At 34.2% G+C, this 72,089-nt stretch overlaps 3 protein-coding genes and 1 long non-coding RNA gene across 4 annotated transcripts; 2 read left to right on the top strand and 2 right to left on the bottom strand.

Annotated features, from left to right (window-relative positions):
* The first annotated feature begins 13,629 nt into the window (after positions 1-13,629).
* Positions 13,630-18,874, top strand: LOC122279490. Its single transcript, XM_043090172.1, has 5 exons — positions 13,630-13,677; positions 14,902-15,015; positions 15,828-15,948; positions 17,247-17,424; positions 18,419-18,874. The coding sequence occupies exons 1-5, from the start codon at positions 13,675-13,677 to the stop codon at positions 18,444-18,446; spliced, it is 444 nt and encodes a 147-aa protein (XP_042946106.1). The 5' UTR covers positions 13,630-13,674; the 3' UTR covers positions 18,447-18,874.
* Positions 18,875-33,951: 15,077 nt separating this feature from the next.
* Positions 33,952-35,813, top strand: LOC122278266 (LOB domain-containing protein 4-like). Its single transcript, XM_043088426.1, has 2 exons — positions 33,952-34,397; positions 35,086-35,813. Exons 1-2 carry the CDS (start codon positions 34,221-34,223, stop codon positions 35,425-35,427), a joined length of 519 nt encoding a protein of 172 aa, XP_042944360.1. The 5' UTR covers positions 33,952-34,220; the 3' UTR covers positions 35,428-35,813.
* A 647-nt stretch (positions 35,814-36,460) lies between these two features.
* Positions 36,461-41,738, bottom strand: LOC122278887. Its single transcript, XR_006229377.1, has 2 exons — positions 39,475-41,738; positions 36,461-37,025 (listed from the first exon to the last, which is right to left on the bottom strand). It is a non-coding gene; the product is annotated as an uncharacterized LOC122278887 (long non-coding RNA).
* Positions 41,739-42,774: 1,036 nt separating this feature from the next.
* Positions 42,775-44,664, bottom strand: LOC122279928 (photosystem I reaction center subunit III, chloroplastic-like). Its single transcript, XM_043090837.1, has 2 exons — positions 43,732-44,664; positions 42,775-42,979 (listed from the first exon to the last, which is right to left on the bottom strand). Exon 1 carries the CDS (start codon positions 44,447-44,449, stop codon positions 43,763-43,765), a length of 687 nt encoding a protein of 228 aa, XP_042946771.1. The 5' UTR covers positions 44,450-44,664; the 3' UTR covers positions 42,775-42,979; positions 43,732-43,762.
* Between the last annotated feature and the right edge of the window lie 27,425 nt (positions 44,665-72,089).

Genomic DNA, 72,089 nt, shown 5'->3' with positions numbered 1-72,089 from the left:
TAGCATTAGAATGACGAGTTTCAAATCATGCCCGGCATTACAACTACCGCCTGACAAGCTACAAATATTGACCAACGAGCCTCTAATTGAGTAAACTATAAGAAATTCTTGGGTAGTCAAATATGGGTATTCCTCTCGAGCAGGTTCCAAAACCATCCGCCACACAATACAACTACACAAGAGGACCCTCCAAGCATGAGAATGAAGTTGGGCAAGCAACAACTTCAAAAAATTAAGAATGTCACGCATTGGGTGACAAAAGGGAAGTCTTAAGCCATGAACAAATGCGCAGGTTGGTAGGGCCACCTTCTTGGTGAAACCTTCCTCGTCGTGGTGAGGAAGTTCAAGAATCATAGAATCTAGAATCCTATAAGAGTTTCTCAACTTAGTAAGGTCCCTAAAGGTGAGAACAGAATGCTAGTCAACACCCTCAAATAAAAGGAGCATCCCTTGAAATAGAGGATTCTAGAGTAGACAACGGGGTGACATGAGCAAGAGATTTAGAATATCACTGTTAGGCCATTGTAAAGCAAAGAAAGCTAGAATCCCAGCGAGGACTAAGAGAAATCAGTGAGTCAAGGGAAAAGACAAAGAGGGAAGCCCACAAATGTAAAAGCAAGAGGGAAGAAAATAAAAGACAAGTAAAGAAATGGTAATAAGAAAGACATGAAGCAACGGTTACGCGCATGAGTGGAGAAGAAAAGAGGCTGACAACAGCATCATTACACAATCAGGTGATGTAATGGAAAGGGGGGCGACAGAGCAGTTACATCCCTCCCAAATTCTAGGGACGTGTGTCATGAAAGCAAGCGCCCATTAGAGTCCCTAAAGACCTAGGGAAGTGAGTCGTCAAGCAAGGTATTCATTGAATTCCCACCCAAGTTGAATGTTAATCCTTTTACCCATTTAATAATGTAACGCCCGTCCTTGTGGTGAGTCCTTTTTCATATCGATTTTGATAAAAACCGACGGGAATTACGATTCCTTTTCAATTCTCTTTTCCGTACGTACCAGGATACAAAAGACTTCATGTTATAAATAAAATCTCAATAAAATCTCATTTTTTTCTTGATTAAAACTTTCAGCGGAAAACATTACGTTATAAAATTAAAGCTTTTAATGTGAAACATCTTGCCTAGGCCTTCGTGCTCTTCCCCTGGGGCTGTGCCTGTTCTGACCTGTCAAGCTCATCTTATACCTGGGAGGACACACATAAAAACTAAAATGAGTCGATGACTCGTAAGCATTACTTCATACAGTCAAAATATAATAACATAGTTTTTCAATCATGCAGTTATCATTCCATACATACATATCTTACGTAACATGCATACGTCTTTCTTTTCGTTTGAAAACGTTTCGAGATGGGGTTTTTATTTAAAACATGATTTCTTCTTTAAAACAGATCCCCACGCATCGCTGCCTTCGTTACTTAAAGAATCTTTTCATGCATTTATATTTCTACGTACATTCATGCATACATACGTTCATTAAATCCTCTTTTCTTACTTACGTACATTCATGCATTCGGTCCATTCATTCATACATACATACATGCATCCATTCTTAACATGCATTCGTTCATTCTTATCGCTTTCATGTGGCCGTTGCACACTGTTACGCCCCGTGCGCTGGGGTTAGCGGTCTTTTGGACCTGATTCCGTCCGTGGCCACGGGTTGGGAATCCATTCAGTCAGGGTGCAGCACTGGGTGCACTACCAGTACTACTTACCCGGCATTGCAATCTGCCCATTTCTTTGATATCATTTCCAGTCCAGTCCATGTGGCCATTACGTATTTTCATACATCATACATTCAATCTGTTCATTTCTTTACAGTCCTTTCCTTTTCATTCGTATCGTTTGAAGCATAATTTTCTTTATTTTTTCATAAAAGTTGCTTTAAGAGAAGTTTCTTTAAGAGGAAACTGATTTTCTTTCTTTTCCATTAAAGTTGTTTTAAAAAGAGTTATTTTATTTTAGAAAAGATAGTTTTCTTTCTTAATCAAACCTTACAATCCTTAACAGCTCTAACGTCTTTTAAAACTTCATTTCATTTCTCTTCATCAATATACATACAATACATACTACTTATAACATCCATTCACATGCATACACGTACATAATTTGGGTGCATAAAAAGGGGCTGCCAAGGAAGGCCGCTACTTACTTATACTTGAAAACTTACATTTTATTTTCCTTTTTACAGAAAAGCTTTCGTCTTATTCTTCATTTTTATAGAGAATACTCTATAAGGGTATGAACGTAACACTTACCTGGACTTCATGCCATACTCAATTCATGCAATCCATTCATGTGCGTGTCAGATGGCAACCTACATGCATACACATAACTTTATGTCATCATCTATCTAATGCATAAGTAACTATTCTAGAAAATAGAACTATGCTTTGCTTGAAACACTCTATATCCATCCCTGGGCTCTTACGTATTATTTACTATATTAAAACCTTCGAGGTCTTATTCCTTAAAGTGAACCTCTGTGATTCACCTTAGGTTAAGACACTAAGATCTCTGTCTCGTTCTTCTATTTACACAATCCAACGCATGATTCTGACATACAGAGCCATGCGTCCCAACCTTAAACTATATACTCTTCACTACTATCACGTATCCTAGCCCACGCTACATCCTTATTTCCATCCATTCAGGCTACATGAAGTCAGCCAATTCTCTGGCTAAAATACCATGTAACCATGATCAGGACAGATTACTCATTACATATGATAAATCTGTCTGATACACTTGTCTTGCCAGAGACACATGTATCTCATCCCCTTTTATCACCTAAGAGCAACTTATAATTCCAATAAACGCCTGCTTGTATAAACAAGCTCCAAACTCCAATACCAACTTGTTAAAACCCGGTCGATAGGACTTTTCCTACTTCCCGGCCCTTTATAAGTTCATCCCAACACTTAATGGGAGAGGATTGCATCCATAAATGCACCTCTGTCACATCACGTAATTCGAGATAAATCCCGAGTCACATCACGATACCCATCATGCTTCCGCTGCACGCTCTGATACTTCTCCATCACTTCCTTATACTCTTAGTCACAAGTCAGTCTCAAGGCAATACCCGTTACCTTGGACTACAGGACACATCACTACTGCTTCGGGACACTGTTACACAGTTCCCGCCACTTGACAAGAGGACTGCATCCACAAATGTGCCTCTGTCACATTATGCAGCTCAAAACAAAATCTTGAGTTACACTACGGGGCCCATTGTGCTTCTGTTGCACTCTCTGATACCTTTTCACCACTTCCATATACCTTTAGCCATAGTCAACCACAAGGCAATATCCATGACTTTGGACTACAGCCACATCACCACTGTTTCGGGACACTGTTACACAGTTCCCGACACTAGACCATACACTCCACACTTCTCTGCTACGTCATCCAACCCTTCGTGACACACCATCCAGTGTATCACGACCTCGTATAGAGTACACTCACGTGAACTCTCTTCCATCCACACTATGACAACATCACTACGATACACGCCTCACGGTGCATCGCTACGCGACACGGAGTATGCTCCACGCGTACTCCTTTTGTTACAACACTCATCATCACGATGCACATCACACGGTGCATTGCCATACAACACGGAGTACACTCCACGTGCACTCCCTTTCTTCTACGCCACACATCACTACAGCACACGTCACACGACGCGTCGCTGCATTACACAGAGTACGCTTCACGCGTACTCTCTTCACACTACACGCCGTATCACATCTGTGGCATCCATCTCACGCCCATACTTCACAACATAGTCCACAATGCTACACAATCAAGCCCAACACTTCACAACTACACTTCGCTTCACAATTACGCAGCGAACTCCACAATTACTAATTACGCAGTCTAAAATCTAACCAATCAACTACTTTAAACATAAATAACTAGAGATAGAAGGTTATACCATCGACGGGCTAACCCGTGCGTCGCTCGCTGCGCGTCACGATTAAGCATCGGAGGAGCGTACGTGGCGGTAACACCGCGTACGGTGGCTGTCCACCACATAAAGTGGTAGTTTGAGTTTGGGAAAAGCTAGGCGTGGCCTTGGAAGGCTCATGGTGGCCTCGTGGTGGTCGAAGGTGGCGGAGCACGGCGGCATCATGCCGTGAACAGTAAATCCGAATGGTGGGTGTTTGCTTGAGGTGGTGGAAGACCATAGAACTTCATGGCAAGCTAGGGACAGGTAGAGGAACATGTGGTGGAGCTGTGGTGGCGAGGTGGTGGCCATACGGTGGCTCACGGCGGCGGATTGGCCGTTTGAAGCCATTTTCGGCCTTGGAGAGTGAGGGAGAGTGAGAGCTACACATAGCTCCGTTGGCCATGAAATTTCTTGGGGAAGTTCGTGGTGATGAGAGGAACAAAGTGGTGGTGGTGAAACACCATGGGTGGCCGTGTACGGTGGTGCACGGCGGTGCAACCGAACGTGTGTGTGTGAAGACCCATCGGAGAAAGAGTGAGAGTTAGGGGAAAAGAAAGACATGGGGAGGAAGCTCTTGACATGGTGGTTCCATTGGTGGTGCATGGTGGCCGTTTCAACCGTGTATGGTGGTCCAAAGAGGTGAAAAAAGGTTGAAGACCCATTTCTTTCAAGGGAGATAGAGAGAGACTCGGTGGCCGGTTTAACTCACCACCGGTGAGGTTGTGGTCGCCGGTGATGGAGGGTCATGCCGGTGTGGGAGGTGGGGCACGGTGGCCGGAGGTGGCGCCGGCTGGAGCTTCAACCGAACGGACATGGAGGTCCATGCACAGTGAAGAGCACGGCTGGATGTGCACGAGGGAGAGAGAAAGGGAGAGAAAGAAAAAAAAGAAAAAGAGAAAAAGACTGAAGGGAAAGGGTAGGGGTCTGGGTATTTATCTTCAATCCTACGCTACGAGATCCTCAAAATGATCTAACGATGAATTAAAACACTGATTTGAAAACGCGTAAGTATTTTATTTTAAATAAAACACTTTAATAAAACACTAAGAGAAATTAAGATAGAATGTTATTTTATAAACTAAGGTTTATAAAATAATATTTTCTTCATCATTATATAAAATGATAAAGTATCATTAATTAATCAAAGTGCATAAAACACTTAAACAAAACACTGAGAGGAATTAAGATAGAATATTATTTTATAAACTAAAGTTTATAAAATAATATTTCTTCATCATTATCTAAAATGATAAAGTATCATTAATTAATCAAAGTGCATAAAACACTTAAACAAAACACTGAGAGGAATTAAGATAGAATATTATTTTATAAACTAAAGTTTATAAAATAATATTACTTCATCATTATCTAAATGATAAAGTATCATTAATCACTCAAAGAGGATAAAACCATTTAATTTAAATAAGAATTTTCAACGTAAAGTTAAATCTCTTAATATTTTAAAACAACTAAAATATCTAATATAAGATATTATCCACAATTATAATATTTTCAGAGCTCATTAAAATATTATAATTGTGCTACATTAAAACAAGCTTATCTAATAATACTGAAAATATCTTCTATAGATATTTTCTGAAAATATCTTCTATAGATATTTTCTGAAAATATCTTCTATAGATATTTTCTATAGATATCTTCCATAGATATTTTCTATAGATATTTTCTATAGATATTTTCATAATATTAAAATATCCATAAACTTTAAAATATCTATCTTACTTTGAAATTCACATAATAACTTTCAGAACACGCCATCGAGATACAACACGTAGGATAAGATTCAACATGTAGATCGAGGCTAGTCAGATAGACTGACTCTCGACACGTAGAGCAAGGCTCAGCACATACACCGAAGTTTGACACGTGGATCAAGGCTCGTAAAGAAGAAGAAAGAAGGAGCGGATATTACAAATAACCACCACGTCCAGTGCAACAGAATGTGAACAGTTATTGTAACAGCCCACTAGAAATTCAATGGTGAAATTTCTATAGGCTTTAAGGACCTTGTGAAAACTCCATAACTTTTTACGATTTGACAAATCGCGTAGGTTTTAATCTATCAGCATAGTCAGTATTATTACTCATTATGGTGGTAGAAATATGTTTTTATTTATTTGAGGTAGTTAGAAGTGTCAGAATATGATATCGCCTATGGCATTAGACTCAGATGATTATTTAAGATTTTATGGGGCAATAATCCCATTTTTAGTTTCAGACGATACACTCGTTCACAAAAGTATTTTGCTTTTTTTTAGGCACTCCGGGATTGAGTTTGTTAAATGAGCATAGTTATGTTTGTTTGAATATTTCAAATTTTACAATGCAAAATTTATTTTCACTTTTCCGAAATGAATAGTAACCTTAATAGTAATAGTAGTACCTAGTGTAGTGTTTTCAAAATCACGATGTAGAATATCCAAATTAGGTTAGAGAAGTTTTATTTGGATACTTGATAAGATCTTAATTACACCTAGTGAATAGTATTGGACAGTTGGCATCAAAAGGAACTATGAGATGGATTGTGAAGGAATCAAGATGTGAGATCATGCCACCCAAGTAAAACTCTATTCCATCCAACTAATCAAGTAAAACCCCAAATCCCCACGCACGGACACGGGGAAATCGAGAAGTCCGGATGATGACATCACGGGTCACCACTCTATTGACATGCCAAGTGTGTGTAAAATCGACAAATGTGCACGAGAAATACGCAGCGAAAAGCAAAGTCAATAACTAAGTACCAGAATTTTTCTTAATTCAATATAAAGCTGTTCAAAATATACATAATAAAATATTACAAAACACAAATATAGTTTTAAACCAAATAACAAAACTTTAACTTTAACTTCAGCACCCCAGCGGAGCCGCATCCTCGGGCTTAGCCTCCTCCTCCTCATCCTCAATCTCTGCACCAAAATCTACAGTACCAAAAATGGTGCCGTAGGTAAGTAAAATCCAAACACCACTAGATAAAAACATATAAAACTCAAACAATATGCATGAAAGGATGCCAATGCACAAAACCCATAAAATTATATTTTATCCACGCACGCCAAATATCCCATTTGGCCCAAAAACATAACCTTTCCAAATATCACACCAAAAGTCACATTTGGCCCATATCAAACTCAAACCATTAACCCATTAATCCGTATGCACCATGACCTCCCCTAGGGGCCATCCGCACACCCTGGCTCCAGTACCACACCGTAGATAACGACCACGCATGTAACACCTAAACGAGCGATGCCCAGTTTCGTGCCTCAAGCGTTCGTAGCCAAGCATCCTCTAGCCCTCGCCAGCGAAGGGCCACAGAGTCGGTGCGTAGAGCGATGCCCGGTTCCGCGCCCGGCACGTTCGTAGCCAACATCCCCTAGCCCCCGCTCTCATCGTCTCCCAGTGACAACTCAGGGGACGTCACTCAATTTATTACGCTCCTGAGTGACCAGAGGAGCTCCACTGGGATAATACCTCATCCCGACTTGGGGTCATGATACACACGCACCCGAAAATCCAATTACGCTAATAAAACAGGATTTTCTCAAATTAAATAAAATGCACGTGCATACACCATGTAAATGTGATTTTAATGCACAAAACGATCAACCAACCATAAATCAATAAAACAAGCAACTCCGTCCTCCATCCATACGACCCCCGAACTCCTCGGACTCAGTCCCGAATCAGCCAACCAACAGATAATAATTTATTGTATGAGCAAAATATATTTAAATCTAAAAGTAGGGTTTAGAAAATACTTACAGCGCTATATGGTATTTTTTAAAAGCTCACGGCATTGCAAACGACAGAGAAAAAGCAATGTAACAATGTAATTTACACTGTTGCCGTGGGTAATAAATTACCCACTTTCAAACGAGAACAAACCAAGGTAGGAAATTGATAGAAAAAGGTCTTGAGATATTTATGAAGCTAAAAGAAATGAGTTTTGGCCGTGGGTGGTGGTGGAAATGGCGGTCGAAGGCCAAAAAGGGGCTGAACGGAGTTGAGCTCGTGGGAGTTGCTCCGGCAATGGATCTAGACCAGAAATGGGTGGTTTAGGTTGGCAAGAGGTAGGGAAAGAAGATGTGAAGAAATGGTGGCCGGAGGTGGTGTGACGGCATCGAAATCGGTGAAAAACCGTATGGCTTGGAGGAGCTCGTGTGGCTAACGGTGGCTCGGATGGAGGTGAAACTTGGTGGGGATATTCACCGGTGAGAGGGGAAGAAAACTAGGTGGGTAGTGTAGGCCACGCGGCCGACGAGCGGCGATTCTGGGCTGCTAAAGCAACCGGCGACAGGGAGAAAAATAGAGCAGGTGCAGTGACTTCCAGAGGCTCGTGGCGGCTAACGGCTGGTCCGATGGCTCTGAAAATTGGTGGGGATGATCTCTGGTGGGAGAGGAAGAGAATGGTGGGGGTGGTGTACAACACAGCTGCCGGACGGCGGCGCACCAGGCGGTCAAAAGGGCTGCAACGAAATGGAAAGGAGAGCTGCTGCTACTCATGGGGAGAGGGAAAACCGGAAGAAAAAGAAGAAGAAAAAGGAAGAAAAGAAAGAGAAGAACAAAAAGAAAAGGAAAAAGGGAAAAAGAAAAAGAAAAAAAAAAAAGAAATGAGGGCCAATCCTCACCTCTAGAGTCCAACAACTGATCCAACGAAAATAAGTTTAAAAGCAATAAAACTAAGAAAATATTTTAAACACAACGTAAAGCTAAAATATAATAAATAACTAGTAAAAACAAACTATTTAATTTTAAATCCAAAGACAAGCTAAAATAAATTAAACAGCAATTTAAATTCAAAAGCAATTAAAATCCAATTAAAATTCGATAATTTAAAATAAAGGAACTATTATATTAATTAAATTAAAATATTCTTTCAGTGAAAATACACGTAAAAATAGGGTGTCACAAATTTGATTTGGGCTTGATAGCATTCTAAATCCTAACTAAACCCTCTTTAAACCCCAAATTGAAGCCCATTTGGTTAAGTACCATTAAGGCCCACAAATTTTGACCACTTTGGCAAAGCTTCTTAAGGATGTTTCCCCCCACTCATGGGGGATTAGCCTCGACCCTTGGTAGCCCCAAATAGTCCCTTGATATGAGAGGAAAGTCCACCTGACCACCTCCTTTCTACAAGGCAGCAGCAGCAACCCACTCTCCCTCACTATTTTTACCTTTTTGTGACATAAGCACCACCCATCAAAGGGTTATTCAAGCCCATACCTTACCCTCAAGAAGTCTAGTAGGCATGCAAGGCACCCTTTCATTCACTTTACCACTTCTCATCCCTTTTCTTAGAGAGAAACACTTGGGAGCTCTCTCGGGTAGTTTTCTGAGATGCTTTGTGTGACATTTTTCCACCTCTTGTAAGTATTTTCTCACAATTATTCTTTCATTAAAGTTTTTCATCTATGAGTCTCATTTCCATGAGTATCTTCTTTGTTTCATTTCATGGTAATTTGGTTAGTCAAAAGTTATTTTAACCATAGAAAGGTCATTATAAGCGATAAACTGGAGAGTGTGTTATATTTTGGAGTTTTTGACCAAGCTAATGGATAGATCTTGATCTGAAATTTTTATGGAGCATTTAAAACTTGTTTATATGAATTTTGGTTAAGAATTTTTTGCATGATTAAAGTTTTTGATAAAATATTTTCTTAAATCTAGAAACTTAGAAACTAGAAGAGAAAAAATAGTTTTTGTTATAAGAAAGTTTGGATCTTTTTTTGTTTAATCTTATTCTAATGGCTTTGATATATTTATTTTAGGATTCTAAGCCTCTTATATACATGTTAGGATGTTAGGTTGAAACTTTTTATATTTGTTTCGAATATATGATTTTTATGCAAGAGGATACTTGGTTAGCCCAAAGGTTTGATGTTTTTGGCTAGATCCATATTTTGGTATGTTTTTAGCCATATGATTTTAATACTTGAATCTGCCTTAGAACACCTTTTTAAACCATGTGATGTTTTGGTTTGAAAATCTCATCTTTTTAAACTATGGATCAAGTGGTTGATCAAAACTAATTAAGAGAAAAAAAAAAATTGTTTTTGGATGAAGTGTGGAGCAGAGTACTCAAAGTGATGTTTTGTGATTTCTAGTGACTATTATTTGATGATTCAAAGCATGGTTATTCTTAGGAATATGTTATGAATATGTTAAAAGTAAGATTTAGATTTTTAAAGTTCTTAGAGATGTTTTGAAATAGATCAAACTATATGATTCAATGGTTTGTCTTTTTAGTTAAAAAATTTCGATATTTTTACTAAAAAGTTTGATGTTGATGATTAGCATGTTTTTATTGGATGTTTTAAGTATTTCTTTTAAACCTAGAATAGGAAGATCTTGGTTGCAAAAATTTGGTTTGATCATAAGTTTTGAAATTGGAAGAATTGCAACAAAAATAAGAGTTTTAGCCTATGGATATTTTGGCCCTATGAGGTTTTCAATAGTTGTGATTTGTTTAAATTCTTCTAAGTTGATATTTGAATTTATAATAAAATTTAAATAAGGTATGTAAATTTTGGTAATTTTTTGAGATATGATGCAAAATCCTTAAGCTATGGGTAAAATGGTCATTTTCTCAAATGTAGTGGGTAAAATAGTCATTTTACTATAAGTTAGTAGTTTTCCATATTTCTAATTGTTAGTGATGAAGTTTCTAACTTCTAAAATTATTATTTATAGTTCCTCATGTTCGCACTTGAATTCTAGTAAAATGCGACCATCGAGATAAGTTAGATTTTAATTTACTATTAGTTTACTGTGTATGTGTCACTACATGTTTATCCATTACACATATTATATTCTGTCATGAAATACTTATCTGTTACATAATCTATTTTGTCATGTATTACTATTTGTGCAAGTATGTCTTGTTAAAATGTTACATTATGCCATCTATTACATGTATATCATGTCACGTAATATTCACTGTAAAATGTTATGCCTATTATGAAATATTATTTGTTACATGTTATGCAATGTTATGAAATATTGTTTGTTACATGTTATGTCATGTCATAAAATATTTTCTGTTACATGTTATGTCATGCCACAAAATATTGTCTGTCTCAAAGTACGTCATGTCTTTCGACTTATGCTCATGTCATGTTATGCTACGTCAAGACTTCTGTCCTTTTGTTTCATGTCTCATTTTATCTCAAGTACAGTATGTGTATCTCAGGAACAATCTTTCAAGTTAGTCTTGCCTAGGGTACTCGTGATGTAATTATTATAATTGTCCAAACTTATCCATTTGTAATGCACGTGCAGTACTTTAGTATAATCACTTTAATTGTTAGAATACCTCTACTCAAATACTTCTGTCATAATCATTCTAATTGTTAGGGCATCTAATTTAAAATACTCATAATGTAATCATTCTAATTGTCAGAGTATTATTAGGTACACATGGCATAATCATTCTGATTATTAGAGTCTGATTTAAAATACTTAATGTAATCATTCTGATTGTCTAGGTATCTCTAATGGAATAAGTTGTATGAAATCATTTTGATTGTTTAATATTCTTGATGAAACCATTAACAAAATCATTTTGATTGTTAGAATTCAAGTTCACGTTTATGTTATGTTTCAAATTCTTATTCAGTTCGTATTTTAAATTCACATTCATACTATATTTCAAGTTCACGTTCAGTCATGTTTCAAGTTCATGTTCTGCCCATGTTTCAGTTCAACTTCAATTTATGTTCATGTTCATGTTTAAGTTCATGCTCAAATTCAGTTTATTGAACAAGATTTCAAGTTCATGTATTTCACGTCCAAGTTCATGTCAAGTCATGTCTTGGATCACGTTCATGTTATGTCAAGTTTCAAGTTCAATTCACGTTTCGGTACAAGTTATATTAGTTCATACCATGTTACATGTCAAGTTATGTTATACTTTCTTATGATTTTAATTATGCATTCATGCCTTTACTGTCATGCATGCATCATTAACTTGTGTAGAAGTTCTCTGTAAACTTGTTGAGATTTGTATTCAAATCTCATCGTGATAGTCTCACTACTATTCCCTCAGAATGGTACGCAATGAATTAATATCAGTACAGGGAGTGGAGCCTAGCAGACTGGAGGACGTTGATTAGATGCTGCAGACGCATCGCAGATCTTATGGCATTTATAGTTAGGTTCTTAGATAGAATTGTGACATCGTTAATCGAGTTACGTGAGTTGTTCAACGAACTAGCCCAATAGTTTATTTTGATATTGTAATTATGGAGCTCGGTCTCCATACTTTTGAGAATATAATCTTTTGAGACCCACACTGTAATCATAGATGTTTATTTTGTCGTGTATGGATGATGTTTTAAGTAATTGGAATATTATCAATTTGGTGCACAGTGTTGCTTAAAGAAAAAAAAATTATCCACTGTGAATATTGCATATTATGCATATTAGGAACATTGCATCTTTATATATTATAAACAGGGATAGGTAACTTTGTATTACATGTCTCGACGATTCAAGTTTCATTAAATCCCAAGCGATATTTGAGGGCATCACAGTTATATGCTTGAGTGGGGAGCGGAGTAAATTAACAGCGACATCATTGCCAAAGATGTGGGAACAGAAACCAACAAGTGGGGTAGCACTAACGGATCATTAAATTCCCTCTGTGCCCACATAAGAAGAATTAGCAAGATAACTGGAGGGACCCTTATAGCCTTGGAAAGGATAGGTCCCATCAGAAAGCCTATTGGATACAAGCCCAAAGCAAGTGTAGATTAGTCACCCAAGTCCTAAAGACAAATACAAATCCATAATGTAACCATCGCATAGTTCATATAAGATGATTAAGCTAGTAGGTTGGGATGAGCCTGCCCTTTTCAGACGATTATCATGTTAAGCCGATAAGAGCAATGAGAGGATTGTGCTTGCTAACTGGTACTTATCAATAATTCTCTAGGCCTATATATGTGATAAGAAGATAACAATTCAGGTAACTTGACACCCAGAGCTTTTATGATATCCCCTTCTACGTATCATTAACTTATGCATCGGAGGTGCTTCAACACCTTGGGCCATCCGCTTTCTTTGTTGCAAGTAGAGTGCATTGATGAACTGTGTGTGGAACACATCCCTAATAGGTTGATTCTCAATAATCACATAGGTGATGGCCGCCGCTAACAATTGCAAGACAATCACCTCTTTTTTTAATACAGATTTTATTGTTTTAATTTCTAGTGTATATAATTCTAGCGTAATTATGTGCATTTTATCATTCATTCAAAAATTGAGGTGTTATGTATTTATTAGAATTTGTAAAAGAGAACTTTATGTCGAATCATAATTTAAGTAAAATTCGATTATAAAAGTATTTAGGTAACAAAAAAGCTATATAATTTTTTACTATTTACATAACTTTTATACACTATTTTTTTTAATTTTTATTATTTTTTTATTTTAATAAATATTTAATATATGGATAATGAATAGAAGAATTTAATGAATTTAAGAAGAATAAATTTAAAAGAAGATTTAAAAAGATATTAAAAATTTTGAAATTTTTTTTAAAAAAATATCGTGTTAAAGGTTGGGGAGGTTGAGTAAATGACTCTTTAGGTAAAGACCGAGGACTCTTGTTACTTAAGAGGGGGTACCATCCTGTGTCGTGCAGGCAAAAGGAAGCGCAGAGAGATCTTCGACTCCATGGTATGATGGCGTTTAATGTTTAGGATTTTGTTTTACATCCCCTCTCTTGTTTTCGCTAGAAACTGATTTCTTGTTTTTCTTGGAAATTCATATAACTCTATTCAAACGTTCGATTCACTATCGAGGCGTCGTTTGTTTTTCCCAGAAAGCAACTTCCTGGAACTAATTTGGTACATGTTGAAAAAAAATGTTCTCGCCGTCGAGGAAGATCCTTTTCTGTTTTGGAGAAAATTTCCCGCTGGAAAAATATGCAACATTGCAATAGATGATTTTCCACTTCTAAGGAATCTTTTGGGGATAATTTTAGCTGGACCAGAATGACGTTAGAATATGCATTTTAAGTCAATTACATGTTTTTTTCTTTTCCTATTGTTTATGATTTCTTAATTTCGTTTTAAGCTTTTTTGCTGATTTTTATTTTTTTGAAAATTTACATTCGAAGCTGATTCGGGTTTGCAATTTATTGTGGTCCTGAAAGTTTTGCATACTGTGTTCTTTCTAGTATCTCGTATCAATTTATTTATTTATTTATTTATATATATATATATATATATTTTAAGTTTCTTCAGCTGGGCTCATGTGATGCCTGTCAAATATTTCTTAGAATTCGATCTTTCCTCTCATTTTGCTCCGCGCACATGGTTTTGCTTCTCTTTCTAATATTCACAATTTATGTTACTTGAGTTCCTTTTTGTAAAACCATCAAGGTCGAGAGGTCATCATTCTAAAAAGTAATGGTGGATTTTATACGAATTTAAGCTAGTTGATCGGTTAAGATCTCTCGTAGAAGAAAAACTAAGCTGGTTATCTATCAGAAGCTTCTTTTTTCTTACAAAAAATGAATGTAATTTTGAGGTTGCATATCTATTACTAGATATGCAAAATATTGATATGAAGAACAATGTTGCATATCTATTATTATTAACCATAGTCATATACAGTATTGTCTTTCACCAAGTCGTATAAAATAACCAATATCCAGTTCTTTGTGTTGTATAGACTTATTTGCACTGTTTGGTTTATGACTAATCTAGTTATTACATGGAAGATGGTAAGGCCTCTCACTTTATATACAGGGTGTCACCCTAATGTAGTTTAACCCTAGAGAGAGAGAGAGAGAGAGAGAGAGAGAGAGAGAGAGAGAGAGAGAGAGAGAGAGATGGGTAGGGATTTACTTATTTGTGATAATCCCCTTTTTTTTTTTTTGGGTGTATGATTTGGCAGAATTTTAATATTCAGAAGAGTTCGGATACTTGTATGGATGGTGTAGAAGACATTTTGGGGGCAAATAGGCTTGAAGATGTGACTTGGCTTTGTTCCCTCTCTGAGTCAGAGCTTGTAAGTACTTGGTGAAAATTTGCAAACCCGTTTAGCAGATTGATGCATCCAAATACAGAAGTGTTTGAGATTTGTTTTATCCTTGTCTTTGTACTATTCTTTTCTCTCATGCTCGTTGAAATGTTATTAGTAATTGCAGGTGAGTGCTCCAAATTCATTTTCTTTGAAATGAGATTCTTAACTTACATAAAAGGTTCTCAAATTTGATTAGATACTAGGCAACATGGTTAATGGCTTAAACTTATCAAAAGGATTTTGTTGGGTCTCACCAAAATTTCACTTTCTATTTACTATTTTACAAAAGTTCTGAATATTTTGTGTTTGATGAGGATAGTGATAATATTAGCCAGTTGATGCAAGTATACTTGATAATTTAAGCTAAAAACTACTGAATATTTTACTTTCTTTTATGCTCCGTAGCATATATGCAAATTTTATGCTCAACAGCGTATAAGAAAATGTACATCGATTAGATTTTAATTGTCAACTTGATTGTCGCTGCATGCTTACTCTCCATGGGAATCCTAAAACCCTGAACAGGGATTAGTTGAAATTAGTTTTGTTGTACTGTGGACTTAAAGATTTATTGATTTTCTGGAATTGATTCGGCTTGCAATGGTAGTAGGCATTCTTTTGTAAGACAAAATTTTCTGGATTAAAATATGGCACCATAGAAACTTTAATTTGGTCTTGTTTCATTTTCTTATGAGTGTGCCTCTACATCCAAAATGATGTGCAAGAAATAAATCCATTTAGATAGCTTCATTGCTTTATGGATCTATATGCTGAGTTTAAAGTATTTATTTTCACAGGATATGCTGATAAGCTTAAAGATAATGCTCATCCAACGTGCAAAAGTAATTGGCCATGAAAGTCTAGCTGAAAATTTTGATCTGAAGATGCTTCGAGCCCTTGGAATGTCTTTCTCTATTGGTCTTATATTTCTATCTTTCCTCATTTTTCATGTTACTGTAGTTAGGAACAAAAGATATTAAGATAAAGTGTTAAGTTATTTAAATCTACTTTGTTATGTTGTGTAGTTTGAGTTGATTTCTGCAATATTTGTGTTAAATACTGCTGTATAAATTGTGCCTATTATGCTCTAGTAGTAGTACCAAGTTTTAACATGTTAGGCATTGAAAAAGTTTTGTCTCTGGTTTGGCCCCATCCATTTATAACTTATCAAAATACTGTACTGAATAGTATAGTGGAAAACCCTACTTTCCCTTCATGTTTACCTCCATGTTATATCACTTATTTACTTCTAGCTTAGTTTTATGGTTATTTACCTTAGTTTATTTTAGCTTGTGTTTTATGATTTAAAATCTGTCAACTATCCAACTTTTGTTTAGGAACTTACTTTTCCGGGTGAGTTGTGAAGTAGGTGGGCTTTGAGATGTGGTATTTCCTTGGTGATTCTTTCGGGGCTGTGGCTTGTCATATGAGTCTGAAGTTCATATTTTTGTATGTGAAAGTAAGTATAAATACCTCCATATACTAGGCTCTTACTAATGAGTAGCACATCCTTAGAATTGTAACCCTCCCATGGCATATAAGCTACTAATACTTTTTTCTCAAATCAAGTTCATCACCAACTGTAGCAGCTCCGTCTGCTAAAACTTGTCCCCCATTTTAATTCATTTACGTTGCGGAACCTGTAGTTTTTTATGCACACAAGTATTTTTGTTAGAACGTTGATACATAACTAATGGAATCCATAGAATATCTCGCTTTCCCAATTAAAGTATTTTTTCAGTATCAGTATAAATGATCTTTCCCTCGTGTTCAGCTATAGTGAGAGCTATTGTATCTCGAGCCGCTTCAATTCAGGGGGTGTGTACATGTGTGCATGCACAGATGCACGTTTTCCTATGGATTCTAAGGTTTCTCATTGTAGTGATTGATTTACACATATTTTCCCAATGGATTTTGAGGTTTCTTTTTGTAGTTGTGGATTTATGCCCTCTTGTTTGATGGAAGGGTTTTGGTTTAAATTATGATCTTACTCCTTTGGTCCCACAATAAGTGAGATGTTTCCTAGTTAATGTCCTCAAAAAAAAAAAAAAAAAAAAAAAAAAAAAAGAAAGAAAAAATCTGCCAGCTCATATTTGTGAAAAAGAATTTTCTATTGCTCAAACTTCTGGTTCTTTTGTGGACGATTAATTATTTTTTTAAAATTTTATTTTAGTTAAGAAATTGTCTACCAATAACTTCTCCGTGCACTTGTGCAGGGTTCATTTTGATGGAATATTTGAAAGGAAAGGGTAAGGATTTATCACTTGGTCCTGAAGACTCTGCTGCATTTATGGATCACTGCAAATTATTGAAATGTAATGTTGAAGAAATTGTGAGCCTAGAAGAATTAAAGGCACTTATTGGTCCCGACTCCAAGAAGAGACTGGCAAAAAGGTGAGTCGAAGCTTCATGGCTTGATTCTTACCTTATTTTGTGTTGTCAGATGATGTGTGTTTGGGAATACTTCATAATTTTTCTAATTAATAACTCCGATGAGCACGCCTGTAGCATGTTTTAGCTTCTTCCAGAATTATTTCTACTTTGGTGGACTTAGTTGATGTTATTTCACTTATCAAAAAAAAATAGTTGATGTTATTTCTTCTTCTTTTGTTGCTCTGTATCATAATGCTTTTGTTTGCTAGTTAATGTCCCTCTGCTACTTTGGCTGACAAAGTGAATCATTGCTACCATGCTGTAAAACGAGGTTATTTTTTCTTGTGCAGACAATCTAAGATTCTTGTTGAAAGGAGTGAATGTATAGTGACACGGATAAAAGTTTTGAAGAATAAGACAAATATAGAGAGATTTCCTCAATCTCTCTATATTTTTTCCCAGTATAATAAAAAATAGAGAGATCGAGGAAATTATGGCCTTAGAGTGTGGAAGGGGAAAATGCAATCCATATAGCTGACTTTAACTAGTTGAAAAAGTATATATTGAACCGATTTCATTATTTAGGATCTCAATTATTTAACCGAGTTGAGTTAGGTTGATACAAACTGCTCTGGTGTTGGGATAACTTGTACAATTTTCAACTGGAATGAATAGCCGATCTGCTCGCATATAAAACCTAGTATCCTAAATACTCAGAAACTAGCGGATTGCACTGTTTATGGAGCGCTATGTTGCTGAGTCTTTGAGGACGTAGTTGTTTGGACATCCATATTGTTTTTAACCAATGATGGAAAGGACATCTCCAGGATTCTTATTCATCTTGGTTTAACATTTGAATATGGTAGCATATTCCATCAGGCATCAAGATTGAAGAAGTCAAGATGATGCTATTTTAAACCTAGCATATGCTATACGTTAGTACGACATATCACATGCAATGTCCTTTATACATATCTATTTATTAGGTGCATGCACTGATCGTTTGTGTTTGTAGACAGAGCAAAGGTGTGGCCTCAAACTAGAGAGATATCAAGAAGATCATCATGAAAGCTGATCAAGCCAAGTCAAAATGCTTGATAATTAGAATTTATCCCTAGTAGAAAGGAACATGAATGAGAAGGCTTTCGATTCTCTGCACTGTCATGATGCATATTGAAGGCAAACTAGCAACCTTTTACCCTTCTGAAGCAAGTACACGACATCGAACTACATAGCGGATTTTACATACAAGTCTACTCTTAGAAGAGGATTCTTTTGTTTCTTTGTTTTCATCAAAATTATAGGTTGAAAATATATGTTTCTTACTATATGCTGATTACTCACCTTGGTGGAATCCTTGTATTATGATTTTGTGAAATTAGACTAGTCTTCTTCTTAAATGGTTCGTCATGTCTATCATGATCATCTTACAGATTGTTCCCATCATTAATGAAATGCATGTTTAAGATCATTATGAAACGCTGATTGGTGGTAATAATCCAATCCCGGCCTGAACCTAATTAGATTTGAATCTGTTGAGATTATCATCCTAGTGTGGCTGATCATCCTCTCAGACCAGCTATACTAATTATTGCCTTGATGAGCTATATATTATCTTACCAAGTTGCTAATGAAACCCCTCAAGCAAGTTCCTCCTCTTGCTCATCCTACGGGATAGTGGCATTCGTTTCCAGCTGTTTTCCCCTCCAAAGGGCGTCTGGTATCAGTATCAGCCAAATTAATTTTATTGGATTGAGTGATAACATTGCCTGTTTGGGAACACAATTGTTCTCGGATATTCTTATACTATTTCATAATTATTCATAAACAACTTCACTATTATTTACAGATATTTTGAGATATTCTTAACATCTAAATGGAGAGTTTGAATCTGTCAGGCTCCCATCTCTCTCTTGCTCTTCGTTATATGACTTCTTGAGAAATCCAGCAGCGTTTGATGGTATTTTCAGCTTTGATTTTCAGATAAACCACACCGCTTTTATATATATATATATTTATATATATTTGGTATACTTTCTTTGTGTTCTATGTGTCCTTTATCCTAAACAAATCATTTGAATTACACCGCAAAGTTCATGCGTGATTAGTGGTTTGCTTCTGGAGAGAATCAGCGACATGATGAACAGTGAATATGTTCACACTCAAATTTTTACATTAATCCCTAAAAAGATAAAATTCAATAATATCTCATCACCTAAATTTAATTGATTATCTTCTCATATCCAATTTTAAAAGGTTCAAAATTGCACAGGCTAAGCTCTCTCTCTCTCTCTCTCTCTCTCTCTCTCTCTCTCGCTGTGCATGCTGGGTCATAAGATTGTACTTTTTTTGGTGCTGCATGCAGGCTTGATACAATGAAACCCCATCATGGGACTCATGGGATTCCAATGGGAACAAAAAGGGGAGGCAATGGGGATGAAGCCAAAAACTGGGAATAAAAGTCTTTGTGGATTTGTTAAGTCATTTCTGCAATCTTTCTTCCCATCTGACATTTGAGAGCCTCCAGTTTCCTGCTGGCCATGCTTTGTTTGTTTGTTCCAATGACCGCATGGCAATAAAGTATAAAGGGCCCCAATGTTCAACCAAGATAAGAGGTGTCATTTCATCTTTCCTTTCCTTGAAGAACCACTCCATCTATGTCTATTTATTAGGTTACCAGAGAGAAAAAAAAAAAGAAAAAAGAAAAAAAAAATGCTTGTGGCCTTGAGCACTTGAGATGTCCCCATTTGTGGTAAAGCCCACTTGCTTCCCATCCCAGAAGATTTTTATTATTATTTTCTTATAATTAAATCCCTATCAGAGTAAATGTTCCCAACACAATCAAATATACTTTGCTTAAGCAATTAGTTGGAGAGACCTGACCACTTTGCTGATCTGATGGAATTACTTCTTTTGAAAGAACGATCAAAGTCCACTAAGCAATAGAGATTACTCCAAAGTCAAACACATCATGCCATGATGAACATACCTACCATGCTTTGCTTGCAACCTCCAAAAGAAGAGCTAACACAAAATCAAAGTGTGGTTCAAAAAGCCTAATTCAGGATAATGATTAAAGGTTATTCCAATTAGCAAGTATTCTTCTTCTTTTTCTTCCCCTCACATGCTTTGGAAGATGTAGTCCTCGAATTGCACGTGCGCTCGACGCAATCGTCGCCTACAAGGTACGATGATCAGTAGTATTGCAGATAAATCAACACTAACACAGGCTTTGTCCACATGATGATAAGGCTATTCATGAAATGGCTTGGGTGATTAATTCAAATGTTGTTGTAGTCTTTGGTCGTAAACAGGAAAAGAAAAATGATCATGGTCGACAAATATTGTGTAAAAAAGTTGGTATACAAGACATTCAGAATCTTATCGTATCATCATCTTGCAAAAAGATTAGAGCATGGTGTCGGTTAAATAAAGCACATGATATAATCCTTAAATAACTTTTAATTATTGCTTGGATCGACAACTAGAGAGGCATTGGACCTCAAAGCTGGTTTTGCTTAAACATCAAGGCAGTACTCGCCCTCAATGATGTTGTTTTCAAATAAAAATTATACCCTTCATGAGCTCAGTGGGCGCGCATGAATGCATGTCTCAGCATGAAATGCCCTCCCGCCAATGAAAATCTAAGGACGTTTTATAATCTTTCTAAACTGTTATTATGAGAAATAATATTTATAATTTTAAGATGTGTAAGTTTTGTACACACTTTTTGAAAAAAAAATAGATAAATATAGAACCCACAGAAAAATCTATTTTTTTAATATTAGACATTACTTTTTTCTAAAACGAGTGCACAGCTTACACACTTTACAATTGTATCTAACATTTGTTATCTATTAAATATATCAAAAAGGCCATGCGCTATAGATTAATTAATATGATTAATTACTTGATATATCTTCCATGCACGCATGCAAGGAAAGGAAACAAAGGCCGTCAGCATGTCATCACAAACAAGCTTTGTTATTTGTTGATGTGTCAAATTGTATATATATATATATATATATATATACACACTAACAAAGGCAACTATTGCATGCTCTGTCTCGTCTGATTATTATTACGTGCCCTCATTGTGGCTGCCATGAATTGACCTGACCTGTTCATGTTCTGTCTTCTCAGGTCACAGAAACCATGGCTGGCTAGCTAAAAGATAATCTGGTTTATTCTAATTGCTTCATTGAATAACTGTGAAGAAATCACTCATTTTAGTACTGACTGCGGATTTTGTCACCAAGTTAATATATGCCTTGTTTTAAAGCTAGCTAGGTGAGATAAATATGTCTAATTTGCAGTACCTTAGGTACTATTTAGCACTAAACTGAGACACCAGACGTGGTTGCAACCTTAAACTATCAAAATGCTGTACGTACGAGATCGATGAAAAACATGCGATGCATGTGATACAATTAATTTTTTTGGTCAAATCTTAATGGATGATTCAAACATGTGACAATTCTTTTTTGTCAAATCTTGTTTTAAATGTTTTAAATAGGTTTTTACAAGATTATAGATTCATTCTTTTATATATATTATACGTTCCTTGCTTCCTAGCTAGCTAGCTGCCTCAAAAAATCAAGAAAAAAAGTTTAGAGCACTCCAAATAGATGCTTTATAATACATTTTTCTTAAAAATATGAAGAAATTTGTTCAAAAATGACCTACAATGGATGTTATATTTCATCTTCATTTTCCATTTTCCTACAGTACTGATCCCTCTACATCTAGAAGGAAGTGTTCACCCATGTTAAACATTTTTAATTTGTTTCTCTCTCCTCGATCGTCTTATTTTCTTTATTCCTTTTATCTTCATTTCAAACCCTCTCTCTTTCTCTTTCCCACACTTTTTCTTTGTTTGGCGCCAAAGACTGAGCTGGGTTTCTCTCAAATAACACCCCTAGGCACCCAGTTTTGCTCGAATAATTATTTTTTGGCCCAATAACAATTCCATATCTTCAAGTGAATTGTTTATTCCACGTCTTCAAGTGAATTGTTTTCTGAACAGAGACAAAATATCTTTTTTTTTTAAATTAATTTATATTTTAATTTAATTTATAAATTTGGATTAATTTAAAATAATATATAATTAAATGATATTGTATATGGGGAGATATTACAAATATATAAAGATATGAGTATATCATTAATAGTTAGAGAAAATATTTTAAATGAATAAAAAATATTAAAAAAGTATAATATTTAAATGATATAAAGAAAAAATAGATAAACTAATATATAATATATTATAGAAGTTAGTATGGAAAATAAAAAATAAAAATTAATTTTAATAATTTATTTTAAAGAAAATAGAATAGCCAAGCATGAAAAAAATAGACGCGGAGAGCTATTGGGATAAAATCCGACCATTGGGTTAGGCACAGCATTTGAAAGTTAATTTTTGCTATAGTAAATTTAAAACAAAAGTCAAATTTGATGTAACAAATAAAATATTTTTTTATTACTACTTTTGGCATGTTCTCTCTCTTCTCTAACATAGGGTCATAGACATATCTAAAATCGCTAACAAGCAACTATATTTTTCCTATTCGAATTTTGCTATATATAAATAAATTCATATATTAATTTACATATCAATATTAATTTATTTATATTTAAAAATTAAATTAATATTTTTTCAATAAAATTAATTTTTTTAACTAATTACATCAAATTAATACAAAAATTAATATATTATTATGCTTGCAACTATATTTTTTCTATCCAAAATATCATCCCATTATTTCCCAATAGCTTTAATTTATGAGCCAAATAAAAACACAAACGTATGATTTTTTTAATTTTTGAAAATATCACATCACCCGGTAGTTTTAATTCAGATAAATAAAAACACATGACACAAACTTATCTTTCCGTTTATTTCCCAGTACAATATGATTTTTAAAAATATAATTTTTTAATCAATAATTTAATTAAAATATGATTACTAATTAATATATAATAAATAGAATGGTAAAATATGATAAAATTAAATAAATTAATAATTAAAAAATTAAACACTTTTTTAGGTTAATATTATTTTATATAGATTACTATATAATGAATAAAAGAATAATCTAATATAGAGATTTGATATGAATGAAATAGTCAAAGTTAAATTCATTACATATTATTTTATTATTATATAATGAAAAAATAACTATTTCAATGTGAAGACTTATTTGAATGAAATAGTTAAAATTTAAATTCATCTTATATTTAGTAAAAATGTGCTTTATATATGCATAATCCATTAACAATGTTCAAACCCATTGTAATTCTAGAACTCATTTATTTATGCAATATATATATATATATATATAATGAGATCGATAATTGAGATAATCATGTTTAGGGGTGTAAAAATAGATTGGAAAATCGGAAAATCGACCCGAACCTGTTGGTTCGGTCCCCTTTTTGACCGATTCAGTCTGGAATCGGTTTCTTCATTTTAAAAACCTGTTAAATCCAATTTTAAATTGATTTTACGTTATCCAATACTGGATTGGATCAGTTCACAAATTATATATATATTTATTAATTTTTAATATTATATATAATATATTTTATATATAATATATATAATTATGTATAAAATAATATATTATAATTTATAACATAACATTTTAATTTTAAATATAAATATTTATTTGTTCATATGTTACAATAAATATGTTACACCCCTAATATTCATGTTTTTTATTCTCATTGCTCTATGAAAAATCGATGTGTTTGCTTGATCCGTTTTCCGAAGACAACCGATGACCGATCACAAAAATGGATCAGTACCATGGTTTTGGTTTTTTCTGGACTGTTCTGTTCTGATCTCGATCTAAATATATATTAAATGTTTTTTCACAAGTGTCATGAACACGTCGTACAAGACAAAGAGCGCCTCGTGATCTTTCATGCCAAATCTTAGTTAGATCTCATCCTATCATTGTCAAATGAAATTGTCAATACAATCATTTAGCAACTGATCACGTAATTACGTCCTTTCCAAGTATCCTATCGAGGTAGAGTTGAACTTGGAACAAATTAAACAAGTTATAGGCTGATCATTTGCTTTCACAAGATCTAACTAGATTCACCGCTACGTTAATACACAAAATAAATTAGCTTTACAGATAACAAAAACGATTATTTGTAAAGAATTATTTACGATGCAAATAGAATCGAATAAATAATTATTTTTATTATAAATAATTGGCCATATATAAACACTTTTCTTGTAATTAAGGTCATATTTAGTCAAGTTATTTTATTACTATTTATTATGATTCACAAATTATTACTACTATTTATAAATTATTCACTATTTTATTATTATTATTTATTATTTTTCGTTATTATTCATAAATCATCTAAAATCACCTCAGCATCCAAATTTAGCATTAAGATAAATAATATAAGTCGAGTTCAAACTTCATCAATTCAAAGTGTAAACTCTAAAATTATGTTTGGGTGGTGAAGTGATTTAAATATTTTGTGAATAATAGTGAAAAATTATTAAATAATAGTAAATAATAGTATATAATAGTAAAAAGTATGTAAAAATTAATAATAAAATAATAAATAATAATGAAATATTTCATCATCTAAACCAGCATTAATCAAACAGTAGTATATATAAGGGTACGTTAAATTTTTATGTTTAATTCACAAGCAAAAGGTACTCTCATGAGCAGGAACCAAATCTAACCCCTCTAGGCCTAATTGTATATTATAATGATCAGAGACCTTTTGCCCATATTGGTCGACCAATGGTTTGGTTCTTTTTCCTCTCTCTCTCTCTCTCTCTCTCTCTCAAATAGAGGTACTTATTTCACATGTTAGGCCATGATAAAACAGGTTTGGCCATGGCCACCACCTGAAAGAAACCACAATCATTGCCTCTATCTTTACGTATATATGAAGACTTTTGGCACCCTTAGATTGCCTTTTTCTCATGAAAAAGGGAAAGATCATTTACTTTATTAATATTTCTGCAGTATCATAACATGGACCGCTTTGAACCCCTGCATGTTCTGCTTTGAACTAAGCCTTGTTATAATACAGCACACATATCATATTAAATTTTCATAAAATTAAATTTATAAATTGAAGTAGATTGATGCAATACATTAAATTAATATAAAATTACTCTTATTATAAAATAAATATAATATATTATATGAAATTATATCAATATATAAATTTATTTTTATGATATCGACTCTGCATGACTGTAATACTATTCATTAATTAAACATGTTTTGGGTACTAAAAAAAAAGGGTGGATAAAAATTCTTCTGAATCGGGGCCACTTTGCTTTGAATTTTCATGCATGCCCTTTTTATGTTTTCAAAAAAAAAAAAAAAAAAGAAAAAAAAAAAAAGATTGCAGCAATGCTCATCGCTTCCCTCCTTTTCTGTCCCGACCGAAAGAGATGCCCTTTTTTCGTCCCCAACGGTCGAAAGTGTGTCCTTTGTAGGTTTGACTATCCAACGGCTGTTGTTATCACCGTACGATTTCGAGGAGAGGAATGATCATGGCCGGCCATGGCTATAAATTTTCCAAGGTTTGACTGGATGCACCTAATTTAATTGTCCTTAAACGGCGAGTAGTTTATTAATTCTTCCTGAAAAGAAATCTTTACCTACCTCACCTGCCTAATGACATTCCGTTTGGTTTCTCAAAGTGTGATGCTACACCACGGAGGGTCTCACCGAACGGTAAAACTTTTTATTTTGAAATATTCTATTAATTAGTCTCGTATATAGCATATTACTCTTTTTATTTTTATCTTACTAAATGAGTAGTATATAAATAATGAGTAGAAAAATTTAATTATTTTAAAAAGAATAAAAAATAAAAAATTGTATGGTATACGGGACTTATGAATAGTAAAGCTCTTTTATTTTTTAAACAATTTATACAATTTAAAAAATATAAAAAAATTATAAATTTATTAAAAAATACTTCCTTAACTCTTAAGTACAAATACAAAACCCGATCGATAAGTTCTAAGCGACGAGTGGACTTAATTAATCCTATTGTTAAATCGATGGTCATTGAATTTGGACTAAATATAAAATTTGTACATATAATTAATTATGGCTTTAGAATTATAAATCTCGAAAAAAAATATCTAATTAATTTTAAAATGATTATTTGTGATGAATTATTTAAGATAAAAATTATAATTTACTATTAGAACAGAATCATTTTTATAGAAAATTATTATTTTTATTGTAAATAACTGATCCTTTGTAGTGTCTATATAGTGAACATAGAGTAAAAACGGTGGGAAATAAAATTGTTTAATTGAGTATTTCAGTGCTATATATATATATATTATATTCTTAATTTGCATGACTTTGACAAAGTTTTTATACGACATGCATGTTATGCATTGACCAATGCAGATATCTTTTCAAATTCGAACCACAAAAATAATATATAAAAAAATGGCATTCAAGATCAATGTTGGGTGGTTAGGAGAATGTCGCATTCTCATTGTGGAATAAAATTAACCAATTATCGGTAGTTAGAAAGTGTTGACTTGATTATTACTTATTACATATGGATAAACTGTGCTACTACCTTATTAGCATTAATAATATTATTGATAAAGATTACTTATTTTAATTTGTATTTATAAGTACTGATGATGGTGATGATTAGATTGTTATAGTAATAATATATTAACATTTATGCAAGAATAATACTACTTATAGTCGTAGAGTACGCAACTATCGTATATTTACTTTGAAAAAGAGTGAGTTTTACTATTAAAAAAATTAATTTTTTTTATATGTGTCTCGTATTTAATCATTTTTTTAAAATGACCGTGCGGTATTTACACATTTACAACTGTAACTATCATTTCTCTTAATGTAAATATAATAAAAATTTTCTTTATTAGATTTTTGATTTATCAATTTAATTTTTAAAATTATAAATATTATTTCTCTAATTAAAATTAAAATATTTGATGTTAATTAGATTCTTGAAAATTATAGATAGCACGCATGCATGAAAAGAATTCATGATAGTAATACTTTGGGGATTGATGATTAATGCATGCATGCGGAGGTTTTTTCACTTTTTTTGAAAACTAAAGTAGTTGGCCCGCAGATTCTCTGAACTTGATTATGATGATGGCGGTAGAATCTCCACAGTCGGCACAAGCAACTAGACTAGGGTTAAAACCTCATGCATCTTTTTTCTTATAATTAGCATTTGCCGGAAACTAAAGTACTGTTGTGTACTGGGGAGGGGACAACATCTACGGCCAGTTTTTCTTCTGTTTTCAGGCAGTACCAGTGATGAAACTAAACCCCTTCATCATTGTAATGATGAAGGGTTCTTTCTTCTATTAAGAATGTGCAGGTGAATGCATGTCATGAGAACTCTATCTATATTGTTTCTGCGTGTGATTAAAGTTAAATCATACCGTTTATAAATTTCCATAATTTGTCATAATATGTTAAATTTATTTATAATAAATATAATTTTATAATTTAATATATCACATCAAATCACGTTAATTTATAAATTTATTTTTATAAATTATTTTTATAGGTAAAGTATTTCTCTTCTTAATGTACTCATTAAAAATAATCATTCGAATAAAATTAATTTTAAAATACTTATTCTAAAAATTTAAGCAAATGGAAAATGATAAATATGAATATTGAAATTATATTACGACATTCCTTTAATATTATTAAATCAAGATTCAAACTTCTCTATAATGATCACGTGAAATGTTATTTAATTAAGATTCAAATTTAAGGTATCTGATATCATGTTAAATCAATTTTGATCTAAGAAATTTAAAGATTAAATTATATATATTCTATAAAGAAAATAGGGTGAGGAATCAAAATATATATATATATATATCTAATTAAAAAAAAAAAAAGATTTTGGAATTGGCATTCTTCCCAGTTTACACCGTAGATCATATATAATTATGAAGAGGTAGTGGTCTTTTCGTTTTTTACTTTTTGATCCCCTTGAACTCTGTAATCTCCTTTATATATAATATATCAAGCTTGATTAGGGAAAAAAAAAAAAAATGAAGAGGTAGTGGTCTCTTTAAGATGGTGGATTTCTAATAAGTGCTGGTTAGGGGTGTAACCAGTTTAGTTGGATCTGATTTTAGATAAAATTTAAGATTGAACCGGTATGCACCGGTTTTGTATTTTTCAAAATCGATTACGCACCGGTTATCCTCTTAAACTGGTATTCCAATTTTACCAATTTTTGATCCGATTTTCTAGTTTTAATATATTATATTATATATTAAATAGTATAATATATTATAGTATATAATATTATAGTAATAATATATTGTAGTATATTATATTATATACTATAGTGATATATTATAATATATAATAAAGTAATATATTATAGTATATTATAATATATAGTGATATAGTATTAGTATAACTATTAATATGAATTATATAATATTAGTATAACTATTAATACAATAAACAAAATAGTATAAGATTTTAAAATTTAATATTATATTAATTAGTAATTTATCATATAATTCAAAACTATTTTATATATAATTATATATTATATATAAAATTTATATACTATAGAAAAAATTAAAATATATATTTAAGCCAGTTCGATCTGATTTTAGAAAAAAAAAATTGAAATCGAATCGATTTTGACCGATTTAAAAAAAAAAAAAAAATCGATATCAGACTGAACCAAACTCGAGACTGGACTGATGTTGCCGATTTGATCTAGTCCAATCCGACTTACCGACTTGCCCCTTTTTTATTTTAAATCCCTAGTGCTGGTGAAGCATAATCATGGACCTAACTGCCGGTAGACCCCAGAGTTGACTATAAATATAATTATTGGATCCATAAACTCAAAAGATCCTCCCATTGAGAACCTCATCATGAGTTGGGTTTCTCCCATGCTACCATCTATATATTTTATTTTTCAAACCCCATTTCTTTAAGTTTTTTCAAATATTTTTTTGGTGCTCTTTGTTATATACATAAACCAGACAATGTACATATATAGCTATATCTTACATATTTTGAACCAAGCAGATTCTAACATCACCAATATTTGTCATTTCATAATTATTTCAATGTTCTTCTTTAAAAGAGAAAATAAAAAACTTTTATAAAAAAATATTATTTATGATGAACTAAATAACTATTTCTAATTATTTTCGTCGCAAATAGTCATTCATAATGGCAAAAAAATATTTTTTTGACTAAATTTTATTAATTTAAAGATATAATTTATTTGAAAATGAACTTCACCTTCCATTCCCACTCAAAGCTTATACATATATATCACAAAAAGAAAAAAAGAAAAAAAAAAGACCAAGTTAATTGTGCTCATAAATATATGAGTGATATTACATATAGTTATGAAGTGTGTAAGTGTCGTGCAGTTATTTTAAAAAAGAGTGAGATTCACTATTAAAAAATTATTATTTTTTTCATATAGATCCTATATTTATTCATTTTTTTCGAAATGAATATGCAGCATTTACGCAGTAATCACGACTACAACTCTCTAAATATATATTATAGAAACTTTGAAGAACATGATCATAAGAACTAATTGGCCACTTTTGAAGACCCAAAATGGTTTAATTTATATCTCTTTTTCCTCCTTTTTCCTAACATGGGGCGGTTCAAATAGACAACATGCGCGCTGCTGATCATAATTAAGTTGTCAAGAATTTTAGGTTAGCTAAAACCTGAAACGATTGCTACAAGTCCAACTACTCAAATTTAAGAGTTGACCTATCTATCTTGTTGAGGCAAATATTCTATACATACATACATACATACATATATATATATATATATGTACACTACTTCAATAGATAGTTCAGAATTAGGATGCCAATATTGCTGTTTGATTGCATGCAGCAACTACTGCATTAAATATAAGACTATGAAAATTTAGAAGACCGAACACTGCATCGAACTTTGACCTTGTTATAAAAACTTAAAAAGTAGAGAAGTATTGGCCAAGACGTTCAAGAATAAATAACTCGTCCCATAGAATCGTTTTTCTTTGAATGAAACACTCATTTTTATAACCTAGCTGCAAAAGCAACAACGTTCTTACAATTTTGGAACCACATGACATTCTTAATTGTGCTACTGAACAACAACAAAAGACAGACATGCAGTTCGACGTTACTTTTGAAGCTTTTTCTGGTAGAGCATGCATGATTAATGTAAGAAGAGAAAATGAACGGAGGAGATGTAGTGACTGGCCGAGTTAGCTAGTGATCGATCATCTATCTGATGTGTTCTATACAGCGTGACATCATGATAAAGATATGAAGATCAGAAAAAGGATTTTTATTGAGGGGACAAGGGATGGCTGTAGGTTGTTAGAATGTCATCTTAGATACCTAGGGTGCCACACCTCATGACCCTGATAATACATACACATGAGTACCCTTTGATAGAGATATTATTAATTGGCCGGATTAATGTTATAGATCATTTGGCGTATATATAGAAGAAAGGTACAAGAGATAAAGGGATTTTGGGCAATTAGCTATAGTTTTATTAATTATTTCCTTGAATACTGAATTAATTAATTGAATACTGAATTTGCAAAGAAATGGATCTGTCCAAGGTCATGCTCGAAAGAGATGCATGCAATGCAAGTGGTCAGTGGTCACCATATGGTTACGTAAACGAGGCTGCTACATGAGACCTAAGCTTGGTGGATTACTTATTGAAGATGCTCAAAGTATTTTAAAATCTTTGACTTCTTGGTCTATTGTTCATACAAATAGAAATGCAAATATGACAGCTCATAGATTGATAAAAGTTGTTGATCTTGATCTTGACGATTGAAGACAAGTACGTTTTGGAAGATATGCCTCAATGTATTCATTCCACAGACGTTTTAAGCTAGTAAATTAATGCAAGTTTTCTGTTATTAATTATGAAATTCAGTTTCATTTTTTTTTAAAAAAAAAAAGAACAAAACGAACATATATATGTAGAATATTATAATTATTATAATAAAAATAACTTTTACATTTTAAAACGTGCAAACCTCGCACAATATCATTTAAAAAAAGTGAAAATTCATCTATTTTTTTCTAATGAGAATGCACCGGATTTACAAACTTTATGATTATATTAATTAACATTGCTCTTGTTATAATGATGACGATTAATTATGTTTTCGATAAAAAAAAAAGAAAAAAAAAAGAAAAGAAAAAGAAACTGAGAAAAAATATGGAAATTTTCTAATGAGTCTGCAGCACTACTGCACGTACGTATATGTGGGGGAAAGATTTTCCTATGCTTGAATGTCTACTTTAACAAAGAACAATCGGTACTCTCTCTTGCAATTTCATTGAAATTGCTAGATAATGCCAGTAAAGATATTATGCACTTCACAACCTTAAAGCTATTGTCAAGTACTGAAAACAAATACCAAACTGCAAAGGGACCACGAAGTACAATAACAAGAGATCGAAGATCGATAAAAAAAAAAAAAAATTAAAAAAAGAAAAAGATAAAGGTAAAGAAAAGAAAGAAAAGAAAAAGGAACCATTCAAAGGTTAATATAGGTGTAGTTTAAATAGTATTGAGATGAGATTGTTTTAGATGAAAATTAAAAATTGAATAAAATATTATTAGAATATTATTTTTAATATTATTATTATTTTAAAATTAAAAAATTGAATTATTTATTATATTTTGTGTAAAAATTAAAAAAAATTGTAATAATAAGATGAGATGAAATGAAATAGCTTCTATATCTAAACTATAGAGTCCTGATCATATGTTATTTGCTTGCGGGTCTAGTCGATTGACAATTTCCATATATATATATATAATAAATAAATTCAATGTAGACCATTTATGTCACTTAAATAATAAAATTTGATCAGTAAGATTCAGAATTTAAAATTTATCTTTCAAATCAAATTATATTTTATAAAAACTTTACTAAATGTAATTTATACATCGAATTTGTATCTATATATATTACTTTTGTTAACAACATATATTCAGAAGAGAAAAATTAATTAGAATATATATACTTTGAAACAAAAGGAAAGAAATTAAATTTTTATATATTTTTATATATGTTGAGTAAGAAAAAGCGATAGATAAAGTGTAATTGGGTATAATATTCTGACTGTCTAATGAGTCCACCTCACCATTTAGCCATAAAAGGAAAAAAAAAAAAAAAAGTTAAAGGAGGAGTAAGAGTCCAATGGTTCACACCATCGTTCCATGGAAAATAGGATAGATGCTTCTTTTTAATGCATTGGATCCGAGACAAACATTAACTAACCACAACTCAAGACCATATTTAATGATGATTAACATTGGAGATCGAATAGTACTGTCCTTAATTTAATTATCTAATCAAATTCAATCATTCAATTGAAAAGATATAATCATATTTAATATTATATATATATATTTTTTAAATGCTACTCCTACCAATCGTTGGGTCCCGATTGGATCTCAATATTTCCTTTTTACTTAATAATTAAAAAAAAATATTTTTAAATGATGTTGTGAATTTTTTTTAAATAAATATTTAAGAATAAAAAATATAAATTTAAAAAATTTTAGATTTTTTTATACTTATCGTATCCATCTCGTGCTACAGTATAGCGCCGTTTTTTTTATCTTTTTTTTTTTTTTTTAAAATATTAAATGGACTATCCATATTACAAATTTGCAATGACTCCTCATTATCATTAGGATAATATCGACATTTAAAAAGAAAAAAAGAATCTATAGTTAAGAAATAGATTTTTTATATAAATTTTAAATTTATTTATATATTTTTAAATATATTATAGTTGTCCACCTTTAACATCAAGTCCTTATTTTTCGTTTTTTTTTTAAGTGCTTATTTTAAGTTTATGACGTGTAGCCGTTTTTATTTTGATTTTGAATATTCTTTTACAATTCATCATCTTCACACATCACATATTATATTTATTTTAATTTTATTTAAATCTTATTTTTTGTTTTATTCTTTTTAAACTAATTAAATTGATATTCTACTCATTATCTATACACCATATATTTAGTAAAGGAAAATAATAATAGTAATAAAAATTATGTTTAGTATATGTCGTAAAGCTGATGAGTATAATTATTATTTAAAAAAAAAAAGAGTAGCATGTAGTGTGTGAGCTTATGTGTAGCAAAATTCTATATTTATAAAGAAAAATTCTATTCATCATCTCCACACGTCACATATTATATTTTTTTATTTTTTTTATTTTTTCTCTTATAAAATGTGTGTTGTATGAATGATAAGTAGAAAAATTTAATTAATTTAGAAAGAATAATAAATAAATATAATATAATATAATATATTAGGTGTGAAAATGACCAATAACAAAATAAAATAAAATAAAAGTGGCTCCAAAACAGTGACGGGATGTTTACGGTCGACCAAAATCTGAAGGGTTGTATGCATTGTGGGACCGACCTCAGGTACTGGGCTCGACTTGTTATATAAACCCAGCCCCCTCGACGCCCTCGTCCCTTCACGACCCCTCCTCTCTTTTCTCCATCACACACTCTCTCTCTCCCCTTACTACTTTATTTGTCTATTCTTCTTCTTCCTTACACTTTGTCACGACCTCTCTCTGTCTTTTGTCTCTCACCTTCTATATAGAGCTTTGTCTTCTGCTTTTAGGCAAGTGTGCCTTATAAAACTAAGGGTAAGTTTTCCTAAACTGTTGACTGTTGGGGTTTTTGCTTGCCCCAGAGAGGGACGTACAGTAGTACTTGGACACAGATACTATGAAGGAGAGTGGCAGGAAACAAGGTGCCCCTTCACCATGCGCAGCCTGCAAACTTCTTAGGAGAAGGTGTGCTCAGGATTGTGTTTTCGCCCCTTATTTCCCAGCAGATGAGCCCCAGAAGTTTGCTAACGTCCACAAGGTTTTTGGTGCCAGCAATGTCAACAAAATGTTACAGGTTTCTACCTTCATTCAATGAACTACTTCTTGCCTAGATATCTAAGATCATACCCTTTACGATTTCTTTCTAATCTTTACAGGTTCACATTAAATCTTAACTCAAGCTTTTGTAAGAGTTTGTAATGATTTTGCAATAGATTGTGTGTTCTGTATACAAATATACTATACTATACGGGAGTAGAAGAAGATGATATACGTATAATAAGCCATTTATGAGAATTTGTACTGTCTTTATCACGCTAAGTTGAATATTTTAATCAAATTATTATGGGCAAAGAGATAAATTTTGGTGGTGTTTATCAAGAATCTCACCAACTCATTAGTTTGTGTTGGGAAAAGATATTGATAACAAGAAGTCTTGTTGCCTTTAGGTGTAGTGTAGTGGCAAAACCGAATCTTTTGGAGGGTTTTTGAGGCATAAAAGAGTTTCTTAGTCCTAAAAAAAATTATTAGCTTCTGTTTTTTCCCATCACTTTTCTAAAGGATGTCTGTAGATCACCCAAATGAAACCTTATTCCTTTGTTTTTTTCCCCTTGGAAAATACGACCTAGAATCAGACCAAACAAGAAGTTGCTATCTAGCTGCTGCACATGATGTAATTATCTCCAAAACAAAGAACAGTGTAGACTTTCTAACTGGATTTTGCTGGGACGAAATTTAAAGCTGAAACTTAATTTAATTTGCAGGAATTGCCGGTGCACCAGAGAGGAGATGCCGTGAGTAGCATGGTTTATGAAGCAAATGCAAGGGTGCGTGACCCTGTTTATGGTTGCGTTGGTGCCATATCCTCACTGCAGCAACAGATTGATACGCTCCAGACCCAACTGGCTCTGGCTCAGGCTGAGGTGGTGCACCTCCGGGTGAGGCAGACCGCTTCCGTGTCCCCCCACGGGCTCGGCCACCCCGGTAGCCCAAGCAGTAGTGGCTCCCCTTCATCTAGGCTCATGCGTTCACAAGCCAAGCCCATTTTTGACATGGACATGGTGGTGGATCAGACTAGCTTGGGAGAATCATTGTGGTCATGCTAGAACTCTTAATTCTAGAGGGCAAACCTAGCTACTCTATATCTAAATTAATTTTTGTCTCCCACAAAAATTTTATTTTGATCTCTATATCCTTTAGTATACCTCTGTTTGGTAGAAGTAATGGGGGTGGCGGTGCTGGCGGTGGCGGTGAAAGGAGCAGTGGCGGAGGCCGTTCGCCCGCTTTGGTTTGAAACCAGATTTTATCGGTTAACTTGTATATATTATAGTATAAACATGATTTTGATTTGTATCTATATATTATGGTTAGCAAATATATAGTGCTAGGTTCCATGAGGAGTTGTGATGAACAGATCAGTATTATTTCATGGATAGTCCATGTATTCTAAGTGATGAAATGATTATTAATAGCAAGTGAGCATTTACTTTGATTTCAGTGTTGGTATTTTGCTTTTTTTACTTCTTCTTTTTCCCCTTTGCTTCTCCTCTTTTCACTCTGCCCGTTAAAGATAACCTTTTTTCGACATATAATCCAAAAATTTTATTGGATAAGATCATCTCAAGATAAAGGAGGAAAAGAAATAGAGGGTTAGAATAAATATACGAAAAATTCTATTATCAAATAAAACATATTTAATAAAATACTTATATAGCATAATTTAATTTAAATCTTCCGTATGCTCTAAATATCTAAAGTGAACGTGACATTTACATAAAAAGGTGGTGCAAGTTCAAGATTTCAACTTAAAGAAATAGATAGTTGAAATTAAATTGATAATGGTAAGTTTATACAAAAAGTCTTGCTGACAAGAATCCTGGCGTCCTTCTTCCTGCAATTTCTCTGGTGCATCTTGGCTTCATCGAGAAGTTCTGCCCCAACATTTTCAACAGAAGTTGGTCATCCTCTCTCTCTCTCTCTCTCTCTCTCTCTCTCTCTCTCTCTCTCTCCCCTCTGAGTTTTGGTGCATCTTAAATTTTTGTAGCTGCAGAAGTGTGCTTTGGAAACCAGCAGACGCAACCTTTTCAAAGTGTACACAAAATTTAGAAATATGCTTTGAACGAGGCATAGCCAAAAAAGTTGAATAAATATGTCCCCTGTTTGATATGGCATTTTGACAATAAAACAGAGAGGACTCAAGTTTCACAGCAAACACATGTGCGGCTGTGCCAAATTTGCAACGACAAGATGACCATTAGATTGGGAGATTCATGTACATTTGGAAGCTAGGGGGAGGCCGGGTAGCCAACCCATGCCAAAAAATAACAAGGCTATGCCCAAAACTAAATAGGCCCATAATGCGGATCTCAGCAAAATTCATTGAGGCGACATAACCCATAACAAAGGGCTTTTATGAAATTGAATTGAGCAAAACTTGGCTCGTTTTCATGGCCTTTTTGAACTGCATAAAAGCTCCTACATCAGCTTGCTTCTTCCATCCTTTTTAAAGCAATTGAATAAGTTGGCTTGCATTTTGGCCATAGTTTTGCATGAAGTTTTCCTAATATGACTTCAACACAAAAAACCCTGAAGACCCTTCACCAATATGGATCTAATCAAACCATTGATGGACCATCGTGGCAGCCTTATCTGTCCATAACCACTGCCTCGTGATATAGCCTTGCCGAATATATTGACATTTCTCCTGTAAAATTAAAAAAAAAAAAAGGGAAAGTGTTACGTGCACGGACATTCATGCCCTCAGAGACATATAAACATCTTTAATAACTTCACCAAGATTTATCTTCCTCTTTTTTTTTCTTTTTTTTTTTTTTTTTAGAAATTTCTCATTAACAAATGGATTGATTACAAAGTTTGTCTAATAAGATATTACTTAGATAATCTCATGATTCTCCTTAATCATTACAATTTCACTCTCATAAGAAAACTCAACTTAACTAACTGATTGGCAATACAATTCCTAATTCTAGGTATCCATACCACCTTCCAATCTGTCATTTTCTTAAGCATTTCTTTTATGTCATCCACAATTTGTCCAAACTAAAGCCAGTTTTCATCTTTACCGTTCAAAACCTTTACAGCCATCTGTGCATCACCTTCAAATATAACATTACAGAAATTAAGATTTATCTTTCAATTCATCAAAGACACATTGATACATATTTATTTTTAGAGTAATGTAAGATATAATTATGAGTTGTGTAAGCGTCGCGTAGTCCTCTTAAAAATGAGTAAGATTTAATTACTATTAAAAAATTATTATTTTTATGTAAATTTTATATTTATTCATTTTTTTTTCAAAAGTAATGTGCGATGATTAAGCACTTTATGACTTTAAATATTATTACTTTCTTTTTTTTTAATATTTTTTTAAGCGATCATTATATTAATCTAAAAAGAGAAATATAAAAGGCAAGGGTGGGGCTCCATAAATTCTCCAATACAATCAATAGAATGCACGAAGATACAATTAAAAAAAAAGGCAATGGTATCAAGAAAGAAAATGGTTTGAGTTTGGTGTCAGGTAGAATAAGAATTATTTTGACGGCTAGTTAATCAACATAAACTAGGGATTGAAACTAAGAAAAAAATGTAATACATAGAGAAAACTCTGAAAATATTGATTAATGATAAATTTTGAAATTATTTTATGAAACTCACAAGTCCAACTTAGATAGCTTCAAAATTTGAAATTAGATGATTTTCTCATTTTTGATAAAATCTAAATTACAGCTAAGCCTGCAACTCGAGTAGGCCGTTCAAAACTTGGGCTCGACCCGACCAGTGCTTATGAGTGTGCCATACATAATTGACTTGACCCGAAAATTTCTGATTGGGTCAACCCGTGTTTTTTTTTCTTTTTTTTTACCTCTACAAATGCCACAAGGCAATGCGACCTTTCTCTACACCAAAAGCCACCAAAATAGGACAGCAAAAGCCAAGCCAAAGAGCCACAAGTTAAAAAATAAAAAATAAAAAATAAAATTTTGGAGCAAGGGAGTGTCACTTTTGAGTTTACTGTATGTTCATAGTGGCTTTGGTATCAATTTTTTTTTTCTTTTCGTTTTTCAGGCACTTATTCAAACAGTTGGAGTCCCAGATTTCTCATGAGTAGTTTTTTTATTGGTAACTTTTCAATGAGTAGTTTGATGTGGATAAATTCACCTCACCTAGATTTTTCCTTCAAATCTTAGAAAAACTTCGTACCTTTAACCAATTTGCAAGGCTTCTTTAACCTTTGCGCTTGGTTTATTTAGTCCTGAGAAGTCCACCCACTGCTACATTGGAATTTGGTATTACAGTGCTCCAGGGCAGGCCAAGGTGTGGGTAGCAAATAGAAAAAATCCTATTAACAACAGGTTTGGAGTTCTCTCAATCGATGTTCATGGAAACCTAGTCCTCAGTGTCAAAGATCAGAGCCAACACATCTGGTCCACATATATTGTTTCAAGAGTTTTGCTATATACAAGTGAATCCACGTACCGATCTGCGTATCAATACTGCTGCCTTCATATTCAAAATTCAAATTGGCACCATTTTCATTAAAATCTAACTTTCTGACCAATCACATTGGATGATTACGCGTATTGGTGCGCATAGTCGCTTGCAATCAGATTTTTCCTTGTTTCAAAATCAAGAAACAATAGTACCATCGCTTAGCTCTTGGATTCAGGAAATCTAATCTTGACCCATAATGATGGCAAAAAGATGAGTTGTTTGTTTTCCATCTAGACGACGGATGGATGAAGGGTAACATGTTCTAAAGTTTTAAAATGCGGGTTACCGGATTGTATGGGTCGAACTCGATCAATAACCAGCTTTTTTGATTCGGGTTTCACAGATGTGCTGGGCCAAATGATTTCTTGCACATGCCTAATTACTACATGCATGAAAATTATATTCGTAAATAAACAAGTATCCTATCAAAAACTTTTGCTAAAATCGAAATTAGAATCACTTCCAAAACTTGAAACCAAATATTTACTTACAAGAAAAAATGAACATAAATAGAGGATTTGGGGGAAAAACAACTGATATTGCCCCAGCCAAAGGAAGATATTAAGCTTTTATTTCTATAGTTGCATAGATTCACCTTCTTAAGGTAGTTTAACACAATCAACATTGAATCTGACCGGGATATCCCATATTCTTCCAAATCCTCTTCAAAGTCATTTTCCTCATAGTAGTAAATCCATTAAACATCATGCAACAAATCAATGAAACCTTCAACTTGAAGATATTGGGAAATTTCAGTAAATTAATTTAAGCCTAGGTCTTCATGTTGTTCCTCTTGAACATGATGCTACCAAAATAGACATGATTGTGATACATGGTATTGAAATTGAAGTCATAATCATAGCTATCCATATGATCCTCCAAGTTTTGCACCTTTAGATGCTGGGTTAATTCTATTATCTATGTTTGTAAATCTACAAGCATCATGTCTTGTAGGATACAATCATGGCGAGAGGCTTCCTCATTCAGAACTTGCCCAAGCCGACCACGGCCTCGATCTATCACTAGCCATGAAAACTAATGATAAATCACCCCTAGAAAACATTAAAGCTCTGAAATGAACTGACGCTGGGCAGAATAAGAATGATCTTGATGGCTAGTGAATCAACAAAAACTATGAACTGAGATTAAGAAGAGATGAAACACAGAGAAAAAAAAATCTGAAAAATATTGATAAATGATAAAATTTGAAATTATTTCACAAACTTGCGGGCTTAAATAGCTTTAAAATCTGAAATTATTATTACCTTTTCAAAATTAGGAAAATCTAATTATTATATAATCTCCATGGGCTGAAATAATGGACTTCTCTATCCTCAATTGAAACAAAAGGGATTCCAAAATTTTAAAGTTCTAAAGCCTAAAGAAAGTTTCACTTTAACCCCTTAGCTCTTAGAAATTGCACCTTAAGTCCTAGAGGAGAATATTGCATTCTGCCTCCAAATTTCACCAAGCTTAACAAACTTCATGTAGTCCCCATTATAGACCCATGTCCAACTTCAAAATATGTTTCCTCACACATTAGACCAAAGAAAATGCCACATTAGAAACCTTTGATCTCAATCATTCACTAAATACACTTGTCACACTCAAAATCACCTTGCTAGAAATTAAGGACTTGATCTAACTCTAGAATAGAACTCCAAAAATGAGTTCATCTTTACAATTCACGCAACTTATGACCAAACCTAAGAGAAAACATCATCCAACATATGTTTGAACAGCAAACTTCAAAATCGGGACTTGATCTAATATGCCTTGCTTCCTTTGTATTTCTGATTCTTAGAACATCAAAGTATCTAATTTTTCTAAAAATAATCATGCTCAAGAACCCTTCATCAGGATATCAAGTCTAATAAACCGAATTACCATTAGAACGAACCGTATACTCTTATCTAATGCTAATCCGAGACATGCGCTTTGATACTCTTGAACATTGGTGGAAGTGGGTGGCAAGAGCATGCTTGGTGCTTCCCTAAGTGGCTCATAAATGTAATGTAGTTTCCCATGACTCCACTAATAGCTCTTAAATGCAATGCAATTTCCCACGACCTTCATTAATGACTCCTCATAAGTATTATACAACTTCCCACAAGTTTCATTAGTGACTCTTAATAAATGCTCTATTACTAAGTTTTGAATGCTTGAGTGCCACTAGGAGAAGGTGGGCAGCAGAAAATGCTGGAATTTGAGAGGAATGATTTTGGTCAACTCCTTGCCTTCCAATTCTCAAATCTTGTCCATCTTTCTTGTGAGAGTAAGCAAGATCTAATATCAACAATTACAATAGTTAATCATGATTATACACTAACCGAAAGCCCCTAATCTTCTTGGTGATATGGGCTGCAATGTGCACAAAATTAATGGGCAAGAATGTGGCTGCTAGCATGGCTCGACATAGGCTTTTATGGATTTTGTTTGATTTGCCACCAATGCAACTAGTAAATGAGGCTTTCTTCCCCTAGATATAACTGACTAGAAATAATTGAAATTCAAATAAAAAGAATCACATATGAGTAGTGGAAAGCGGTGGCAGCACAACTGAAAATGTGAAGGGGAAATTGCTTGTGATTTTTGACCAAGCTTCTAGCCCCTTCCAAAAATTTCCAGATTTCTTACAAGCAACAACAAGATCTGAAACCTCATCATTATGCTAACTAAAATGATTAAAAATTTGTCCAAAGTCAGTGAGTTTTATAGGTGAAGAGGGATTGCACACTAGAGCAGGGCATGGGGAACAAAAATCTAAAAGAGTGCTCTTGAAAGGAATCCTTTTGCCAAGTGGGGTTGGTCCTTGGAAATCTAAAATAATCTTCATCTTGCTCATAATTGTTCTCCTTGAAAATGTAAGAACACCTTGCATATGTGGCTAGTGGCACTAGCTGAAACCCTCAATGTCTTCTTCATGATTATTCTCTTTGGAAACCTAAGAGTCTCACATAAGTATGGTTCCAAGTGGCATGCTCTGCTATTACCAAAACTTCTCTCTTACTCTATCAAATGTAAAAAACATCCATGCATGGGTGCCATGTGGCGCCTCTTCTTGGTTACTCAAACCTCCATACTTCTCATCATTATACCCTTCTTGAAAATTCAAGGGACACACATGCATGGTTGCCAAGTGGCACCTTCTTGTTGTGGTCAAGTATTTGCCTCCCTTTAGGCTAATATCGAGATCCTCTTTCTTTATTATTCTCATATGCTTATTTCCAAAATTCCACATGATTACAAAACTTTGGAAAATTAAGAGACACTTGAGCCATCTTGTGCATGAGTACCAAGTGGCGTTTTAGAGCATGATGGTGTGATGTCATGTAAAGGGTGTGTGCCATCCGTGTGCCCTTCCTTCCCCCCAATCAAACCTCACTTCATTTGACATCAATAATTGGGCCAGCCGAAACCTTAATATGATGGGTTCTCTTGTAGCATGTGTGGGTCTCCTTCCATCAACCTCATCTTTGATTTATTGTAACTCTAAGGGACATGTAGCATGAATGCCAAGTGTCTCCTTACACTTGAGAGCTGAAATTTACAAGGGCCTAAAGCCTTAATGGGTTTAGTCGGCCATCTATTCCGAAAGGTAGGGTAATAAGCCTTTAGCAAACAAGTTCCAACTATATGGGCCCTAAGTCTATTAATCCTTTATTTACTCATGCCCAAAAGAGACCTAATATTTGGGTTGTCAGGTTTAAAATTTAGGTTATCAAAAATTATAAAATAGATCTAACGTATTAAATTAAACTATGTTAATTTATAATTAGTTTGCTTTTATTGGATATTTTTATGACTATAGCAATTCTCTAATAAAATATGTTACTTTTTCCTGCCTTGGTATTGATTTTCCCCCTTTTTTTTTTTCCAGTTTTCTCCATGGCTTTGGCAAAGAGTGAATATAATATACGTGGCATAGTGTTGAATAAGGACTGAAATTCAAGGCTGGATTTCATCGGGTGTCCAGAACAAGCATTACACATAATCAAGTAAACTTTTACACTTTAAATACAAGAAAATACTCCACACCATTCCTCTGATCCTTAAACAAATTCACATTCATGTCAGGCACTCCACCTATGTATCCTCCTTCTCCCTGATCTCCCAGATTCTTTTCTCCCATGCATGTCACTGCCAAGGAAGCAAGAATAACCAAAATAAATAATCATTGTTAAAATACTAAAAATAACCCACAAATATTTAACAAAAACATTTAATTCTTTAGTAAGTTATTAATAAATCATGAGTTTGAGCAATCAAAATATTTTTCCTTTGATCCATATATGTCAGCTAGCTAGCCAGGGGATCCATGATCTGTGTCACTGATTGATTACATGGATATTAATAAACACACCAATACACCATTTATATTTAGAAATCCTAGAAAATCTTAATATTACGACTGAGTAATGAAATTAATTAGTTATAACTAGCATGAACTTCTCATGGGTTAAGTCCTAGGAGGGAATCAAAAAGACCAATGATTTTGTAACTATTGGCTAAATTATATATGTATATTATTCAAGATTTTCACTATATATTATTGATATGTAACTCCAGTTTCACTCTTTATATCAAGAATAATGCTACGTACGGTCATAAATTGGTCATAAATTGTTTAAACGTTGTGCAGGTGCATATTTTGAAAAAGAGAAATCTATTATTTTAATTTTTTTTTATATAGATCTCATATTTATTTATTTTTTTAAATTAATTTACGATACTTACACATTATCGACTGTAAGTATAATTTCTCTTATATCAAACCCTAATTCATATTCCTATCATTCTAATAAACATGCATGGCTGACAGATTTTGGCCACCCATTACTAATATATAATAAACTTAGACTCAAAGAGGAGACTCAATAAATTAAACAAACCTGAGGGAAAAAAAAGCATAAAAGCGAAGAATTAGACGTCCTTGGCAATAAGATCGCCGGTGACGAATGCTCTGTAGGCAGCGACAGGCCAGATGAAGCCTCTGAAGGCCAACCTCGAAGCCAACGGCACATCGATGATGATTTCCTTCTGCGTTGGCTTTTTTTCATCCCTTATTGCAATCAGGTAGCTCCGGCCAACCCACCCGATCCACCCCGCAATGTACAGGAACAGAAGCCCCGGCGTTATGAACTCCCCCCAGTGCCTCTGGTCCCCGCTTACTATCAAATGAGGAAGCCCGTCCGTCCCGCACAATAAACCCGCCTTCCCGTAGTTGTCGAACCTCCTCTTCGTCTTCTCTATCGTGGCTTTGATAGCAAGCGCCGGCGCGCTGTCTGGCGCGTATAGCTTCAGCGACGACTCCAGCTTTTTTATCTGCTGCTTCTCGCGCTTCGCGAACTGCTTGGACTCCTTACATGGGGTTAGGCCCGCGATGTCGGCCATGGCTGCGGGGACTGGGGCCGAGAGAATGATGGAGGAGAGCGCGAGTGCTGCGGAGAAGGCCTGCAGTGAGGTGGAAGCGCTGGAAGTTTTCTCCGGGTTGCTGTTTTGAGAGGCTGAGCTACAGAGTATCATAGACCTCGATCTTGAGGTCAATGGAGACCCCAACTTCGGCTTCAACATGGGTTTGGAGAGATTGGTGGGAATAGTGAGAGACATTTTTGCTTTAGATTTTCTTTTTCTTTTTCGTCTTTTTCTTCTTGCCTATTTGTTTGGGGAGTTGCAGAGTGAGAGGAAGGGTGTGGAAGAAAGAGGTGTTTTAGATTCTGTGAAGAAGAGATTGGTGGTGGAGGGAGGATAAGGTAGGAGGTAGTAAGGAGGCTGAGTTGGATAGTTGCAATTGGTTGGGGGGCTTCTTGTTGGGTGGGTTTATGAGATTGTCTATCTGGATGGATGGTTTGAGTGGATAACAGAAATGATACCTTTACTGTGTTTTATAGGGTTGTTGCCTCAAAGTTTGTGTTCAAATAAGTGCCGATGAAATAGTAACGAGGATGAAACTTGAATTGCCAGAGGCTCTCGAACTTACCATTCATGCATTTTAATTTTTTAATTTATTTTTTATTTAATAATTAAAAAAATTACTATTAATAAAATTATATATTTTTAAAAAAATTTTTAACGATTAAGAATATTAAAAAAATTATTAAAATCAAATAAAAAAGACAAGAATAAAAAATTTATAACTAGCGGTACGCTTGCGGCTTGCTAGCATGATCCTTTCTTTTCTTTTTTAGTTTTCTTTTTTATTCTTTTTAATGGACAACTCTTACTTCCTCTGATAATATTCACCAACTTTTTTTTTACTGATTTTCTTTTTATTTTATTTTATTTAATAGTTAAGGAAAAGTTTTTAATGAGTTTGTATTTTTTTTTTTAAATGTCTAAGGGATTTAAAAATATGTTTGAAAAAAAATAATAAAAAATTGTACATTCAGTGAGGAATTTCAGTGGCGTCCCTTAATGGGTATAGCATCACCTAAAGAAAAAAGGGCAATCAATCTCTAATCAAAGAAAAGGAGTTTTTGCATATAATTTTTATGAATTAACTATATATGAGAGTTCCTATAAAAAAAAAAAAAAATTACTATATAAATAAGAGTTAACTATATGAAAGAGAGGTCTCACAGGCTTAATTTCTGTAACCACAACCCCATTCCAGTTTTGCAAATTCCACTGGAAAACATGTTTGATCTTGCCTTTGGCCTCTTAGGAAAGTTCTTGGAGAAACTAGGGGCCTTTGCTTGTCAGGAGCTATGCTTGGCTTGGGGCCTCCAACGTGACCTGAAAAAGTCTGAGCACACCATTTCCACCATTAAAATCGTGCTCTTGGATGCTGAAGACAGGCAAGCAAGCCCGAGTTGAGGGACTGGCTATGTATCTCAAAGATATCTTATATGATGCAAAGGATGTGATAGAAGAAATAGAGTACAACGCTTTAAGGAGGCAAGCGATTACAGCATACGGAAGCACTAGTACAAAGATACAACATTTCTTTTCCTCCTCCATGGCACTTCCATCCGTTTAAAACTGGCTCCAAAAACCAAGCACATCAAAGAGAGATTAGATGAGATTAAAGCAAATAAGAATAAGTTTAATCTCATTGAACGACTTGAAGATGAGCATGTCATGCCTTAGTGGAGGGAGATAAACCATTCTAGTGTTGAATCATCGATCATTAGTAGGCATTAGGACAAAGCAAAAATCATAGAGGTTATTGTAATTTCCATTGATGAATTAGGGGGTTTGGGAAAGACCACACTTGCCAAGTTGGTCTACAATGATGAAACCGTAGTTAATCATTTTCAATTAAAAATGTGGGTGTGTCTTTACGGATTTTAGAGTTGCAAGATTGATGGAAGAAGTCCTTAAATCTGGTGGTTGTGGAATTAATAATAATTCAAGTAATGAAGATACATTGCAGATTAGTTTGAGAGAACTGGATAAAAGGTTTCTACTAGTCTTGGACAATGTTTGGAATGAAAATAGAAATAAGTGGGTTGAATTGATAGATTTGCTTAATGAAGGGTCTCATGGAAGTGTCATTGTTGCAATGCACATAGTCACAAGGTTTCTTCTATTGTAGACCCTATCTACAAGCATTTTTTAGAAGCTCTACCAAAAGAAGATCAAATGTCTCTCTTTGTTTGTGAAATGTGTATTTAAGGAAGCAGAAGACAAACAACATCCAAACCTCATACTAATTGCGGATGAAATAGTGGAAAAGTATAAAGGGGTTCCATTGGCCATGAAGAGTTTGGTTGGTCAACTTTATTCGAAAGTCGATGAAAGGGAGTGGAATTCATTTAGAGATAACGAGACCTAGGAATTGGAAGAAAATGAGGGAACCTTCTTACCTGCATTGCGATTGAGTAATAATCAAATGTCAATTCATTTGAAGCAATGCTTTGCCTATTGCGTTAATTTTCTAAAGGATCATAAATTTATTAATATCTTTTTAATTAACCAATGGGTGGCACACATATGAATGCTCCAAATGCTTCCTAACAAGAAACAAGAGTTTGAAGATGTTGAAGACTTGTATATTAAGGAGTTAATAGCGATATGTTTTTTCCAATATTATAAAGAAGAGAACTTTTGCTTGTATTCCTTCAAAATGCGTGATCTCAGTCATGATCTTGTGCTATCTGTTGCACATGAAGAGTGGTTGGACATAGATTCTGACAAAAAATGCATTGCCTTGACAATTCGTTATTTGTCATTTTCATATAATGTCCAACAAGTTTTAAAGTAATTAAACAAGTTAACTAGTGTGCAGACCATTATTTATCAAACCAAACTATACATGTCCTCAGTTGAAGCATGTGTCTCAAGATTCAAATATTTACGAGTGCTAGCTATAACTGACTCAGATTGTGAGAATTTGTCAAGTTCCATTAGTACTCAAAAGCATCTGAGATATCTCAACCTATCTAATAATGAGTCAATCAAGAAGCTTCCTAATTTCATTTGCAAGCTACACAGTTTTCAAACCTTGTTGCTTTTTGAATGTGAAAACTTTGAACGACTGCCCAAAGATATATGGAACATGATTTGTCGTAGGTAGGGCTGAGCAGAAATCCAAAAATCCGACTCCGACTCCGACTCCGATCCGGCTCCGCTCCGACTCCGCTCCGACTCCGACAAGTCAGAGTCGGAGTCGGAGTTTTTTTCCCCTGGAAGTCGGAGTCGGAGTCGGAGTCGGAGGCAGAGGTGTCCCGACTCCGATCCGATCCGACTCCGACTCCGACACACCGACTCCGACTCCGACTTCCAATCCGACTCCGACTCCGACTTCTACTCCGACTCCGACTCCGATATTGTGCATATTTTATAAAAATATTTGTTATCAATAATATATTAACATCTAATAAATAATAATCTATAAACATTATAATGAATAATATAAGTTAATATAGTTACTATAAGTTAATTTACATTACTAATTTACTATAAGTTAGTAAGATACTATAAGTTAATATAGTTATTAGTTACACTATAAGTTACTAATTACTATACCTTATATAGTTAATTTACATTACTAATTTACTATAAGTTACTATAAGTTACTATAAGTTAATATAGTTACTATATAAGTTACCATACCTTATATAATTAATTTACATTACTAATTTACTATAAGTTACTATATAAGTTACTATACCTTATATAGTTAATTTACATTACTAATTTACTATAAGTTACTATATAAGTTACTATAGCTTATTTTATATTTTACATTACTAGTTTACTATAAGTCAATATATAATATATAGTTATATATATACTATATATATTAAGGGCTTGTATAGTATATAGTTACTATACTATGTATAGTAATTAACTAACTATACTTATATAATATATATAGTTATACTTCTATAATATAATATATATAGTTATATATTAACTTAGTAATTAACTATATTTATATAATATATATAGTTATACTTATATAATATAATATATATAGTTATATATTAACTTACTAATTAACTATACTTATATAATATATTGGAGGAGTACTTATATACTAGAATATATATAGTTATATATTAACTTACTAATTAACTATATTTATATAATATATTGGAGGAGTACTTATATAATATAATATATATAGTTATATATTAACTTACTAATTAACTATACTTATATAATATATATATAGTTATACTTATATACTATAATATATATAGTTATATATTAACTTACTAATTAACTATACTTATATAATATATATATATAGTTATACTTATATACTATAATATATATAGTTATATATTAACTTACTAATTAACTATACTTATATAATATATATATATATAGTTATACTTATATACTATAATATATATAGTTATATATTAACTTACTAATTAACTATACTTATAATATATATATATATATATAGTTATACTTATATACTATAATATATATAGTTATATATTAACTTACTAATTAACTATACTTATATAATATATATATATAGTTATACTTATATACTTATAGTAAATTAGTAATATACTAGTTATTAGTTATAACTTTAAGTTATTATATATATTAAATATATATCTTTAAGTTATTATCTATTAGTACTAGTGTAACTAGTGTTATGGACATATTATTAGTTACTAGTTAGTAGTTATTACATCTAGACTATCTAGTTATTAGACTATAGTAAATAAGTTAATAAATATTACTAATTTACTATATATTAATAGACTAATAGTATTAGTATTAGTATATTACTAATATATAATATATTTATTAGTATACATTTTTACTAACTTAAATATATTTTTACTAACTTATTAATTTATTTTTACTAAATTAATAATTTGTATTTTAACTTTTTTTTTTCCAATTTTTTAAAAGTGAAAAGTGGAAAACCCTAATGGGTTAGGCTGAAACGGCGCCGTTTCAGCCTAACCCATTAGGGTTTTTCACTTTTCATTTCCCCCCCCCCCCCCCCCGATTCCCTCCCCTCCCCCTTCAGACTTTCAGTGTTTAGTGCCCACTGCCTTCACAACTCATTTTCTTCCTCACTCCTCAGTGCCTCACCTCTCATCTGAACCGGTGCCGTGCCGTCGCCCCTCCGACCTCCATCACTCCTCTGAAAGCCCATTATTTGCAAAACCGAGGTGCCTCTCTCTCTCTTTCTCTCTCTATAATTTGTATATCTTAACTATTTTTGCATTATTTTTGTTCATTTTCTTGATAGTTGTGGATATTAGGTTTGTTTGTGTGCTGGAATCGTTGGATAGTTGTGGATTTTAGGATTGTTGTGTGCTATTTATGAAAGGCCATGGGTTTTCTTCATGAGAGATGGATGGGGGTCATGGGTTTAAGTGTACAAATGGTTTAGAATTTATTGAAGTATGGAATTTGTTGTTAGGATCTACTATGAAATACACTAAATGTTGTTAGGATCAATCTCCTTCAGTAGCCCTTGATGATCTGAAAGGCTATTACTTGTTTTTTCCCATTCCTCTAGTAAGCACTAAGCAGATTCGCAGAAGCTTTTAACCCAGTAAGCACTGAGTTCGCTCGAGCGAAGTGTCGAGCGAGGGTCGAGTGGCACACTCTGCCTGAATTCGCTCGAGCTCAGTGTCGAGCGAGGGTCGAGCGGCACACTCTGCCTGAATTCGCTCGAGCAAAGTGTCGAGCGAGGGTCGAGCGATGCAACCACATTTATAGATTCATAGGACATTTTTTTCTCATTACTACTATATAAGTATATATGTATATCATATAAGTTACTTGAGTAATCTTTACATTAGTTCATGAATTTATTTTCTTTATGTTTATCTTATTTGTTGTGCTCTACAGTTCTAGTTATTAAATAATGGATATGGAAGGCACAAACACTCCTACATCCACAGGTGCATCTTGTCCTGGCATTCCAGCCCCAGAACAACCGATTGATATTTCCATTCCAATAGTTGATGAGTCTAGCGGACCAATAGGCTCTTCAGTAGGTACTCCTAGTGCCTTTCATTCTACCCCTCGCCCTCCACCTGGTAGTAGAAATATTAAGAATAGGTATGAGGTATGGTCTCACTTCACAAGAGTGCCTGATTGTGATCCCGAAGAGCCTATAGCTACTTGTAATCATTGTCATAGGCAATGGAAATGCCATCCCAAAAGGCAAGGCACTTCGGCCATGAAAACACACATCCAACTTTGCCCCAAAAACCGTAAGAGTAAATTGGATAAGAGTCAAACATTCTTGGTCCCGGAAGCAAGAAGTGAAGGAGGGGAAGGGGAGAAGACCTTAGGGATGGCCAAATATAATGAGAAAAAAATACGAGCTGCCCTTGCTAGGATGGTGATAGTGGATGAGCTACCATTTAGATGTGTTGAGGGAGAAGGGTTTCGGGAATTTGTTAAAGCCCTTGATCCAAGGTTTCCTATTCCTTCTCGATTTACCGTAATGCGTGACTGTATGAGGGTATTCTTGAGAGAGAAGGATAGCTTGAAGAAAATGTTTTTGACCACCAAACAAAGAGTATGCCTAACCACCGACACTTGGACTTCTATCCAAAATATTAATTACATGTGTGTGACCGCTCACTTCATTGATAATAATTGGAAGTTGCATAAGCGGATCATTTCATTTGTTCGGATTAGCGACCATGAGGGGGCAACGATTGGGAGGGAGTTGGAGGAGTGTATGCTTGATTGGGGCATTGACAAAATCCTCACAATTACAGTGGATAATGCTACCTCTAACGACTCTGCTATTGATTGGTTGAGAACAAGGGAAATAGGAAGTGCGGATTGTATAGCAAATCACGAGTTTATTCACATGAGGTGTACGGCACACATCTTAAACCTTATTGTGAGTGAAGGTTTGAAAGATGTTGATGACTCAATTGTAAGGGTCCGAAATCTGATTAAGTATGTGAAGTCTTCTCCCCAAAGACTTGCCACTTTCAAGTCTTGTGTTGATAGATCAAAAGTTCAATGCTCTAGTTTTTTGACTCTTGACGTGCCTACTAGATGGAATTCGACTTTTCTTATGTTGGACGTGGCTGAGAAGTATCAAAAAGCCTTCCAACTTTTGCTTGATGAAGATCCCTACTCACGAGTTTATTTGTCTGAGGATGGACATGGGAGAAAGGGTCTAGGAGCTCCTGGGCCGGATGATTGGGAGACCATAAGAAACTTTTCGAAGTTTCTTCAAATATTTTATGGTGTTACATTGCGCATTTCTGGTACACTATATGTCACATCAAATAATTATGTCTAGGAGCTTATTGCCATTCATAAACACTTGAATAATTTTTGTGACAATAGTAATCGACGTTTGAGTTCAATGGCTTTCAGAATGAAGACAAAGTATAATAAATATTGGGGTGATCTTGAAAAAATAAATCGGTTGTTGTTTATTGCTGCTATTCTTGATCCGCGGTTTAAATTGGTTACTCAAGCATATTGGTTCAAGAAAACATTGGGTGAGGCGAAGGGTGAGGAATTTGTTGCACTCCTCAAGAGGGATATGGAATATTTGTATGAGGCATATGTAGAGTTTGGTGGTGGGTGCGTAACTGGTGCTAACAAAACTCAAAGCGGTGAAGCAAGTGCATCAATGGGGAGTAGTAGTACAGTTACAGACTATGATCCATTGGATTTTTTGAGGGAGTTCCATAAAGAGCATACAGCATCTTTGATGGATTGTAAGTCAGAGTTAGAGTGGTATTTGTTGGAGAATATTGAGATTCCTACGGGGAGTTTCGATATTTTAATTTGGTGGAAAGTCAACTCTACCAAGTATCCAGTTCTTGCTCTAATGGCAAGAGATATCTTGGCCATTCCTATCACCACCGTTGCATCTGAGTCAGCATTTAGCACAGGAGGCCGTGTCCTGGATCCGTTTAGGAGCTCTTTGGCTCCTAGAACTGTAGAAGCTCTCGTGTGCTCGCAAAATTGGTTGAAGTCTACTCCCATATGCTTGAGTCAAAATTATTCTGAAGCCATTGATGATGCAGAGAGTTATAAGCTAGACTCAGGTAATGTATTTAGAGATTTTTTTTAAGTTGTTATATGAGTTGATTTTAACATTTTGTAATACTAATTTCCTATACTTTAACATCTTAATGCAGAATTAGCCAATTCTATGGCCAACATACTCCGTGAAGAGGATTGACAATCTTGTTTCTGGTATCTTATTTCAATTTTGCTTTCTTTATTTTTATCAATTTATATGATATCTTATTTCTTTACTAATTTTTTTTTTTTTTTTTTTTTTTCAGGCACAAGTTGAAAAATTACATTTTTTGGACCTTTGGTTATGTATTTTTAATTTTAGGTTGTAATTTTGGACTTTTGGTTATGTATTTTTAATTTTAAGTTTTAATTTTGGTTATGTATTTTTTAATTAACATTTTGTAATTTTGGTTATGTAATTTTAATGTGTGTATTTAGTTTTAATTTAGTTTTTAATTTTAGTTGCACATTTGAATTTAGTTTTATTTTTTATAGTGATAGATTTTGAATTTAGTTTTATTTTCTAATGTGATGATTTTGGTTAGATAAATTAGAAATCTCAAATTATATTTTAAAAAAAAAATTGATATAGAAGTCCAAATCCGATTAGAGTTGGAAATTGTAAAATTGAAATGTTAATTGGGTTAAAGAAAAAAGTCTAAAAAAAGGCCCAATAAAAAAGCCCAACAAAAAGCCCAACTCCCACTCCGCTCCGACTCCGCTCCGACAAGTCGGAGTCGGAGTCGGAGCGGAGTAGGGTGTAAGCGGAGTCGGAGTCGGAGGTCGGATTCGGCCTCCAACAAAGTCGGAGTCGGAGTCGGAGGATGCCAAATCCGACTCCGGTTCAATCGGTGCTCAGCCCTAGTCGTAGGCTTCTTATAATAACAACAAAAGATACATGCTTGTTAGAGAATGGAGTATGTTACTTTAATTTTCTTCAGACTTTAATAATGATCAATTGTCTAAGACTTGAATGCTTATTTCCACATATGGACAGGTGCCTCACCAACCTTTGGACATTAACTTTTGTTGAATGTGACAGTTTAACATGTTTGCCAACTATTATTAAGCACCTAACCGCCTTAGAGATCTTGTACAATGATGAATGTGAGGAGATAGATTTGATGGGAGGAGGAGATACTTAGGACCTCAATTTGAGACTCCAAATCTTGCATATAAAAGAGTTACCAAAGTTGGAGGTTTTACCCAAATGGCTCCTAAGATCAGCAAACACTTTAAGGCTAGGGGCATAAAAATAAATCGGAAAACTGGCCCGGACCAGACCGAACCGGTTGGTTGGGTCTGGTTTTCGATCGATTCGATTCGGAATCGGTTAATTCATTTTAAAAACTAGTCAAATCCGGTCTGGAATCGATTTTACATTTTTTAACACCAGATCGGACCGGTTCACATATTATATCTATATTTTCTTAATTTTTAATATTATATATAATTATGTATGAAATAATATATTATAATTTATAACATAACATTTTAATCTTAAACATGAATATTTATTTGATCATATGTTTTAAATATAAAATATATATATATATTAAATACATTTTATTTCCTAATAAATTCTCAATATATTTCTTTTGATAAATACATTAGTAATATTAATATATTTAATATAAAATAGGAAAATTGGACCGAACCAGACCGGAACCAATAAAACTAAACGTACCGATTTAGGGGGATAATTGGTATGTAATAAATTTTTTAAAATTTAAAACCAGTACATACCAGCTCAGTTCTAAAATTTATCCAAAATCGGACTAGACCAGACCGGTTACACCCTAAAATTTATCCAAAATCGGACTAGACCAAACCGGTTATCCAAAACTGAACTAGTATGTTAGACCAAACTAAAATTTAAGGCACCTACTTATCAATTACTGTGAAAATCTCAAGGCCTTACTAAAGTGGTTGCCAACTCTGAAATCACTTTAGACATTGGAGATCACCGGTTGGGAAGAGTAATCGTCTCTACCGGAGGGGATTCATCATATGAATATATTAAGAAAACTAAAGATTAAAGATTGTCCTGAACTCATTACACGTTTAGAAAATTGGTCCAACATACTAGAGATTGAGCTAACTGATTTTTAAAATGTTGAAGATGAATATAATGATGTGATACGGTGATTTTGTCTTATTATTTGGTATGAATGGAATTAAAATTTTATCATCAAACTAATGCATGATCTAATAAATTGATATAACCAAATTTTATTTACCTCTAACCATAACTATTTCACTGATAAATCATTTTTATAACCACATTTTCTTAGGTTTTATTATTCTTCCCTTAAATTTTATATATCTATACGCATGCAATTGCAACTTCTGCCTTCCACGAGCCACGAGTCCAACCCAATGCCAACATGGGCGTACGTAGCTTCGTTCAAATTTAGATTTCTCCTCTTAAATAATTAAATTGCATTAAGATACATAAAATACATAAATAAACACACGTAGTGATGTGTATAAAGTGTGTGCAATATACGGATTGATGAATGTATTTGCTTCAGTACCTATATATGTTATTGCCCTATCTTCCTACCTTTTTTTAGTAACACACTTTACTGTTCGGTAAAATCATGTGGGGAATATTAATTTATTGGCATAAGTGTAAAGATTAATAATAATTTTATTACTTCTTTAAAAATCTCCTATTACCATTGAAGAATGTGCTCAATTGGTTAGCAGCATTTGTCTAAAAGATTAATTGGTCACTACAAGAAAGAAGGCATTTCCCAGTGCAAGCTTTCATTGCTATTACTATGGAAAATCGTCCCACATAAGGTTTCTCATCTCTATTTCCATCGCCGCATGTTGGTTGGAATTGTTTGCTTATTTTTGTGCAAAATTAGCGAACTGTAAAAATCATCACAATTACGAATCTCTTTTCAACCATTAATTTGGTTGCAATTAGTTGAGAATTTGCCACAAATGTGCATTTCTTAGTTAGCGGAAATCGTTGAGAAAAAGTTTTTGCAGCAGCAACTGGTCATCGCAAATACTGTACAAATCGATGCAATTTCAAATGATATTGTGTTTCGATGCCAAAAGCTTATAGGAACCGTAAGGAGTTGTTGCGACCAATATTATTCACCGCAATTATACATTTCCATCGACCACCGAATTTTGCCACAAATATTTATAGCCTCTTCTATCTATAGCCTTTTCAATCAAAAATTTTTGCCACAAAAGAAATGTTCTGACGAGTTTTTTATTCTAAGGCTAAAAGCTTATTTGCAACGTACGTTAATCGTTGTAAAGGGGTTTCATTGGTTGTGAAGAGCTTGGTTGGTCTACTTTATTCAAAAGTCAATGACAGGGAGTGGAATTCAGTTAGAGATAACGAGACGTAGGAATTGGAAGAAAAGGAGGGAGGCTTCTTACCTGCATTACGATTGAGTAATAATCAAATGCCAATTCTTAATTAACCAATGGGTGGTACATGGATTAATTATCCAAATGCCTGCTGACAAGAAACAAGAGTTGGAAGATGTTAGAGACTTGTTTATTAAAGAGTTAATGTCGATATTTTTTTTCCAAAATTATAAAGAAGAGAACTTTTACAGGTATTCCTTCAAAATGCTTGATCTCGGTCATGATCTTGTGCTATTTGTTGCACATGGAGAGTGGTTGGAAATAGATTCTGACAAAAAATACATTACCTCGACAATTCATCATTGGTCAATTTCATATAATGGCTAACAAGTTTCAAAGTACTTAAACAAGTTAACAAGGGTGTAGATCATTATTTTTCAAACCGAACCATACGTGTCCTCAATTGAAGCATGCATCTCAAGATTCAAATCTTTACTAGTGCTAGCTATACTTGACTCAGATTGTGAAAATTAGTCAAGTTCCATTAGTACTCAAAAGCATCTATGATATCTCAACATATCTAATAATGAGTCAATCAAGATGCTTCCTAATTTCATTTGCAAGCTACACAGTTTGCAAACCTTGTTACTTTCTAGATGTGAAAACCTTGAACGACTGCTCAAAGATATACGAAACATGATCTACCTTAGGCTTCTTATAATAACAACAAAAGATACATGCTTGTTTGAGAATGGAGTATGTTGCTTTAATTCTCTTTAGACTTTAGCAATGACCAATTTTTCAAAACTTGAATGCTTGTTTCCACATATGGTTAGGTACCTCACCAACCTTCAGACATTCAGTTTTGCTAAATGTGGCAATTTGACATGTTTACCAGCTATTATTTTGCACCTAACAACTTTAGAGATCTTGTACAACAATGAATGTGAAGAGGTAGATTTGAAGGGAGGAGATACTCAGGACTTTAATTTGAGACTCCAAATCTTGCATATAGAAGAGTTACCAAAGTTGGTGGTTTTACCCGAATGGCTCCTAGGATCTGCAAATGCTTTAAGGCACCTACTTATTAGTGACTGTGAAAATCTCAAGGCCTTGCCAGAGTGGTTGCCAACTCTGAAATCGCTTCAGACATTGGAGATCACCAGTTGCAAAGAGTAATAATCTCTACCGGTGGGCATTCATCATATGAAAACATTAAGAAAATTGAAGATTAAAGATTTTCCGGAACTCGTTACATGTTTAGAAGATTGGTCCAACATATTAGAGGTTGAGCTCATTGATTTTTAAAGTGTTGAAGATGAAGATAATGATGAGGTATGGTGATTTTGTCTTGTTATTTGGTATGAATGGAATTAAAATTTTATCATCAGACTAATGGATGATCTAACAAATCGATATAACCAAATTTTATTTGCCTCTAACCATAACTATTTTGCTCATAAATCATTTTTATAACCACATATTTTCTTAGGTTTTATTATTCTTCCCTTAAATTTTATATATCTATACACATGCAATTGCAACTTTTGCCTTCCACGAGCCACGAGTCCAACCCAATGCCAGCATGGGCATACGTAGCTTCGTTCAAATTTATATTTCTCCTCCTTAAATGATTAAATTGCATTAAGATACATAAAATACATAAATAAACATACGTAGTGACATGTATAAAGTGTGTACGATATTTGGAGTGGTGAATGTATTTGCTTCAATACCTATATATGTTATTGCCCTATCTTCCTACATTCTTTCAATAACACGCTTTACTATTCGGTTAAAGCATGCGGGGATTATTAATTTATTGGCATGAGTGTAAAGTTTAATAATAATTTTCTTATTTCTTTAAAAATTTCCTATTACCTTTGAAGAATTTGCTCAATTGGTTAGTAACTTTTGTCTGAAAGATTAATTGGTTACTAAAAGAAATAAAACCTTTTCTAGCACAAGTTTTCATCGCTATTACTATGGAAAATCACCCCAAATAAGGTTTCTCGTTGCTATTTCCATCGCTGCATGTTGGTTGGAATTGTTTGCTTATTTTTGTGCAAAATCAGCGAATTGTAAAAATTGTCGCAATTACAAATCTCTTTTTGGCGATTACTTTGGTTGCAATTAGTTGAGAATTCGCCACAAATGTGCATTCCTTAACCAGTAGAAATCGTTGGGAAAATGTTTTTGCAGTGGCAACTTTTCCTGCCAAATACTATACAAGTCACTGCAATTTCCAATGATATTGTGTTTTGATGCCAAAAGCTTATTGGAACCATAAAGAGTTGTTGCGACCAACATTATTCATTGCAATTATACATTTTCATCGACCATCGAATCGTCGCAAATATGTATAGCCTCTTTTATCTATAGCCTTTTTAATCAAAAATTTTTGCCACAATATAATTGTTCTGCCAAATGTTTTATTCTGACGCTAAAAGCTTATTTGCAACGTATGTTAATTGTTCTAAAGGGCTTCCATTGGCCGTGAAGAGCTTGGTTGGTCTACTTTATTTGAAAGTCAATGAAAGTGAGTTGAATTCAATTAGAGATAATGAGACCTAGGAATTGAAAGAAAAGGAGGGAGGCTTATTACCTGCATTGCGATTGAGTAATAATTAAATGCCAATTCATTTGAAGTAATGCTTTTCCTATTGCGTTAATTTTCTAAAGGATCATGAATTCATTAATATCTTTTTAATTGACCAATAGGTGGCACGTGGATTAATCCTCCAAATACCTTCTAACAAGAAACAAGAGTTGGAAGATGTTAGAGACTTGTATATTATAGAGTTAATGTTGATATGTTTTTTCCAAGATCATAAAGAAGAGAACTTTTATTCCTTCAAAATGCATGATCTCGATCATGATCTTGTGCTATATGTTGCACACGAAGAGTGGTTGGAAATAGATTTTGACACAAAATACATTGCCTCGACAGTGTTAGACCAACTATTCCTGGACATTCCATACTTGTAGCCAATACTCCTAGACGTTCCAAATCTATAGCAACAACTCAATCTCCTCCAAATCCAGCATGATCAATGTTTCCTTGATTTCCTTTTTCTCTTGTATCATGCTAAAAATTCTTATTTCTATTTTGTACATTTCCATATTTATTCTTGTAAAGCTGTAATCTCTCAATGTAGACTGTATTATTTAAATCAAATGAAGAAGAATGAGAGCTTAAGTTGGCCTCTTTGTTTTTTTATCTCATTAAGTTCATAGTTTCTTACATGGTATCCACTTGCTAAGGCTCACACCCAACAAGAACGTTCATACAACCCAACTTTTGCATTATTTGCATAATAAGCAAACACAATGTTCTCTTCCCTCCAAACTATACCTCAGTTCTTGAAATTGCTTGGCCCCGATTTTCTTACCTGGTGGATCCAATTTCTTAAAGAGTCACGACATGGTTGGACTCGTTGATGATGCCAACCTTGCTCCAGCCAAGACTTTGCTTGACGGCTCCCCAAATTGGGAGTATACCTGATGGTATAAACAAGATAACAGTGTTCTCAGGTGGGTCTATGCATCTATTATTGAAAAACTTGTCTCCATAGTTCTTAATCTAGAGACTTCCAAGCAGGCCTGGGACGCCCTTCAAGCCCGTTTCTAATCGACCTCATGGTCTCATGTTGCCTTTCTTAAAAGGCAACTTCAAACCATTTCCCAGGGCAATCACACTTGCCTCCTTTACATTGAAGAGGCCAAGCTCCTCTCAGATCAATTGTCCATTGCTAGCAAACTCAAGGAGGAGCAGGACCTCATTACTTACCTCTTTAGTGGGCTCAAGCAGTTCATGCCTTTTGTCACTACCTTTACCTTTGCAACTAGGGACAAGGACTTTTATCTGGACGATTTTCAAACCAAGATTATGAATTTTGAGATGTTAATGGAGGCCTCCAACTCCTTTGTCCCTACTGAGATTAACTTTGCTTTCACAACTACTCATTCCAAACCAACGACACAAAAGAAGACTAAAGGCCCAGGCTTTTCATCTCAAACCCGTTTGCCTATACCAACTACTCGTCCCCAATCTCATGTGGGACCCTCTAGCAATAGGCCTGATACACCTCACTCTGCTGACAACAGACCCATTTGTCAGATTTGTAGTAAAAAAGGGTCACATGGCCTTTGATTGCTATAATCGGTTTAATTTCTCCTATCAAGGTCGCTTACCACCATCGGATCTTGTTGCTATGGCTGCTTAAGGTAATACTTCTTATACTCAACAGGTTTGGTATGTAGATAGTGGGGCCAATGCCCACATTACTAGTAATACGGTAAATCTCACCACCTTGTAGCCCTATGAAGGAGAAGAAACTATTGTAGTTGGAAATGGCTCAGGTTTGGTGATTCAAAATATGGGTACCACATCTCTCTCTACAAATCATTCCAATTTTACTCTATCCAATGTTCTTCATTTTCCAAATGCTTCTTCAAATTTAATCTCTATCAACCATTTTTGTTCGGAAAATGATTGCTATTTTGTACTGACTAGAAATGGTTTTTTTGTGAAGGAGAACAACACGGGGCGACTACTTCTCCAAGGGCAAGTTTAGAACGGACTCTATCCAATTGCAAATAATAAATCTTGTTCAAATAAAATTTCATGTTTTGCAGTTAAATTTGGCATGTCAACCACTCTTGACACGTGGCATGATCGTCTAGGCCACCCGTCTCAAGTTGTTTTAAATAAAGTTTTTACTTCCAAACATTTAGATGTTTCCACGCCAAATAAAATAGGATTTTGTTCATTGTGTCCTTTAGGGAAATCCAAATAATTACCCTTTAGTGACTCAACTCGTCAAATAAATCATCCTTTAGCACTTATTCATTCATATGTATGGACATCTCTTGTGTATTTGGTTGGTGAATCCAAATATTATGTTCTTTTTATTGACGAATTTTCTTGATTCACTTGGCTATATCCCATTAAATTTAAAAATGAGGTTTCGGCAATTTTTAAACAAGTCAAGACTCTCATGGAAAATGTCTTTTCTTGTCAAATTCAATAATTACAAACCGATAACAATGGTGAATTTATATCTCCACCGTCTTTAAATCTTTTTTACAAGAACATGGCAAATTTTATCGATTAACGTGCCCTCATACCTCCAAACAAAACGGGATCACTGAAAAAAAACATCGTCACATTATTGAAACCGGCTTAACTCTTCTAGCTCGGTCCCACCTACCAAATACATATTGGCCCTGCTTTCCTCATATCTATTTGTCTTATAAATCGCCTTCCAACCAAAGTCTTACATTATTTGACACCTTTGTACATGCTTCATAAAATGGTTCCCAAATATTCACATCTTAAAATTTCTGACTCTGCGTATTTTCCTTTACTCAAACCCTATGAAATTCACAAACTCTCTTTCCGCAGTAAGGACTACATCTTTATAGGCTACACTAGCGAACAACGTGGGTATAGGTGTCTTGACTACAACACTGGCTCTGACGATGTGTCACGTAATGTCATTTTTAATGAACAAGACTTTCCTACAAAACGTGGAGTCTTCTCTGCTCCTACCTCACCGAGTACAGTTTCCCCAGATATGTCTCCTTCTCTATTCTCAATTCCATCATTGACAAACCTGATCTCCCTCAACTCTGAACCTAATTCCATTGTCCCCAACCTAGAAATTCCAGATCCATCTCCTAATCCTCAACCTTTTGATTCTCAATAAGAAATTCCAGTGATCCCCCTAACCACTCGATCTTGTCAGCCTCAACCCTATCCAACAACCAAAATATTAATCCAGACCAAGTCACAACCCGCTCCATGACCGAAAACTCCAAACCCAAAATATTTCTACATTTCATGCTCTATACTCAACTCGGCATCCCCTGCAGGTACTCTCCATGATGGTCACCGATGTTGAACCTTTCACCTACACACAAGTTGCTTCTTCTCCCTAATGGCATGCTGCGATGGGTTCTAAATTTGACTCATTAATGGTGAATGGGACTTAGTCACTCTACTCTCATTCTCCTGGTAAGCATATTGTTAGAAATAAATGGGTATTTAAGATCAAAAGGCTCTCTAATGGTAGTATTGAGCTTATAAAGTGCGTCTAGTTGCAAAGGGTTTTGATCAACAATATGGAATTGACTATGCTGAAACATTTTCGCCAGTAGTGAAACACACCACAGTTCGCATGATTCTTGCTTTAGCAGTATCTTTTAACTGGAATATACGTCAATTCAATATTTCAAATGTCTTTTTGCATGGGTTCTTGGATGAAGAAGTATTTATGGAGCAACTAAGGGTTTGTTGATGAAAATTACCCAGATTATGTGTGCCGATAGCACAAGTTTATGTATGGCCTCAAACAAGTACCACGTGCTTGGTTTCACCATCTATCACAATCACTGTTGGAGTATGGTTTTATTAAATCTCCTGCTGATTACTCACTTTTTAATTATGCTACTGATTCAATAAAATTATATGTGTTGGTTTATGTTGATGACATCCTCGTCACTAATTCTAGCAAGGATGCTATTGATTCATTTATTTTATCTCTCAAGGATTCATTTCTCGTTAAAGATTTGGGTGAGCTGAGTTTTTTTCTAGTGTCCAAGCTAGCTGTGATCAACATGGGCTACACCTATGCCAAACCCGGTATATAACTGATTTGCTTGACAGCACCAAGGTGATGGGTGCTAAACCTCTCAACTGTCCAACAACCTCTGGACCAAAACTCTCTTCCACAGATGGTGAACTCTTGTCTGGTCCCATTGAATATCGCCATGTAGTTGGGGCCCTTCAGTATTGTACAATCTCATTGCATATACTGTCAATCAAATGTGCCAATTTATGCACATTCCCGTGAGCCCCATTCGATTGCTGCCAAATGTATGGTTCGCTACCTGAAGGGTACTATTGACTACGAACTCTACTTTTCACCTAGTGGTATAAACTTACAAGCTTACTGTGACTCCATTTGGGCCAGTAATCCAGATGATCATTGTAGCACAACCGGGGTATGGCATATTTCTTGGAAAAAATCTCATCACTTGGACAACCAAGAAACAACTCATCGTATCCAAGAGTAGCACAAAGGTGGAATACCGCATTTTGGCCGTTGTAACTGCTGAACTATACTAGATACAAATGCTAATGAAGGAACTTGGTGTACTCCTATCTTTCACTCCAACTATTTAGTGGAGCAATTACTTTAGTATCCAATCTGGTGTTACGCTCACACCAAACATGTTGAGATCGACTACCACTAGATCAGAGAAAAATTCCTCAACAAAGGCATTCAAGTGAAGTATATTTCTACACAAGATCAGATTGGTGATAGTTTCACCAAGTGCCAAATTGCTTCTCGGTTTACTTTCCTATGGTCCAAACTAATGGTGATTTTAATCTCCATTACTTTGAGGCGGGGTGTTAGACCAACTATTCTTGGACATTCCATACTTGTAGCCAATATACTCCAAGACATTCCAAATCTGTAGCAGCAACTCAATCTCCTCCAGAACCAGCGTGATCAATGTTTCCTTGATTTCCTCTTTCTCTTGTATCATTTTGTACATTTCATATTTATTCTTGTAAAGCTGTAATCTCTCAATGTAGACTGTATTATTTAAGTCAAATGAAGAAGAATGAGAGTTTAAGTTGACCTCTCTGTCTTTTATCCCATTAAGTTCATAGTTTCTTATAGACAGTTTATCATTTGTCAATTTCATATAATGGCCAACAAGTTTCAAAGTATTTAAACAAGTTAACTAGTGTGCGGACCATTATTTATCAAATCGAACCATACGTTTCCTCAGTTGAAGCATGCTTCTCAAGATTCAAATCTTTACAGGTGCTAGCTATACCTTACTCAGATTGTGAGAATTTGTCAAGTTCCATTGGTACTCAAAAGCATCTAAGATATCTCAACCTATCTAATAATGAGTCAATCAAGAACCTTCCTAATTTCATTTGCAGGCTATACAATTTGCAAACCTTGAACAACTACCTAAACATATATGGAACATTCACATCTAGAAAGTAACAAGGCTTTCACATTCATCGTTGTACAAGATCTCTAAAACTCTAGGAGCCACGAGTCCAACCCAATACCAGTATGAGGGTATGTAGCTTCATTCAAATTTATATTTCTCCTCCTTAAATAATTCAATTTCATTAAGATACATAAAATACTTAAATAAACACCCTTAGTAATGTGTATAAAGTGTGTGTGATATTGGTGAATGCATTTGCTTCAGTACCTATATATGTTATTGCTCTGACTTCCTATCTTTTTTCAATAACATGCTTTACTGTTTTGTAAAAACATGTGGTAATTGATTGACATGAGTGCAAATATTAATAATAATTTTATTATTATTTTTTAAATCTCCAATTACCATTGACGAATGTGCTCAATTGGTTAGTAGCTTTCGTCTGAAAGATTAATTTATCACTAGAAGAAATAAGACCTTTCCCAACGTAAGTTGTCATCACTATTACTATGGAAAATCATCGCAGATAAGCTTTCTTATCCCTATTTTCAACGCCGCATGTCGGTCGGAATTGTTTGCTTATTTTTGTGCAAAATCAACTAACTGTAAAAATCGTCACAATTACAAATCTCTTTTTGGGGTTTAATTTGGTCGCAGTTAGTTGAGAATTTGCCACAAATATGCATTCCTTAGCCAACGGAAGTCATTGGAAAAAGTTTTTTGTAGCGGCAATTGTTCCTTGCAAATACTATACAAATCACCATAATTTCCAATGATATTGTGTTTCGACGCCAAAAACTTATGGGATCCATAAGAACTTTTTGCAACCAACATTATTCACCGCAATTATAGATTTCCATCGACCACCAAATCGTCTCAAATATCTATTGCCTTTTCTATCTATAGGCTTTTCAATCAAAAATTTTTGTGGCAATAAAAGTATTGCGATGGATTTTTTTATTCTAACGCTAAAAGCTTATTTACGATGTACGTTAATCATTGTAAAGGGGTTCCGTTGGCTGTGAAGAGCTTGGTTGGTCTACATTATTCAGAAGTTGATGAAAGGGAGTGGAATTCAATTAGAGATAATGAGGCTTGGGAATTATAAAAAAATGAGGGAGGCATCTTACCTGCATTACGATCAAGTTATAATCAAATGCCAATTCATTTGGAGAGATACTTTGCCTATTGTGTTAATTTTCTAAAGGATCTTGAATTCATTAATATCTTTTTAATTTTTTTCTGAAAAAGACGGTACTGAATTTTATTGATTGCCCCCACTTATAGTGGAGGAATACTGTGGTAACTAGCAGAACACATGAGATTTGCAAATATTCAAGAAAACCATCTCGGGTATCAAAATCCAGTAAATTAAAAACAACCTATACATTAAGCTAAAGAAAAAAAATCAATAAAACCAATCCAAACATGCCTATTTTTAAACCAAAACCAAGCAAACCACAACTTTGTGTGTAAACAACCTACGTCAAAGGCCAATTCCAAACAACTCTGAAGTTTGGCAACAAAAAACGATCCATTCTCAAAATAATGTCATATCTAAACTTGAAAGTAAATAAGGTGGTGTCGACTTTTGAACCAGCGAAGCCCATTTGTAATAATTTGTAGCTTAGAAGAGAGAACTAGTCGTGGGGATTTCTTATGCCCATATAGATATTTGCACTAATGGCAAACATAATTTGGGCAAGATGGGTTGGAATCCCCAACAAGTTGAGTCATGTAGACATCTTCATGGAGGTGGCCATGTACAAAGACATTTTTTACATCAAATTGTCGAATTAGCCAATTGTATGAAACTATAAGAGATAACACAGTCTGGATGGTAGTGGGATTGACAACTAGGATGAATGTGTCATTATAATCAAGTTTGAGTATTTGATAGAATCCTTTGACAACACGTCGGGCCTTGTAACGTTCAATGGACCCATCAACCCGTTTCTTGATCTAAAAGACCCACTTGCATCCAATTAAATTCATATAAGCCTAGGGTGGAACAAGGGCCCATGTTCCATAGTCGAGAAGGGCTTGGAACTCCTCATTTATTACTTTTCTCTAGAGGGAGAGTTTTTACTGTATTAGAGAAGCATGTCGGCCCAGCCTGTGAAACATCAGCAAATGTTAGTAGGGCCTTTGTTTGGGGTAGTGGGCCATGTTGCTAGGAGGGATATTGGGCCAGCAAATATTATTGTTAGCCTATGTTTGCATTAGGTGTTGGTTTACAGAAAGTAACACTAGGCTATGATCCAATTTAGAGGGAGCAAAAGGGTGATGATGCCATTTATGCATTAGATCCATTTATGCATTGGAGTTAGGAGAAGGAGACAATATGGGAGTTGAGGAACCGGGTAAGGTTGAAGACGATTCTGGTAGTTGAATGTATGGAGGTGATGGAGTTATGAATACCTAGGGATTTGAGAAGGAGATAGATGATGATGTGAAAGGGAAAAGGTTTTCTTCGAAGACAACATTTCAAGAAATGTAGATAGGACCAATGGATGGGTTTAAGAATCGATAACCTTTGTGTGAGGTATTGAACCCTAAAAAACAAAGAGATGAGAATAATAGTCCAACTTTGGGGAGTTATAATGGAGAAGACAAAACATGCACACACAAATGTCTTGAAAAAGTTATAATCAGGCAAATGTTTGTATAAAAGCCTCATGAGAGGATTTATTTTGAGAGACAGGGAAGTGAGTTTGTTTATGAGGTAGACACATCAGTAGCAAAGGCTTCATCCCAGTATTGTTGTACGATAGATGCAAAGGCAAGTTGAGTCCGATTTCTACGATATGGCGGTGACAGCACTCAACTATACCATTCTGGTTGTGGGTGTGGGGCAAGAAAGACAATGATGGATGCCTGGGGTGATGAAATGGGCTTGTAAAGCTAAAATTTGCCACCCTAGTCTAATTGAATATACTTATTTTGCAACTAAAAAATCATTCCACGTGTGTTTGAAATATCGGAAGGGTATTTGTAACATCTGATTTTGAATTGAGTTGAAACAACCATAGAAATTTTGAGAAATCATCCACTATACTTAAATAGTATTTATTTCCATTCTTAGATTCAACTGGAGAAGGCCCCCTACATTATTGAATAGGAACTCTAAGGGACTTAAAGACTTAGACATGGACAAAGGAAAATGAAACTTCTAGCTTTTGCCAAGTTGACATGCATGACAAATAGAAAAATGCTTATTTTTTGGGATTGATAAATTATTTTTAGAGATGATAGCTTGAACCACATGGAGAGCAGGGGGTCCTAGCCGAACATGCCATTGTACAACCAAAGTTCTTTCACCCAAACAGGCAGTGGGAGATGAAGACAAAGAAGACAAAGCACGAAAAAGATAGACTCTTTTGTTGCAGAGTGTAGTGCTAACTGATGGGTCCTTGACACAAAAAAAGAAGGGTGAAACTTAAAATAAACAATTCTATCTTTTTTAAACTGAAAAGAGATTATTTTTTTATTTAGGAACATGAAAAATATTATTGAGAAAGAAGGATTTAGATGAAGAGTATAAGCAGGAGGACCAATGTGTTGAATGGTCGAATTGTATTCGTTGCATACTCGAACCTGATCATGATGATTGCCAAGCTTAGAGGTGATATGAGTTGTTGCACCAATGTCAAGGTACCAATTTGGGTCTTAAGATGCTTGAGGAGTTAGCAACATATGCATGAGGTGGAGAGACTCCTTGAAAATTTTGATCAAACCAGTGCCAAGAAGCAACAACGACATGGCCAAGGTTTAAATATAATTGGCATTGAGTGCTAGGAGTGGAACTATTAGAGGCTTGCTGAGTGTGTTGGTAACCATTTTGGGTACACCCTTTCCCTTTGAAATGATTGCCAGAGGTATGAGTACCATGACTAGAGTTGGAGAATGATTAATGATGATTGGATGGGGAGGTATGGTTGGAGGGAGAAGGATTTCTAGCTAAATTGGCTAAATAGACTTTAATTTGTTGTTCAAGAAAAATTTCATGTGTAAGAAGCTAGCCTTAGAGGTCTTTAGGGTATACAGGATCAACCCTTGTTGTAACAAAGGTAGCAAGGGAATCATAGGCAGATGGCAAGCCAGCTAGAAGTGGGATATAGTTTCATCACTTTGGTAAAATAGTTAGCAATAGAAAGAGATCCTTTTTTGAGATTGAAAGTGGGAATCTAGTGCTCATAATGCGAATAGAGGAGGTTGATGAGAAGAGTTATTCCCAAGTTAGACAACTTCTCATCAGGTTGTGAGACCAACTACTTGAGTAAGGAATTTTTTAAAGAGGAAGGAAAGGATAGTGCTAAGAATTATAAATTGGTCTTGCTGAGTCCAATGGGCATGAACAGGATTAAGGATGCGAATTGTGGAGGAGGTAGAGGGGGAGTTGAAGTAGTTAGGACAAGGAGTTGAGCCTATCAAGGTAACTAAACAGGTTTTGACCCGTGGACAGGGAACAAGCTGTGCTTGTCAAGGAAGAAAATTGTCACAGGGTAATTTTAGGGTGAGAAGGTGCATAAGAAGGTGGGTGGTGAGACCCGTGGGACAAATTCACGAGAGTCAACAACAAAGGAATTTGTGGTGGCCATGAAAAAAGGAGAAGTTGGCCTGCGCTGCTCTTAATACCATATAGAAACTAAACACTTGGTTTTGAAAATATATTTTCCTCTATATATTTCTGAGAGGAAGTCCATTTATTTATAGCATTGTATTGTATACAATTTGTACTACAACTTTATCAAGATTACAATGCATTTGTTTGAATTTCAAACTTTCTATCTTGTTTTGATTTTATTATTTCTTCAGGTCCCTTCTTCTTATGTTTATCTTGAAGGTGTTTGACTTGGTGTTGATCTTTATCTTGAGGTAGTTCTAATTCTAATCCATTATTACCCTCCCTCCCCTTATAATATAGTTGCTTGTCCGAGTCTATAAATTATCTCCTCCATTAGAACCTCCCATGTCTGGCTGAACCTGAAAAATATGAGTTTTGTCTATCTAGTTTTAGGGGATGTGAGGAAAAAGTTTCCATCTCATCCTATCTCACATCATGTCATTCTATCCCATCTTATTCTCTACCTAAATATCATTCAAATACAAACACTTCCAAACTAATTATTACAACTTTCTCAAACTTTCAAATAAAAAACAAAAAATAATTCTACTTTTTCAATTTCAAAAAAAAAAAATAATATTAAAAAATTATATTCTAACAATATTTTAACTTTATAATATTTTTTATTCAACTTTTTTCTCTAATTTTTCAAAACACAATAAATATTTAATTCAAACTATCTCATTACTACTCACAAAACATCTTACTATTGTTCACAAAATTTCCATCTCATCCTATTTCCCAAGCATCCCCTTAGCCTCCCATGTCTTTATCTAATTGGAGGTAGAAATAGGGATATATTCACCATGTATGAACGTGTGATATAATTCTAATGTCATACCATATCAAAATATAATGTTCAGATAGAACGTGGAAGTTTGGCTGAAACACCTAAAACTATGGCTAGATAGTGGGCCCCGACACTTTGACCATCTCGTTCAGCTAGGGGACGAAGACTTCAGTCGTGCTTTTCTTTTCCATTCTCATTATCATAATATTGTCATTTATCTTTACATGATAACTTCATAGTTCCTTCTTCGCCACAAAATTGTTATGAAGAAACATTTTGCTATGTGCTCAATTAATCGAACACGTAAAGGAATATTTTGGATATTTTGAGAGACCTTGAATCTCTTTTGTAGGACAATTTAAGCGTCCTAGACCTCCCAATTAACGTACATAATTTTCTATCAAACTTGATTCAAGTTTCGATGCCCTTATTATCAAAACAGATGGCATAATCATGAAAGCTTTCAAAAGACATTTAAAGTTGATGTGTACTGTGTCAACAATTTGTATCTAGAAGGATATATTTGTAATTTTATCTTATTAATTCTATTTTTGTAATCCGATGGTTATTACATGGCCACTTGTTTAGATCAGATGCATTACAGTTATGTCTTTTGTTTTGGGTCGGTCATATAAAAGGCCATGTGATGGCCACTGTAGAAAAAAGAGACAGAGCCGTATCTGATACACTACGAAAAGGTGGCTTCGAGAGAGAAATTAGTGTTTTGAGAGAAACTTGAAAATCTTTTAGAGATTGAGGGAGTTAAGGTTATTCTGGTGCTTAAATCTTGTAACCTATACCTCTGTTGCGATTTGAAGCTTGAATAAGATGATCTCTGGCCAGTTCCCCCTGTGGACATAGATCTGAAAGGATCAAACCACGTTAAATCCTGGTGTTCTTGGTACTTTCGTTCTATTTTCTTATTTACAATCTGATTGTATTTTTTGTTTATGATTTCTTGAATCAATCTTGGTATTTGTTGCATTATTTGGTGCTCTTGCCGAAACCCTAAAAATACAACAAGTGGTATCTAGAGCCTAGGTGGAGATGGGGTCTGCTAAGTTTGAGGTGGAGAAATTCACAAGAAAAAATATTTTTGGTTTATGGCGTATTAAAATGAGGGCTCTGTTAGTGCAACATGGTCTCCAAGAAGCACTTCTTGGAGACAAGAAGCTGTCTAAAGGGTCCTCAGAGGAACAATCAAGTTCCTTTACCATAGAGAGGGTTAAACCCGAGATATTGCAAAAGTCACATAGTGCCATTATTCTTTCCTTAAGGGATAAGGTCTTATGGGAGGTAGCCAATAAAGACTCAGCTGCAGGGATTTGGTTAAAGCTAGAAACTCTCTACATGACCAAGTCCCTAGCCAATCGTCTTCACAAGAAGACAAAGCATACCTTTAAAATGACCTCGGGGATGTCTATTGAAGATCATTTGGATGAATTTAACAAAATCATCCTAGATCTTGCTAACATAGATATCACAATAGATGATGAGAATCAGGCTATATTGTTACTGAGTTCCCTTGACAATTCATATGCTAACCTAAAGAAAACAATTATGTATAGCAAAGAGAGTTTGTCATTAGATGAGGTGCAATACATATTGCATGCAAGGAAACTTCAGAATAATTCTGAAGCCAAACCTCAGACTGGTGAGGGGTTAGTGGCTAGGGGAAGATCTGATAAACCTGTTAATAAAGGAAAGAAGAATAAGGGTAGATGAAAATCCAAAGGAAAACAATTGAAGTGTTTCCTCTGTCACAAAGAGGGACATTTCAAGAAAGATTGTCCAAAAAAGAAAATAAGAGAGGGAGATAAGATTAAACATGAGGGAAATGCATCTGTTGCATCTAAAGGCTATGAGAATGCTGAGGTACTTTGTATCTCTGAGACTGAATCTAGTAATGAATGGATTTTAGATTCAGGATGTTCATTTCATATGTGCCCTTGTAAATCTTGGTTTGAAACTTTCTCTGATTTTGATGGTGGACATGTTATGCTTGGTAATAATGAATCTTGCAAAGTCTTGGAATTGGTACAATCAGATTAAAATTGCATGATGGTGTGGAAAGGATACTAAAAGATGTAAGATGCATACCTGACCTTAAGAGAAATTTAATTTCTCTTGGAATGCTTGATAAATCTGGTTGCACGTTTAAGTCTGAGTTAGGAGTCCTAAAGGTAGCTAAAGATTCCTTAATAGTAATGAAAGGGGAAATAAAGAATGGTCTTTATACCCTGGTAGGTCAGACTATTAGAGGACATGCATCTGCTGTCCAAAAACTATTAGAAAATGATACTGTACTCTGGCATAAAAGACTAGGGCATGTCAGCCATAAAGGCTTGAAGGAACTCCAAAACCAGGGGTTACTTGGTGACAAAGACCTAGGAGACCTTCCATTTTGTGAAGATTGTATACTAGGCAAGTCCACTATAGTTAGCTTCAAACCTAGTACACACCTTACTAAACAAAGTTTGGACTATGTCCATTCTGATTTGTGGGGGCCTACAAGGGTTAGTTCTCATGGTGGGGGGAATTATTTCCTATCCATTATTGATGACTACTTTAGGAAGGTTTGGGCTTATATCCTTAAACATAAAAGTGACACCTTTAACAAGTCTAAGGAATGGAAAGCCTTGGATGAAAATCAAGTTGGAAGGAAGGTTAAAAAGCTTAGCACAGGCAATGTACTTGAGTACTTATCAAATGAGTTTAATAGCTATTGCCAAAAGGAGGGTATTGCAAGGCATAGGACAGTGAGGGAAACACTCCAACAGAATGACCTAGTTGAAAGAATGAATAGAACAATTCTTGAAAGGGTTAGGTGCATGTTGTCCAATGCAAAATTACCTAAAACCTTTTGGTCAGAGGTAGTTAGTACTACTGTGTATTTGATAAATAGGAGTCCATCTACTGCCATTAATTGTAAAACACCCCAAGAATTATAGACTAGAAAACCCTCAGACTACAGTAATTTGAGGGTATTTGGTTGTGTTGCTTATGTACACACTAAAACTGACAAACTGGAACCTAGGGCAGTAAAATGCATTTTTGTTGGGTATCCTGAA

This window comes from Carya illinoinensis, chromosome 10 (assembly GCF_018687715.1).
Source record: "Carya illinoinensis cultivar Pawnee chromosome 10, C.illinoinensisPawnee_v1, whole genome shotgun sequence".
Lineage (NCBI taxonomy): Eukaryota > Viridiplantae > Streptophyta > Magnoliopsida > Fagales > Juglandaceae > Carya > Carya illinoinensis.
The sequence above is the reverse complement of the archived record's forward strand: the minus strand, read 5'-3'. Positions and strand labels throughout refer to the sequence as shown.

Coding starts and splice junctions, on each gene's coding strand:
- LOC122279490 (XM_043090172.1), top strand. Junction 15,949..17,246: donor TGGAATGTCTTTCTCTATTG/GTCTTATATTTC, acceptor GCACTTGTGCAG/GGTTCATTTTGATGGAATAT. Junction 17,425..18,418: donor AAGAAGAGACTGGCAAAAAG/GTGAGTCGAAGC, acceptor TTGTGTTTGTAG/ACAGAGCAAAGGTGTGGCCT.
- LOC122278266 (XM_043088426.1), top strand. CDS start 34,221: ATGAAGGAGAGTGGCAGGAAACAAGGTGCCCCTTCACCATGCGCAGCC. Junction 34,398..35,085: donor ATGTCAACAAAATGTTACAG/GTTTCTACCTTC, acceptor TTTAATTTGCAG/GAATTGCCGGTGCACCAGAG.
- LOC122279928 (XM_043090837.1), bottom strand. CDS start 44,449: ATGTCTCTCACTATTCCCACCAATCTCTCCAAACCCATGTTGAAGCCG.